The sequence below is a fragment of the Protobothrops mucrosquamatus genome, unplaced genomic scaffold (genome assembly GCF_001527695.2).
Source record: "Protobothrops mucrosquamatus isolate PMUCROS unplaced genomic scaffold, P.Mucros_1.0 scaffold7, whole genome shotgun sequence".
Classification (NCBI taxonomy): domain Eukaryota; kingdom Metazoa; phylum Chordata; class Lepidosauria; order Squamata; family Viperidae; genus Protobothrops; species Protobothrops mucrosquamatus.
Genome location: NW_015386394.1, coordinates 1,962,171 through 2,023,118, shown reverse-complemented (window position 1 = coordinate 2,023,118; position 60,948 = coordinate 1,962,171). Strand labels below are relative to the sequence as shown.

The 60,948-nt window shown below is 41.5% G+C and overlaps 2 protein-coding genes across 2 annotated transcripts; one reads left to right on the top strand and one right to left on the bottom strand.

Moving 5' to 3' along the window:
- The first annotated feature begins 6,079 nt into the window (after positions 1-6,079).
- On the top strand, positions 6,080-26,520 carry CLEC11A (C-type lectin domain containing 11A). The gene is made up of 4 exons (XM_015810173.1): positions 6,080-6,278; positions 13,765-13,975; positions 24,135-24,326; positions 25,535-26,520. The coding sequence occupies exons 1-4, from the start codon at positions 6,162-6,164 to the stop codon at positions 25,933-25,935; spliced, it is 921 nt and encodes a 306-aa protein (XP_015665659.1). The 5' UTR covers positions 6,080-6,161; the 3' UTR covers positions 25,936-26,520.
- A 1,954-nt stretch (positions 26,521-28,474) lies between these two features.
- LOC107282398 (zinc finger BED domain-containing protein 1-like) lies at positions 28,475-45,645 on the bottom strand. The gene is made up of 6 exons (XM_029283008.1): positions 45,512-45,645; positions 44,290-44,358; positions 42,203-42,465; positions 35,020-35,084; positions 34,261-34,418; positions 28,475-32,007 (listed from the first exon to the last, which is right to left on the bottom strand). Exons 1-6 carry the CDS (start codon positions 45,597-45,599, stop codon positions 29,987-29,989), a joined length of 2,664 nt encoding a protein of 887 aa, XP_029138841.1. The 5' UTR covers positions 45,600-45,645; the 3' UTR covers positions 28,475-29,986.
- Positions 45,646-60,948: the final 15,303 nt, after the last annotated feature.

The following is a 60,948-nucleotide window of genomic DNA, read 5'->3' as shown; positions in this document are numbered from 1 at the left end:
TCATTTTCCATGCATGATTCAGTGTGTAGAAGCAGTGAGATGTCCAAAAATATAGATGCTCCTGAGATAGAATTGAAAGCCATGTACAATGATGATTGTGGTGGGACGAATTAATTTTAATTTGAGTAATCTCCTTCATTTTTGCCTAAATCTTGAAATCTACTATCTGGAACCAAAGGATAAATAATAGTTTAGTAAATGGGAAGAAGAATGCTCAGACCTCATCCTCCTAGACACGTTTAAAGTGCTGTCCACCACCTTGAACTGCCAGCATAAATTATGTTCCTCCCAAATATGCCACAGTAATGAAGCTGATAAATGATGCTGTTCCAGTTTACTTACTGCAATCCAAGTCAAGGAAAAGGATTGGTGGATTCTCCCAGCTTTGTTTTCCCTCCCACCCAACATCGGTGGAGAAACAAGAACAAATTGTCTTCCAAATACAGTCTGGAACAAGTTTTGACAGATGTTAGAAAGGCAAGTTTAGCTTTCTGTCAAGTAGTCTGACCAATAGATGGCAAGCAGAATATACTGGAAGAAGCTGTCTTGATATTCTTTGCAATCTTTCCTCTGCACCTGTTACTATCAGGTAAACTATTTCTGCAAATAACTAGTATATGTACACACACACACACACACACACACCTGGATGATGAAGCTTGCTCATGGTCACTCATGTACTAGTCATCTCTCGGCTGGATTACTGCAACACCTCTACATGGGGCTACCCTTGAAGAGTATTCATAACCTACATTTGGTACAGTATGTGCACAGTTCTGGGGAGCCCCTAGGGTGGGGGTCCCCAACCCCTGGTCCGTGGCATGCCAGCAACAGGTCTGCACAAACAAACAAAGCCCCATCTGCAAGATGCAGGCAGCAGACAATAAGTCCGCTGAAAAACGAAACCGGTCCCTAGTGCCCAAAAGGTTGGGGAACTCTGCCCTAGGGTGCTATGTTGGGAGAGATGCATTGGTTACTGGTTTGCTTCCGAGGCCAATTCAAGGTGTTGGTTATTACCTTTAAAGCCCTATATGACACAGATCTAGGGTATCTGAGGATCCATCTCACTCTAATGGGACTAGCCCATCCTACTTGTACCCAGAAAAAGAGGCCTCCTGTGGACCCCATCTGCTAAGGAATTTCAGCAGGTGGGGTCAAGGAGAAGAGCCTTTTCTGCTATGGCCCTGTCCCTGTGGAAAACTCTATGGGAGCTGAGAACTACTTCCACCCTTTTTGCCTTTCAGAAGAATATTAAAACTTGGTTTGGTTGGTTGGCTTAGGGCCCTGAGCTGGAGGTGGTTGATAGGGTAAGAAGACCTCATCCCTGGGCCGCTCATCTATTAGTCATATCTTTTATATTTTTTTATAATCTGTAAGCTGCCCACAGTCACCTTACATGCAAGATGGACAGCATAAATATTTAATAAATAGTAAATAATGAAGCAGTCTTCTGAAAAAAGTAGTTGTATTCAGGAAAGGCTGACCGATAATAGTTATTGGAGGCAAGGGTTAAGTGTAAAATGGACCGTGAAGAAAATCTGTCAAAGCACCTGCTCAGCACAATCCCTTCTCTGTTCCTGTTACCTGTTTATTAGGCTGTTTCTGATCATTGATTTAGATTCTTCTGAAAGATTACTAAGATCATGGTCTACCAAGGAACCCACTTCATGATTGGCAGCATGCAAAAGTAGGCAGGGAATGGCCAAGGAGAGCACATACTAGTAAACCAGACTAGATCACTAAAACTATGCAGCTGCTACTGATACACACTCCCCATCAGCAGGGACATAAGTAACTGTGAGGCATTGCATAAACAGCCATGGAAACTGCAGCTGAATAAGATTGATCCTGGAAGCATTTCCCTGGTCAGAACATCATTTCTAGTGTTTTTGTATAGTCCTCAGGGATAATAAAAAGTTTAGAAATATAAAACCTTGTAATGGAAATCATGTAGTGGACACAATGACAGCAGAACTACCAACACAAAGCAGGCAGAGCTTTTCCAGTTTAAATTTACTTTCTGGACCAAGTGGGATTAGTACTCTTTCAGTAGAGCACTAAACTTGTATTTCTAAGGAGCCACATGAGACTAGCTGAAGCTAAAGCTCAAATACTTTGGCCATTTACTGAGAAGAGAGGACTCATTGGAAAAGACCCTGAGGTTGAGAAAGACTGAAGGCAAAAGGAGAAGGGGATGGTAGATGGTAAGATGGTTAGACAGCATCATTGGTGCAATGAGCATGAATTTGAGCAAATCCTGAGAGACAGTGGGGGACAAGGGAGTTATGGCATGTTATGGTCCATGGAATCATGAAGAGTTAGACACAACTTAGCCACTGAATGACACATGAGACTTGACAAATGCTGTGAAAAGCACACATCATGTCTTATGTAGGCAAAAGCCTCTGAACAAGCCAGCGTCCAATGTCTCCTATGGTTCAAGTTAAAATAGTCCTGGAGAGCACTGCTCAGTGAGGTATATCTGCAGCAACTTGAAATTCTTAATCAATCAGCAAGCAAATGATTAGTGAAGAGTGTGAGGTCATAATCTAGACAGAAATTGAACCAGGAGAAGGGAAACAATCCTCCTTCAAACCTAGAATTGCTCAGGACAACTTTAAACTTACTTAGGTACAGTTTTGGAAAGAGATGAAGACAACATTTTGAGGACGTGGCAGAGAAAAGATTTCTGGGCCATGCTTATACCTTGGTTCAGAGCAAATATGTATTTTCAATAGTAGGAAAGCTCTTTTAAACAGAGTCCATTATTATTTTCCCTAGATTTCTCTATTTCACTAACCTAATTTCCTTAGAGGAAAGTGTTGCTATGGTTAAACAATTGGAAGATTCTTATAATTGGCTGTGAGTCATCCAGAACTCGATCCTGAATCCCGATCTACTATCTGCTCAGTTCTAAAGGGTGAGATACAGAAACTCATCTACATACAGAGCTCACTGAATCATATACACAACAGGAAGGTATTATAGCCAATTATTGCATGGATATGATATGCAGACATATCTTGGATGGTATAGACATTTGATGTATTATGTTAATTATATTAGCCTTGCTTTTGTGCCAAAATCGACTTCTAAAGTAACTCACAGCCATTAAAATTACAGTGCCAAAGGCTGTCGTCATTGAGACTGGGACCCAGGTTGTCAGAGAGATTGTTAGCAGCTGCCTTCCTTTTTTCCATTCATTTCATTGATGGAAGCTGTCGTTCTGGCAGAGAAGAGCCTCAAATATGGTGAGAGCTAACTGTTAACTGGCACTACAGTACTTCCAATAGTCATAACTGGAGTGAAATATCCTCCAGGAGAAGATGGGAGAGACCGTGTGAAGGCAGGTTATCCTGGAACCTCTTTTGTTTCTGAAGCATCTCTGGGCTGGTATTGTTTTTTAGGAATAACTGCTGCTCCAAGAACAGATATAATGAATTCATCACAATATTTACTGAATTTTTAATCTGAGCAAATGCCTTATGCCAATACATAGGACAAGAAGACAGATTTTGAAAGCTCACATGTGCTTTATTACTTGTGTTTACCATGGAAACTCATGCCAGAAGTTGGCAATGTACTGTTGAAACTGCAGAAGAAACAGGAAATCACAAAGGTAATTTCACATCTCTGTTCTTAAAACATGATATCCATAGGCACCATACCTATGGTATCCCATAACTATTCATGATGATGCTAAAATGGAGAAATATGCATTATGATGTCATAATGAAAGCCCTACATTTTTATATTTGCATTGCAATGTTGTTTGCAAATATGTAAGGGGAAGACTTTGGTTATAACATTACTATGCATGCTTCATCACTTAACCCCTCATCTGTATATACTGTAGTTATTTTGTGACCACAATTGGGACTGGCAACCTGGTCATAAGTGAAGTGGCCACTAAATGAAAACACAATGGTGCTTATGGTCTTATTTAGAACTTTCTTTTATTTTACAGACTTACAAAGTTTGTAAAGGCAAATACTGGTTGTGAAGTTATTTTTTCATTCATTGTAAATGCAAAAGGCTGCTAAGTGAGGCTAAATGAGGACTACTTATAATGCTGCCTTGAGTTTTTGGAAAGAAAGAAATCTAACAAATTAATGAACAAATCTATATGAATTTGCAGACGACACCAAGCTGGCAGGAATAGCCAACACTCCAGAAGACAGGCTTAAGATAGAGGAGGATCTGAACAAACTGGAACACTGGGCGCTATCTAACAAAATGAAATTCAACAGTGAAAAAAGTAAAGTTCTACATTTAGGCAAGAAAAACCAAATGTACAGGTATAGTATAGGTGGTACCTTGCTCAATAATAGCAACTGTGAGAGAGATCTTGGAGTCCTACTGGACAATTACTTAGATATGAGCCAGCAGTGTGCTGCAGCTGCCAAAAAAGCCAACACAGTGCTAGGCTGCATTAACAGAGGGATAGAATCAAGATCACTTGAAGTATTAATACCACTTTACAATGCCTTGGTAAGGCCATATTTGGAATACTGCATCCAGTTTTGGTCACCACAATGTAAAAAAGATGTTGAGACTCTAGAAAGAGTACAGAGAAGAGCAACAAAGATGATTAAAGGTCTGGAGGCTGAAACATATAAGGAATGGTTGCTGGAATTGGGTATGTCTAGTTTAATGAAGAGAAGGACGAGGGGGGACATGATAGCAGTGTTCCAATATCTCAGGGGCTGCCACAAAGAAGAGGGAGTCAAGCTATTCTGCAAAGCACCTGAAGGCAGGACAAGAAGCAATGGATGGAAAATAATCAAGGAGAGAAGCAACCTAGAACTAAGAAGAAACTTCCTGACAGTTAGAACAATTAACCAGTGGAACAACCTGCTTCCAGAAGTGGTGAATGCTCCAACACTGGAAGTTTTTAAGAAGAGACTGGACAGCCATTTGTCTGAAATGGTATAGGATTTCCTGCCAGAGCAGGGGGTTGGACTAGATGACCTCCAAGGTCCCTTCCAACTTTATTATTATTATTATTAATCAATGGAAGGATGGATGGATGAATATATGCAGGTTTTAAAGTTTTTAAAACATGGTTATTTACAATTATGCAATTAAAATTAAGCACCCAGTATCTCAAGATAACAGCTGACCAATTACCACCTTCCTGAAATGAGAGGAAACGGAACAAAATGAGGAAGGTGGAGAAAAATGTTGCAAAAATAATTTTACATATTTAAAGGTGTTTGCCTTGTTAAAAGTTATAATATACTATATGTCAACATACATAACATAGTAGCACATGAACTGCAAGAAATGACAGTAAAATAGGTAATAAAAGCCCAGGAAAAAACCAGCATATAAATGATAAAAGGGCATGGGTTGAGGACTGTAATATGTCTTCTGTACTTAACCAAATTTTTCTATACTGATGGGAGGATTAAAAAAAAAAACATAACTTATTTTGCCCAGCATCCATTTGCCACCAACTAATTGCAAAGAAACAACTAATAATACATATACACAAAAGCTCTTACATTTGTAATATATTTTGAGAGAACCACACACAGCATGACCATTTCTTATTGGAAGGTCAAACTTACATATTTTGTATTGTGTTGTTCTTTGCCTTTTGGACTGGCTTGCCATGACACCTTTTTCTATACTCCCACTTGCACTGCTCCTTTACAAATTACTAGGTTAAAATTGATTGTTTTTCTTGAATTAGATGCAGCATCTTCCAACTGAAATGCATTTTTACATTATTTCATATTGTAAATATATACATATGTAAATGCTTCTGCGTCACAGAGATTAACTCTCCTTGAATCCTAGGAACCATCATCACCATTGCCATAGTAGCCATCATGAAGTTGTGTTCTATGAAAAGGAAAAATGTAAATTTAAACTGGCCAGGTGACAACTCACAGGCAGTTCTGAGCTGAGGTTTAGTGTGGGTGAGGTTTTGGCTTCATATTCCCACATCTGGATCAGATTAGACATTCCAGCTTTTGGATGGCTGCAGCTTTGTTCCTCCCTCCTCTTTTCTGCCCCAACGCCTGATTGGGCAGACAGCAGTGAATTCCAGGATAAAAAAAGAAGACCCATACTTTCTCCATATCTGTGCAAATTCAAGAGAATTGGTATCCTCTTCCACTGTTTGGACAAATCTGTGCAGAGAAAGAAACACCATGGGGCTTTGGCCTCTGATGCAGCTACTGCTCCTGGGAATACTGTTGAGTGCAGCTCAGGGACAACAAGGAGATGAACTCAGCTCTGAAGAGGAACGAAAAGCTCTGATGCTCAAGGTGAGAAAAACATTGTCTTTGCCCTGGAATCTCTGACCTTAGAGGGGTTGTTGACCTATTAACTGGGCAGCTTCTTGGGCCACCACCAGTCAAAGATCCTTGCTTGCTTGCTTGCTTGCTAGAAGGAATGAATCTTGAGTTGCTTTGTAAGTAACTTAAATAGGTGTCACCGAAAAAAAAGAAAGAAAGAAAGAAATGATTTAGAAGTCATTGAACCATCCCAGGAAATTCTGAACTGAAATTAGAGTGGCAAGAAAAGAAGAACCAGACAGTCCTAAAATAAACCTGGGTGGCTCTGGCATAAAGATGTTCTTCATCTTTACTCGGCAATAGTCTTACAAAATTCATGCAGCCACTTTATGTAACAGACTTTCCCTCCTGGCAAGTTACACTTTACTACAAAATCTGGCAACAGGGACAGGCATTCTGGCTCTCCAGCTCCTCCAGTTATACTTTCTCCAAACTCTTTCCCTTATCAGGAAAAATTGGAATTTTGTTCTCTTTCTCACATTTGTGGAATGGTCGCTAATGAATCCCCTCTTTCAGACTTACGTTCTGGCCAAGCAATTTGACAAGTATCTCCTTAAACCTGAAATCAATCCTGGTGACATGCTATTCTTTGGCAAGAAAAAACTGAAAAAGAAGCCTATTTACAATATTGGAAATCACACTGATACAGCAGGGAGTCAAGGAAACAAGAGAAAAGCCTGGAGCAGATTCTTCTAATCTGGGGTCCTCTCACAATTTCTAGCCGTTCTTTGAGTCATAATCCCTGCACATTTAGAGGGCAGCAGGTTGCGAATATTGGCAGACAAGGAGCGTAGGTGCTTGGGCTATGAAGAGAGGAATCTGGCCAGCCTTCCCTCCCTCCCTCTCTCTCATACAAAGAATTTTATTTTGGAAGGAAATTAAAACTAGAGCCCATGAAAAGAGAGAGCACATGCTTTTCAATGTCATATATTTCTAAAGCATTTTCAATACAAATGCATATAATTGTAACTTTTGTGTAGCTGCTTATCCACATATTACAGTTCTCCTGTAATTAAGCACCTTATCTCAAGCCAGAGGTGCCATCATTTTTGGCAAATGCAAATGGGATCATGAGTAGATATTGGCCTTAAATTTTGTTCACTCTAAAACAGAAATGATGGTACTCAGATTTAGACAGCTCACTTAACCATAGGTAAATCACAGGAAAATGTCATGTTTTTATCAAGAACAATGCAAGGAATTAAAATGGTGGTTCATGCCTGGATAAATGTAGCATAATTGCTGCCTTTATCAAAGCCAGGTATGCTGGCCAGGTACATTAGCCAAGTTATCAAAGCTCTTTGAAATTTGATTGGGTGTGGGAGGCTCCATGTGAACTACTTTTAGGGTCTCATCATCTTAAACCTGAAGCAAAACTATGATTTTGATTCCTCCTCCGTATGTGTTAATTGAACATCAGTTCACCCTTTTTGAGAATTCTTAATCTGTATTTGATGCATGCCAACAATGTGTTCAACCACAAAGCTGCAGCCCAAAGATATTTATATGAAATATGAATAAACAAAAGCTAAATTTAAAACCAATGTTTTTTTATGATGGCTTCTAACATTTATGTAGACACTGGATACAATTCTATTCTTTTTGCTATTTGTAATAGATAGACTCACAAAGAAAATCTCATTTATCCCGTCCCTAGATTGCCATGTTTAAACTATGGTGTAACTTCATTGTTATTTCTATAGTGCATGTGCAACATATAAGCACACAACAAATAAAAATATTGCCACTGCTACCATTGATTATATTTTTGGTGAGGGTGGATGTATAGTAACTACAGCAACAAGGAAGAAGAAGAAGAAACTTTGGGGATCAGCAATGGACTGGGATTGAAGTGACTATGACACGTTTTTAACAAGAGTAGCCTACAGTAAGTTCTCCTCTCAAATAGTTTAGCAATATGTTTAGGTTTTTTCCAACTTGTTCTCCATCATAACTCTGTAAGAAGGATTTTCATCATTCTTAACAGACCAAAAGGATTTGCTCATTTTCTAGTATGTATGTGTGTATTTGTGGGTGACAATGTGGTGGCAATATGTGTATCAGGTAATATATTCACTTACATTGCATCAGGAAATCACTCAATGCTTTCCATTACAATTCTTTTAATTCTATCTTATTTCTTATTTCTTAGTATTTTTCTATTACAATTCTATCAATGCTGTGTGTGTGTGTGTATGTGTGTGTTTGTGTGCAGGTGTGTGGGTGTGTGGGTGCACCTTCAGTCAGTGTTGACTCCTGATGACTGTCTGGACAAATTGTGTCCTTTTCAGAGATGAGAGAAAGTGACTGGCCCAAGGTCATCCAGTTGGCTTCATGCCTAAAATGGAACTAGAACTCACAGTTTGTTTCTAGGTTGGTGCTTTTTATCATTGTATCAAACTAGGTCTCAGTAAAATTACCATACCTTACACACATTTGCAGAAATTTTTGGGAAGAAACTTAGTACTTGAATTCAGACTGTTCAGTTCAACAACTTTTAAAGGTGCTGGCCTAGAAACCAGGAGACTATCAATCAACTATCAAGGAGGCCTCGCTTAGGCATGACAACCAGCTGAGTGACTTTGAGCAGGTTGCTCTGTCTCAGTTCAACTCACATCACAATTCTTGTTCTGGGGAAAATAGAAGGTTGAATTAATAAGGTATGTTTGCTGCCTGGAATTGGATATATATATATATATATATATATATATATATATATATATATATATATATATATATATATATATATATATATATATATATATATATATATATGCCATGACAATTTTGGAATCAAGGTTAATTTTCAAACCAAACTAATAACAATACAAATCATATAAATTTAATGCTCATTCTTGTTACATCAGACTGTACAATCTTTTGCTCAATACATGATCAACAAGTTGTAGGTTGTCTAGTACAGGCAAGTGTATATATGTATGTATGTATGTATGTATGTATGTATGTATATGTGTGTGTGTGTGTGTATGTGTATACCATGTCTTGATTGCTAACTGAATAGATGCCACAATGTTCCATTCACTGGCTGAAAATAAGAATGAATTCTAGATCTCTGAATCCTGTTTAACGAATCTTAATTTTTCTTTTGCATGCATTTGCATTTATTTTCTAGATACTATACTCATTGTTTTATTACTGAACATTTTTAACTTGGTGACTTCTAAACTTATGGTATAAGTTCCTATTAAGTTTCTAAATCATAGTACTCCATGTTTCCACAACTGACAACATAAAAAAATAAAATGGAGCATAGTCATGAGCATTGTGCATCAGCTTTCTGCTTTGGTCCCTGCCTAGCAAGGCGAAAATTGGAAAATAGTCCAGTGCTTGATATACTGCAAGGAGTGGTTTCTAACCACATTTTAAAATTCGTAAATAATGCAGTTCTATGCTGCTATATGAATCAATAGCAGAAATGCACAGAGAGAAGTTAAACAATATAATGCAGTGTTTCCTAAAATTAGCAGTTTTAAGAAACACTGAACTTTAGCTTACAGAATTCCCAGCCAGTGTGTTAGCCATGGAATTCTGGAAATTGAAATCCACATATCTTAAAGTTGTCGAATTTGAGAAATACTGGATGGAGGTGATAACACTGATAGCCAATGGGATGATCTTCATGTTATATGCAAGACTAAGTAAATAATATTTTTCTTTCTACAAAACAGATATTTCTGCAAAAGCTACTGTCCCTTTCCAGGCTGGAGGAGGCAGGTAGAAGGTTTTTTTCCTAGTCAAAATTGGCAGTAGATTCCTGAGAGCAGTAGGAAGGGCTGAAGGAGCAGATTTTTCGTGGTACTCAAGTTCTGAAAGTACTAGAATTAAAAGTACAGAATAGGCAGGGAAAATATAAGCAAAAGCATCAGGGATTATTTCTTTATTTTCAGAACTGTTTGATTCTGCTCTGTAGATTTCCCTTCATTCTCATGGTTATCCCTGTTTCTAAGTGTGTCTGTTTGCTTGATTAATTTCTGGCACTTGTATGCAGTCTAGTATAATTTGGTTCAGCTATCTAACTCCCCAACTGTGTATTTTGTCGCATTTACTAAAATAAAATGCTTTTATTAATTGTTATGCTAGCATTGGGTTTATAGTAGCATCACATACTCCAAAACTACTTGTAAACAACCACCATGAAAGGAGGGGCATCTCCTGTTCTGCCTTACCTAGATTTCAGGTAAAAGGGAAGGAGCGCTACCTCCATACTCAAGAAAGGATAGTGCATATTTAACAACTTATCCCTGATAGAAGATCAGGAAGCAACTACACCCAGACTTACTGGAACTCAGTTGGGAAGATGAAGATCAGGGTCAAACAGAGGCAGCGACTCAAAAAACTCACAATGGCAGTTCTGAGTATCTAATCAAAGCCGAGCCATTTTACAGGCCTGTATAACTTGCCAGGGCTTCAATCACATAGTTATACTGTCATGTTGACCTTTATTGATCAAAAAAGTCAAGATTGCATATGTCCCCTACAAAGCATGCAAAAAGAAAAGAAAAGAAAAGAAAAAGATGAGTCATGTTGATTTTTTTGTGGACCCCCTGTAAAAAAAAAAAAAAGTGCACACTCACATATGTCAAACAATTGATTAGAAAAATATACCTAGCCAAATCTGGCCTTAGGTTCTGCCTCAGTTTAATTTCCCAATAAGCAACAAAGTTGGAAGATCATTTAAAAGCAGTTTATTAGGGTACCCTGATAAGGTGGATCTCCCTATGAAAAGGGAGAGTCCCAAGACCCAACTTATATTCCCTTTTTATAGTTATTACAACAAAGAAAATGCAAGAAGAAAATTGATTGGACAGGATAAAAGTAACCTCTCTTTTGCACAGTAAATCAGCTACAAAGTTTGTTTGGAATTCATGAAGAGACAAACTAACAAACAGTTTTAACTAACAAACCTTTTCTCACTAGAAAGTAGTATCCATCCATTCTTCTGTAGTTTATCTTTTCAACTTAGGAATGTTAGAAGCGATCAATCAATCCATACAGCGATAGGATAAAAACTTTTGCTACATTCCGGTCTATAGTGGTTTGATAAATCCTCATAAAAGAGAGACATTTTAAATTTAAATACATTTTATTGCATTTTAAATTAAAATACAAAGTAACTATGTTAGTTAACAAATTATACAATCATGCGCCCCTCATAATCCCACACTACCATAATTTGAATTGGTATTGGCTACAGCAACTGAAAAGAATGGTCCTTTGAACTTTATATAGGACTGCAAAAAGAGGTGTTTTTGAACCTCACAAAATCAATCTCTAAATGCAGTTGAACAAGGAGTGGATTGGAAAGAGTAAGATGGGAAAAGGCTCTGAAACAGTGGAGGGAATATAAAAAAGCAAAGCAGAAGCTTCATTTGTTTTCTGATTTTCAAGATCAGTGATGGCAATCATATGAAATGCATGTCAAAAGTGACATGCCACAATGTTATGGGTTACACACCAGCATTCACCAACACCTGACAAGAACTATTTTCCTTGTTTGAGTTGCCAAAGAAACGGAAAGAACCAAATGTACAAGAAATATGCGACCTTGCACCCCCCAAGCTTAAAATGGATTCTCATCATCTACATCAGCACGTGATCTATCAATTTCAGAACTGTGATTGGTGCTGACATGAAAGAGAGAGCAAGTTGCAAAATGTGATAGGAACAAGGCAGCTGCATAGTTCAGCTATCTTCCATCTGCTTCACGAGAGACAGTTGTTTGCACAGCAAATCTCATTTTCAAGGCACAAGTGCAGAGGATACCTGCAACTGCAGGCTCCAAAATGAGTGCATTATCAATGATGAAGTGAAATCAGCTTTTGTGTTTGGTGAACAAGAAGTGCCTTGAATTATAAATAAATGCCTAAAGAATTGTTTCTCTTTTATTTCAGAGGTGTGTGTGTGTGTGTGCGTGTGCGTGTGAGGGGGGCGTTATGTCAGCAGAGTCATGTTAGGAATTTTTCAAATTTTTGACACACCAAGCCCAAAAGATTTGCAGTCACCAGTGCTTTTTTTGTAAAAAAAAAAAAAAAAAAAAAGGTGCTGGAACTCACACACGTTATAACAACCCGCCTTGCCTACCCTACAAGGTTCCATCCCAAAATGGTGCCGGAACCCCATTCTGAGCGTTCTATGACAAAAAAAGCCCTGGCAGTCACTATTCCAGATCAGAAATTAGGCAACTTTAAGATGTGTGGAATTCAACTCTCAAAATTCCTCAAACAGCATGTGTTGAAGTCCACACATCTTAAAGCTGTCCAGGTTGAGAAAAAACGTCCTAGATATTGGCCTAGCTGGAAAAGGCAAGTGGTTTTAGGCAGTGGTTATCTAGGAGAGGAGATGGAAGCTAACGGATGATGCCAACCCTATCTCAGACTTAAATATATTAGCATATGGCCTGACAGCAGTTAATCAGTCTAGTTTCCCCTGGGAGCAGAATAGAATAGAATAGAATAGAATAGAATAGAATAGAATAGAATAGAGCTGGAAGTGACCTTGGAGGTCTTCAAGCCCCTGTTCAAGCAGGAGAACCTATACCATCTCAGACAAGTGATTGTCTGAGTAGGTATGGCTCTTTTTTTTTTCTTAACATCAATGGGTCTTTCATTGTTCAGAAAGATGATTTAGCTAGTTAGGAAAAAAATAACCTACAGCAGAGAGAGATTTTTTTTAATTAAAAAAAAATGAAGTTGTGCAAAGCAAACAGTATGATCAGAGCTATGGTAACAGAAGAATGGTAGTTGCAAAGTAGCAACGAATATTGAATGTGAGTTCACATATGCATCCTGGTACCAGCCTGTGTTTTTTTAAACAGAACTTTAGAGCTAAAAATTGAATTAATCAATAGAAGAATGCTATAAGTTTATTAACTGCAAATAGTATAAATTAGAATTTTGTGTTTATATGGAAGTATATGTTTCATGTTAGGGCTTGTAAATCCTAGTGGTATGAAGATTCCCTCCCCAAACTGGAGGAGATTTCCTTTCCTTCCCTTCCCTTCCCTTCTCTTCCCTTCCCCCTTTTCCCTTTTCCCTTTTCTCTTTTCCCCCTCCCTCCCTCCCTCCCTTCCTCCCTCCCTCCCTCCCTCCCACTAGAAATAAACAGTGACCCAAGAGAAATAAAAAAAAATATTGTTAAAAAAAGGAAGAAAAAAATCTGGATTTTTTCCTGGAGTTTCCCCCCCCTTCTGTTCTGTTCCGCCCACTTCCCATGACTGTATTTGGGAGAGAGAGCAAAAAGACTGGGGTGGGGGGGGGTGGGGGGGTGGGAGAGGGGAGGGAAGGAATGATGTGTGTGTGTGTTTGGAATTTAAACAGAATACACAAGTTAAGAGACAACCAGCTTTACCTTGTGCCCCTCCCAGATTTCCAAGAGGGGAATGCCATGTGAAAATAACTGTTTTCTGTAACTTTCTTTGTGGATCTTCTTTCTGAAGCATTTGGAAGAAGTCCTAGAGCTGTCCGAAATGACTGATCAAGAGGATGCCCAGGAGGTGTTGACTGAAGTGAAGGAGCCAGATGGCAAGGAGAAGCTTGACAAATTGACCAAGAAGGAAGAACTTGAAGAACAGGTTCTTCAGCCTACCCAACCATGGCTGCCATCTACAGCAGCCCCATCGGAGGAAGAGGATAGCTTCACTTATGTCTGTGAGTAATGCTTAGCAGTGTGGTCCACCTCTCTTGCCTAAGACATCCTTTTTTCCAAAGAGAATCTTTAGTGCATTTTGTCCCAGAGGATGCAACAGGTTTCTCTCCTGCTTTTAAAAGATGATGATGTATGTTAATGGAATATAATCCTGTATGCTGTTGCACTGAAATGGAACTTCCATGTTTAAGAGCAGAATGATTCCCTTTATTTTACATGTGAGTCAGATGGGACTGTTGCCAGGCAACTAAAACAGTGCCCATTTACAAATAGAGACCCTTATTAGTAAGTTTGGGATACTTTGAGATTCCAGTTCCAATTAGATATGGAATTTTTGCTGTTAAGCAAGGCAGTTGTTAAGTGAGTCACACCCATTTTATGACCCTTTTTTGCCAGAGTTGCTAAGTGAATCACTGCAGTTATTAAGTGAATCACAGAGTTAGTAAGCAAAATCTGGCTTCCCCTCTTGAGTTAGCTTATTGGAAGCCAGCTGGAAAGATCACAAATGGTGAACACATGATCCTAGGATGCTGCAACCATAATAAATAAAATGCCAGTTGCTAAGTGCCCACATTTTGGTCATGTAATTATGGGAAGGCTGCAAGGATTGTAAGTCACTTTTTTTCAGTGCCATTGTAATTACAAAAAAGGTTGTAAATTGAGGATTATCTATATCAGGGGTCTTCAAACTTGGCCCTTTTATGACTTGTGGACTTCAACTTCCAGAATTCCTCAGCCAGGCAATGCTGGCTGAGGAATTCTGGGAGTTGAAGTCCACAAGTCATAAAAGGGCCACGTTGGAAGACCCCTGGTCTATATAATCCAGCAAAGTTTCACCTTCAGAGTCAACATGGAGCATTGAGAAAGACAGGGATCACCATGAGACAATCAGTGTTCTTGCTAGTCAGCCAATCAGAGAATGTAAAAATCAGGATTCAGACAGTGCTATGCCTCCTGAGTTAGTGCAGCTGCTGATGCAATAATTTCTCCTTAGTCCTGCAACATACAGAAATCAAGGGATTGGGAGAGGGGGAAGGGACTACTGTATTTTTTTTTTTAAAGAAAAGTTCACCTTAATTATTGGTATAAGAAGAAAGCTGCCTAAGTATCAAGTCATTTTTCTTGCTTATAAATTCCCACTGGAAACTGTGCCCATAGCAGGACTCCATGTTTTGCAACCAAATGCTTTCCTCAGTGCTTGTAGCCATGGCTATAGATTTTACTATAAAGCCTATAGCATAGGGTTGTTTGGATGCTGGGCTGCAGCATGTTTCATTTGATCCCAGAGACGGGAAGTAGGATGGGCCAAGACTTTGATTATCCTTGTTTATATACCTGAGTATTTTGTGTAGGGCTTGTAAAACTGGCTCAAAGATTGGAGACTAGATTTGTTAATACTGTAAAAGTCGCTGTTGACATTTATTGGAGCAAAATGTAAAAGTGTGGCTGAGAGACTGCAGATGGCTCACTAGCGGGGATGTCTGCAGAGGGCAGGCAAAAAAGTTAAGATAGCAGCTGCAACCTTATGATTAGAGTACCATCCCTTCTTTAACTGCATTGTGATGCCTTAAAAATGGATGGGCTTCAACTGTGTGGCTGTAGCCAGCATCTTGACCTTTTTGCCCCTGTGCATGCTCCTGTTGCTGTTGCCATCACCATCTCTTCTATGGCATCCAAAACCCATTCAAAATGGGAAAGTCTAAATACTTGCACCTTATTTATGCAACGTTTTGGGTCTGGGAAGTCTATGGGGCAAATGTGTTCTTCAAACGTTGTAGTTGTTAAAATACACATTTCACTTTTTAAAAGTTTTGAAGAGAACCTGGCCACATCTACTTTTGGAGTTTGGTCCTTGGAGGGCTATGCAGAGCTTGGCACAGCCCTTGAGCTAACAGAAGTTGTAAATTCTGTCCTGGAGAAGCTCAAGTTTAGCGGTGGCAGATAAGCTTAGGTCACACTTACTGTAGATTGGAAGATGGCTCACTCCCAACCCCTGCAGAGCTCCAGCATTGCCAATCATAAGAAGGTTATTTTGAGTTTTGAACTGCACCATAGCTGGACTAGAAGGAAACCAGCTTGACTACCAAAGATAGCAGTTGTCCTCTTGTCTGAAACATCTGGATAGCATCAGATTGGGAAATGCAGTTCTACAATTTTGTAACTGCAACATGAGCTTTTTCTTTTTATTAAATAGGAGATTGTACAGCATTATTTATTTAAGCATCCTCTGCAGAATCACTGGGTTTATTCCAAAGAGAGCCGGCTTTGTATCTCAGCTGAACCATGAACTGATGTGAGAACTGCTACTGTGCCTTCCCTTAGCAGCTATTATGAGTAACTAAACATATCCACTTTCTCCTTGCATTCATCTTATGTCTCCAAATGATGAATGTTTTGTTATTTTTCAAAACCATCACTTTCTGGTTTCTTCCTTGTCCTCAGCATATGTGCCAATAACATTTTGCTCAAGTCAATGATTGCATAGATCCTGAATTCTTGGTTTTGCCTTGGAAGCAATAGTAAACCTACCATCATTCCTCCTTCCACTTCAGAAAAAAAAATGAGCTTTGGGCCATTTATTGCCAAATGAGCCTGCACCTCTCTAGGTTCAAAATCACAACAGTAATCAAGAGTTTTGGTATCTCTAGGAATAAGATTTGCTTGTTTCAAAGAACCAGCTAAAATGCCTGTGAGGATTAATGAGAAAGGCAGGGGTATGTTAGCATTCCAGTGTCTTTTTTCCTCACCATTTGAACAGAGTGTGCACTGAACCCCTTTTGTTTCAAACATACTGCCATGCTGATGTTTCTTTTTTTAGAAATGCAATTGCAACTTGGTTGGCAATGTGTAGAAGTACAACACAGCATCTTCTGTATTTTTAATGCAATCAAGTACCACACATCAATATATAGTATGGCAATGGTTGTAACTCCTGAGAGACACCTGAAGGTTGAGTGTGCTTCATTCTTGTTAGGACACACATGCTAGGAGGCAGGAGAAACAGAAGGTCATATTGCTGTTTCAGATTACTCTAAAAAAATTGCAGTAACTGGATGTCTGTCTATCTGTCCGGCTGTGCTGGGTTTTTTATTTTAAATATATGTTAACAACCGGTGGAGCACAGTACAGCATTGTAGTTTCAGGAAATTATTGCCATATTATTTTGCTTTAAACACACTGGCAAAATTGTCTTAATTATACACAAGCATTTGTTTCAAAATAAAATGTATGGCTTACATACCACAAATCACAGCTGCAAAGAAAACATGAACTTATGTTGCCATTTCACAGTTTTTCATGAACTTCAATGCATTGAGTGAAAGATCAACAGGGAGTCCTGGAGAGGATTAGAAAGTGGACTGATAAAATACAACCTGCCCACTTCCATATGGTTATCAAGAAAACTGTATGGACCTGTCCATGACATTAAACATAATAATAAGTGTTGTTTGAAATAATTCATCAGAAGGTAATGAATCTCCATGGCTAAGCTAAAGAAAGAAGTTGAACTGAGATTAGATGAACTGTGTAAGGTCCCCTAAAACCTTATTGTTTTTCCTTGCATATATGCTCTTGTTTGGGGCCTGCCATTCTGCTGGGGGAGGGGGGAATTTGCTTTCATTTGGGATAACTTTTGCTTTCTACCTTTCCTCTCCCGCCTCTCTCCACTTGAGAAAGTGGGAGGCAGTTGCAGAGAAACAAAACTGGAGAAGACTTTGAGATGTGCACCAACTGTGCCAGTTACTGGCAAATTGTGCCACCTGTGGATTGGCTAGATTTCAAATGGACACTATGATTCTGGTGGGAGGAGGAATATTGCTGGTTTAACTATACCGTTTTAGCAGGATTTTCCCCAATCTCGCCTTGACTTCCCTACTGTCACTAACCCCTAATAAAAGTTTCCTTTTGAGACAATGCTTGTTTCAAGAGTTCTGCTTTCTTGGGTGGTTAGCTGAGTTGGGTCCTTACAAACTGAGTTAAATTGAATAACTGGTTGAGGCAGAGCAGCCATCTTTCTCTGACACTGCAGACAGAAGATCATGGTCCTGAACAAAGGTTGGACTGGATATCCTCAAAGACCCCTTCTGTCTCTAAACATCTGTGAAATAATCACAGAGTGGTAGGATAAAAGTGCAAGTTCTTATACTTGTAGATGAACTTGCAAAAGAAGCAACAAGTTTATCTTGCTCAGTAGATGAAGCGCTCATACAGATGCCATCCACTCTGTGACCCATGGCAGTTCTAGATCTCTTTAACATTTGCCTGCTGTCTGAGTTCAGCCTGCAACATAAAGTGATGCACTTTATTTAAATCACAGGCATTTTCTACGTTCCTGTTTTGTAGCTCAGACATTTTATTGTGTTTGATTGCTATTTGCACCCCAAGGAATTCTACGAGCCCCATGACCCCTAGACTGGCTGTAGCTAATACACCCTGATCTCCCAGTTGTGCCTGATTTCAGACATCATAGGCTAAAAATGCAAATGGCTTGACAAGGTACATGTTCAAAAGACAGAACTCTCCACACATATGAGAACACATTGGATGGCAAGACCCAGAAGGCTGTTTCTGTCAGCATAGAATGTCAATTGAGAAGACAGGAAGAGAGCAGGTGCTTAACTTTTTGCCCACCCCAAGCTTTCATCTTCTCCCCAAACCCCTTTTCCCAAAACATATGTTTACGGCTTAGCTTCCATTGGGTTTATAAAAGCCAGGATAACAAGCTGTAGATAAAAGCATTTGATGCCAAAAGGTTGGATGATTTTACCATTTTCCAGCTGAAACTTTCACCAGAAATAAGCATTGAGGTTTGTCCTTCCTGTCTGAAATGTAATGATTGTTTTCTTGCCCTTCATGAACGAGCTTGATTTTAATATTCAGATCAATTGCAGTTTTCCTTGTGCCAGAAAAGAGACATTTTAAGGCTGCTTTTGCTGTTTTTGTGTTAACTGTGAGTTTAACTGCTGGGTGGGGGCAACAGATAGAGCAGCACTACAAAATGGACCATCGAGCATTGCAGAGGCACACATTTCTCATGGTTTCTGAGTGGGATTGATTTTTTTTTTCTTTAAAAAATGCTGCTAAGCCCATTTTAAGGTTATCTATCAGTTTTGCGTGTTTGCTGCCTCAGAACTGTAAAAAATTGAAATCATGTGATATAGTTGGATCGGGTCCCTGCAGGCTGAACATACCAGTTGAAGAGCTGCATATAGCCATGGGTACAGTTTCTTAAATCGTATTTTGGGAACAGCCTACCTTTAAGAATAGGTTATGTGTCATTTTATCTCAGTAGATAAAAGGTACTGGAGGCATGAGTTTTTAGCAAAGGAACTTCTGTCTTTCTTTCTGTGCCCATAGCTGTTCAACAGGGATAAAGAGGGAGAAAGGTTTTTTAATCATTTTTCCTTTGTGATTAAAGTTGTCATCAGCAGCTGCTTTCTTCATGTCTATTGGTGTGTGTGGAAAGCAACACAGATGAAGTGGGATATAAAGAGAGCTAAGGGGGTTAGGCTCTTCTTTTCAACATTTCAGTTTATGCTGTGCCTTTCCTCTGTACAATGCACACAAACACACACAAAATATGGGCTATCAAATCTGAGCTAAATGGGAACAAGGAAGTTTGTTTTCCATACCTCATTTCTGCCACCTTGGGATTGTCCAATTTTTGATGGTCATATCTGGTAACCCTAACAACATATTCACTGCCAAAAGAAAAAATAACATTCAGTGTGGTGTTGGGTTTAATTCAGTCTCTATTTTTTTAAAAGAAGGAGCCTGCAGTATATATGAAAAGGGAGTGGATACAGCTATTTAAGGGTTTTTTTTTCTTTCATTTCCTTTCTTTTTAAAAGAAAGGCAAGATTATTACCCATGTAGATTCATTTTTTACTGGCTCCTATAGATTTCTTATCTAGGGAATATTTTTCAGCATAACATGTACATAAGGGGAACACACACACACACACACACAAGCAATATGCTTAACTGTTTATGAAGCAAATTTTAATTCTGAATGCTATACTTAACAGCTGAAATGAAAATTATTGTAGGAATATAATGATTAAAGAAAAGGCATTGTTTTATTTCCTATTTTATTTCTGCCAGAATGCCTTCTGATAAAACAATGTATTTGAGTTTTTGTTCAGCCTTCAATCACAGTGGCTAGAAACCCCATGAACACACCTTTGTGTTCAATTGTCAATTGATCCGTAAGGTGTTTTTTTTGTTTTTTTTTAAATACAAATAATTGACTTTGAACCCAGCACATAATTAGGACATGTAAGACTTGCAAGCATTTCACCAATATTAGCTCAATAATTCTAACCACATCTCTGCATGGCAGGCTAGTATTATTGCTGTATTTCATTTAAATCTCATGACTCCTATTGTCCTGGTTCCCATTATCTGGTCCGTATTATTCTTATAGAAATCCATTGAAGTAGGTTAGGTAGCAAGAGAGTAAATATCCCAAACTGTTGTATTGGCTTTCAGGGATGAGGAGGAGATTTGGATCTTGATCTGTCCTATACCACCCTCACTTCAGAGATTTTTTTGGGGCGGTGGGGGCAGTTACTGTATGTAAGAGAAGTGAGAAAGATGCAGCGTAGAATCCTGAGATGTATTCTAGTAAAACTGTAACTGTGCTTTAGCATTAACAAAACGTATGACTAACTTCACATTTCACCATCAACAATAGTTTATTTGGTTTACTGAAGAAACCACAATTGGCTGACATGAACTTACTAAGCATAAACCAAGCAAATCAAATTATGACTTAGTAAAAGGATGAAACTCTTTGAATGTGGCCATTTCCTTTCAGAAATGCTCTTCAAACCATTATTTACATTTAAAAAAATGCATAAATGGAGTAAAAAAATTAATTTTATTTAATTAAGGAAATTTAGGTTTTATCTTGCTCTTATTTATAAATTTAATGCAGTCTAGTAATTACAAGTGGATCCTGGACCACTCTGACCCTTATCCCCAAATGAACATATTCACGACTCAGTGTTTTGTGAGGCTTAAACCAGGCATAAGTGTGTATGTGTGTGTGTGTGTGTGTGTATAGTATATTTCTATATAAATAAATGTGAATAATTTTACAATAAGTGCAGGGATAGCTCATCTGATTAATTAATCACTTTATTTGCTATTATACTGCTCAAACTTTTCACAGAGAAAGAACAGACATAATTGCAATAATCCAACCCTAATCTAAATTGTAATAATACTCCAAACCTAATCTAAATATACAGAGAGTAACAGAAGTCAAGGCATAGGCCAATCAAAATATGTTTTATTGTTTAAAAAATAGGGAAAAGATTACCATCCTTGGAAATGTTCAAAGGTCATGCAAATATTTAAGGAACTGTTTTTTTAAACAAAGTGCAACCAATTTGGACAGTTAATGTACAGTAGTTTATAGAATAAATACTCAGACAAACAAGCTAACAGTTTACAACAGCCTAATCAAGGAACCACCAAGACCACTCCCACAAATACTGACAGGGCCAGCCACTAGTATGTAAAATGAGAGTAAACTCACTCCATACTAGCACTGATGATGTTACCTAGTTTGGTAAGGAAATGCCTGTAAGAAAACAAAGAAGCTCAGAGAGCACTAAGGACTCCACAGTTTATTGACTAAATTGACTATGGGGCATTATTTTAGGTATGTAAGTAGTCCTTGACTTAAAACTACAATTAGGACCAGAATTTCCATTACTAAGCATTACTGACTTTTTTCTCTTACTCCTGCTCTTGGTATTCAACTACCTCTTTGTTTTTATATTTCTATTAACTATCCAATATATTCAAGGTAAAGTTCCTATGGATCTAGGACTCATCACATCAGTTAGAAGAATTAATCAGTGGAACAACCAGAAGCAGTGAATGCTCCAACACTGGAAGTTTTTAAGAAGAGACTGGACAGCCATTTGTCTGAAATGGTATAAGGTTTCCTGCCTGAGCAGGGGGTTGGACTAGATGACCTCCAAGATCCCTTCCAACTTTATTATTGTTATTGTTGTTGTTGTTGTTATTATTATTATTATTATTATTATTATTATTATTATTATTATTATTACTACTACATACAGCTGCCTGCAACTGCCTTCTCTTTCCCATCTATTGTGCAATGAAATACATGTAGACACAAGTATCAGATAGGCTTCTCTGTTAGCCAATGCACTTTCCTGGCCTGCCTGCTCAATAGGAATTGGGCTATCTGAAATGACAATTTGACCACAACAAGGTCCGTAGCTCAGTTAAGCTCACTGTTTATGTGGGAAATGGACTTCACTTTCTTAGCAGTAGACCAATTTCTGTTAAAGGAATCTGTCTCAAATTTTCACATATAATTTATGTAGGGGTAGGTTACATAGCAGGATGTGCCACAATGTTTGAGCTAAGAGTCACACTTTGCCATTAAACTGCACAAATGTAGGACTGAAGCTTCTGGACTGGTGCCCACCTACCTTGGACCACAAATGTATCATGGGGCCGGTGAATTGCCATTTTTTTTTTATAGGTAAGGAATTGGTACAGCTAGATGGCAGCACCTAGCTGACTCTCTAAAAAGTTAAACAGGGATACAATTAGTATTTGGATGGGAGATCACCAGAAATAGATAAGAAGTAAGAAAGATACGGGAGGTAGTCCTTGCTTAATGATCATTTGTTTATGACCATTCAAAATTATGACGACCACAAAATGGGTGCTTTACAACTTGTAAAGGACCCCAGCCATCATAAATGGTCGTGCTGCCCCTCTGTGGTCACATGACTCCTATTTGCAATAGCCTTTGCCAGTTTCTGGTTTTAAAATTAATGGAGTCACTCACTTAACAACTATAGTATTTGCTAATAACACTACAAAAAAGGGCAGCGAATCACTTCTGATCTCACGGATACTTCAATTTATGACTTCAGTGACTTACCACTATAGTTCCAGGCTCAAATACTGTCGTAAATAAAGGCTTCCCTGTATCCTGGAAGAAGGCAATACTAAACTGCTTTAGCATTATTGCCAAAATAACTGGATGGATGTGTCTGTGGAACCTGTAGCTTGATAGTCTTGTCATATGGTCTTGGAAGATTTTACAATGGAGGGAGAAATTGTTATATGAAGGAAAGCTAAAATGTAAAATCACATACCAGAAATTATTCAAGGATTGCTAATACACTCCCAGCAATCAGCTGTCCTTATGCTACTTTCTCTTATTGTTATGTCCTCTTCCTCCATGTATATTGTATTAGACAACCTGTGACCTCTTGACTCATCGTTTCAGAGATCCTTTCTTAGCAGATTCTTCAATGCCTTCAACAATGGCAGAGCTTGTAACATACTAGAAAAATTCTTAAAAATTCAGAGATATTCAAAGATGTATCTGCTTTGAAAACAGCTGATGTTGAACTGTGTAGCATAATCAAATATCAGTTGACCACAGGAAATGTTTTATCATATTTTGCACTATGTCTTTATGATAATTTTATGTCATAAAATGTTTTATAAAATTTGCCAAATTTCAATTTTACAGGAGTTTCGCGTCTCAGATTTTAGATGCATTCTGTAAGTTAGTCCACTTGAACTGGTTTGGTTCAAAAGGTTTTGACCTATGATTTCACCCAGTAAAAGGTTACAGGAATGAGAGTTTTAGCAGTATATGTTGCATTGCAATTGGGTTTCCCTGTTTTCTGATTATGTATATGATTTTTGCAGAAATTTCTATGCTATGTCCAAAACTTCCTTACAGACCATTTAGCCTTATTAGTGCTGGTGACTGTGGACACTTTGCCTATTCTTTGTCCAATGTTATCTGGAAAAATAGTTTACCAGCAGGACCATAAAATTATTTGGTTGGTTTCAGAGAGTGATTTCGCCTCCCCTTAATAAATTATTTGGATTTTAAAGAACTGGATATGGCCTGGGACTTAATCCAGTGCATAAACATTCTCACCTGATCCTAAACTTCTTTAAGAAGATCCAATCCCTCTTCCCAATTTCCATTTCTCTTTAGTGTCCCTCTCCCTTATTTCTGTATTCTGATTCACTCCTGATTTAGTCTCTTCCCTAGGTAAGATGACTCTAATATCTCCTGTTTTTCAAATCCTTAAACGTTGTAATTGCTTTTTTCTCTTTTTCCTCCTGATGCACGAACAGTATCACGGTTGAACAGTCTTGAGGCAGCAGTCCACCGTCTCAATGTGCAGTTCTATCACATGGATGTGCGGGTGTCACAGTTCTCCCAAGGTCTGGCTGAATTGAAGGGGGGCCTAGCTGAGGCTAGTGAGTCACTTGCCTCTCTGAACGAAGTTGCCACACGCAACCAGAAAGAACTTGGACGTATTGATGGTGAGGATGGAAAAAGGGAGTGGAATCAGTCTTCCTCCCCTCCCCCCATTCTATAGCAATGTTTCTGACCCTCAGCAATTTTAAGAAGTGTAAATTTCAATTCCCAGAACTCCAGCCAGCATCTTGGCTGGGGAATTCTGGGAATTGAGATCCACTCATCGTGAAGTTGCTGAGACTGAGAAACACTGTTTTATAGGATCTGAGTTATAACCCAACACTTAAAAGCCCAGGATTGAGGAAAATTGCACTAGCAGTTTGCATGAAATTAATCCCAGCAACAACAAAGATGGTCAAGCTGAGCTTAGATTTCCAGAAGCATAAGTGTCTTTGATCTCCAACCTCCAAGGAGTGGAAGACACTGTCCAGAATCTTTGGAAATTGGAGATCAACCTGAGAACTGGTTTCAACCTTTGAAGTTACCCATTGCCAAATCCCTCCAAAAAGGAAAGCTCATCACTTTATTTTACATAAAGCAGACATCCTATTAGTCAGATATAACATCCTGCTTGGGGGCTGCTGATCTCTGCTGTCTACTGAGACAAAAAGATTAAACAAAAGGTTATTCAAAGGATTGGCTGAAATATGTGCATGAGTTGAGTTGAGAGAATTAAGAGGAAGAATCCAGTTTTCAAGGTCATTCCCCTGCTGTTACGTCCACTGTTCTGTGATGCAGTTGAACAATATTGGACTAGAATTGATTGCGGAAAAATAGGTTTAGGTTCAGCCACAGAAAGCCACTGGATGACTTGGGTCTGTTCATCCTTTTTGCCCAATCTATTTCACAGGTTTGCTGCTGTGTGGATAAAAGGAAAGCCTTATGAAGAAATAAATCTAGTAAATAAATTAATCATTGCTTATACATTTTTCACAAACTTTCATAAAATTCATAGGGCATGAATCTAGCCCTTTCTATACTTCTAGTATACAGTCCTCCATTCCTTGGAGGTTGGAGATCAAAACCACTAAGAGCTGTGGTGGCACACTTATTAGAATGTAGCATTGCCTACTATCAGTAGTTTGACCCTGACTGGGTCAAAGTTGACTCAGCCTTTCAACTTTCTGAAGTCAGTAAAATGGGAACCCAGATGGTTGGGGGGCAATATGCTGATTTTGTAAGTCTCTTAGAGATTGCTATAAACACTATGAAGCAGTATATAAGTCTAAGTGCTATTGCTATTACTACTAATCATTATCTTTGCCCAACCCAGGTTGCTTGCGGGGCCGGCGCACTCAAACTAAATGCTTCCTGATCTTCAAGCACTTTGAGGTCTACAATGCAGCCCAAAAACTTTGTGAAGCCAGAGGAGGGCACTTGGCCATGCCAGTGGATGATACTGAGCTGGCTGTCCTGCGGCGCTATCTTTATGATGCTTTTCAGCCCTACAACTGGCCGGCCTGGATAGGCATCCATGACCGGCGTTCTGAAGGGTTGTGGCTTTTTGAGAATGGCCAACGCGTCTCTGTCTTTGATTGGTATCGAGACCATCTGGTGACTCAACCCAATGGTGGTACCCGCGAGAATTGTGTCTCCCTCAGCTCGGATGATGGGAAATGGTGGGACAATGACTGCGAAAGACGCATGTATTACATCTGTGAATATCGCCTCTAGTGTTGTACCCCTTTTCAATGCTCAGTCCCTGGTGGTTTTGGTTGCATTGGTGCCCTTTCACTACTAGCCTGTGGGTGCAGTAACAGCTAAAAGTTCTGGACATTCCACCCCTCCCCAATTTTTTACATGGATCTATTAGCTTTCCCTTCTTCACCTGCCATAGCCTCAGCCTAATACTCTTCAAAGATAAGGAATGTCAGCTTCCTGGTATTTTTGTTAGGATGAATTATTCTGTACTGGGCAAGTTTCAATCCCAAACAGACAGCATTTCACTCAGAAAGCAGCTGTATCTTACAGTCTGCAGAGAAAATGGGGGGAAATTTTTATTCTTTTATTAAAGTAGGTAACATATTCGGTGTCTAAACGGATTAATCCATGTTTTACTTTGGAAGTCTCTTGAAAAAAACTAAAAATGGTACTTGGAGCCCATCCTTCTTTGGTGACATTCCTGAATCACTGGCACGCCCCCTGCGGGCCATGAAGGGCAATTTTTTGGAATGCAAGGCTCCTGGTGGTGGTGGTGGTAAATCACTTATTTAGCCCTAAAGCAAAAGGAAAAGATACATAAACTGCCTTTTGCTTCTTCTTTAGTGCATAGTAAATCTGCAGTAACAGTTGAGTAGGAAATAGTATTCATTAGATGCCAAAGCCAGGAAAAAAGCCTAGAATCTACATCTGATTTGAAAATCCTCTCTTAGTTTACAATATACTGCGTTCACTGATAACATGGAGATAGCAGAGTCCACTCCTCATTGGACCTCTTCAGGGTTGATAAAACTCAAACTTAGTTGGGCTCATTGTCTTGTGAAGTGTTAGGCCTTTGTCCTTACCCGAGTTAACATATCCAGGCATAGTATTAGCATTGGAAGAAAAGGTCCTTGTTGTGTCTTTGGAGAGCTTCTTTCCTACAACCCTGCACTTGTAACTGCAGTTGGATGGAAAAGATCTTTATCCTGTATGATTTGGATGGGTCATCTGATGCTGCAGGACTGCATGCAGTTCCTAAACCAAGGGTCTTCAAACTTGGCCCTTTTATGACTTGTGGACTTCAACTCCCAGAATTCCTCATCCAGCCTGCCTGGCTGAGGAATTCTGGGAGTTGAAGTCCACAAGTCATAAAAGGGCCAAGTTTGAAGACCCCTGTCCTAAACCCTTTTGGAAAAGCTGCTTCCAACCACAATTGCTTAAATCAGCCCTAGTGTTCTGATCTTTTGAGGCACAAAACAAAATGTGTGATCCCTAAAATGGATGAACAAAGAAATTGCCCTAAACACTTCCTTAAAGCAAGGGAGAGGTGGGAGGGAGTGGGAACATCCATTCATATGATTCAATCTGACCTATTTTGTACCATTACCCTACTCTTGAATATAACACTGCCAACCCAACAACATGCCATGGTTGTAGTATTAACATGATAATTAAATCAATTTCATTTTAAAAAATTCTACACAATAGAAGAAATTACAACTGATTCTACATTTGTCATAAAGACTGAAAATGATGCAGCAAGGATTCACAGCTTTCTGAAAGCAGGATGAGGAACAGATAACTTGTTTCTAGATATTTAATACAATTACCCCAGGAGTAAAAGCAAAATCATGTTGGACTTGAAATCCTGATGCATTAATGTAGCTGATGTTTCCCATTCTACCTCCCTATCCCCCATGGTTTGCTACTGTTTTCTGCTGGGGTATTTTTTTCAGAGTCCCTGTCATTCACCAGACCTTGTCTTTCTAGGTGACATCTAAGTATTAAGTACAGCCAACACTGCTTAGGTTTCTAAATCAGCCAAGGTTGGTTAGGCACTGTCACTTGCTGAGAACCATATTCTATTAGTTGTATCAAACCAGGGTCATACTAAGAAAGATGATGTCCAACAGCTGGTGGGCCTCATATCACCCACTAGATGCTACCAAACTTCAACTTCCAGCAGGAGCAGGGCAATAATGAGATGCCATTCAGCAACTTGTACAAAGCCTTATGTACCACCACTACCCCCCCCCCCAGCATTAGGAATAATATTTGTCCTGGCTTAAGCATCAACTTTCTTGTGGCATTGGCTTCTATAAGGCAGCTTGACTTCCCTTTTGGCACTAATAAAAAAACAATGGCTACTAAATACTCTGATTCATAAAGGGATAGCCATGAACAATTCACCAGATGTGATCTGCAGACAGGCTATTTTTGGAACTGCTGTGAGGCAGCTCCATAATTTCTATTATTCCTAGCCAAATTGAAGAAATGTTGGATGAGGCTAGCAACTAAAGCCAACAGAACTGGATTATAAAGTTAGAGGGTAATGTCTTATTCACATTGAACAAGGCCAGAGAGGGATGTTTTCTATAATTTTTAGTTCTACTGCATCCTTGGCTGTTGGTGCCTTAAAGAATCACCATTTGGGGAAAAAAAATCTTCAGTTTCCCCCCACCCTCATCTTAGTACAAGCAGCATCATCTTTTTTAAAATAAAATGTCTTTTATTTTCTTGTTGCTCTTTGAATTACCCCCCCCCAAAAAAAAACCTAAATAAAACTCATTTTAAAGTGGAGAAGAGGAAGGATCCTGGCTGTATAAACCTGTCTTCAGCTGTTCCTCTTTCATTTGATAACCCTGAACTTTTTAATGTGTGCAAACAGGATAGGGGTTTAGGATAGGAGAGAATAAGGAAGGCATTACATAGGGAAGGGCATGATCAAGAGGCAGTGAAAAGTCTAATGGCTAAGGCACCAAGCTATAAAGTGGGAGACTGTGACTTCTAATCCTGTCTTAGCCATGAAAGCCAGCTGGGTGACCCTGGGATAGTCATTTTCTCAGCCCAACTTATCTCACAGGTGGGGAAAATAGAAGGTTGAATGAATTTGCCACCTTGAGTTATTTGTAAAAAATAATAAAGGCTGGGTATAAATAAAATAGAGAAATGGTTAGTACTTTCTTTGGTTTAAAGATCAATGCCCCCTAAATGAAAGGAAGGCCAGAGGAATCACAGTACTTTTCTAGCATCCTTTCTTCTTTTGGCTTTGTATCTTGATTTTGGGGGAAGGGTGACGAGAGGAGGGAATGCTGCCTATATTCACTGAATCCATAGTGCAAGTAAGATATCTCTCTACCAGAGAGTCCTCCATCAACATTCCATTGAGTAATAAGAGAAAAGGCTTGGTTAATGTACCTTTTGTTTAGATACTCCAGGGCTCCTTATAAAGCAAAAACACATTGACACCAACCACATGCCTGCTTGATGTGTGTCTGAATTGCAACCTAAACTTCTTGAAATATTCCATGCCCTCCTTTTGTTTTCCTGAATTGGTGCTGTCATTATTTTCAGCTCTCTATACCATTCAGCATATTTCTCCCCCCTTATCTTCTCCCTGTAATGAATCTGTTTCCCTATGGTAGGCATGGGCTAGTCCACTCCTATTCCTCTTTTTATGTTCTCACTTACTCTTAATACATCATTTCTTTCCTCAAATGATCTCTCCTTCTGACCCATAGTTTGTGTCATTCCACCCCCCCCCCCCTATATCTCTGAGAGGCGAGAACTACAGCCATACACTCTCATAACATTCATTTCCCTTACATTTATGGAATATTCCAGCACATCAGCCCTCCTACTTCTTTGGAAGATTCAACATGATCTAATTTGGCCTCCTCCCCTCCCTTCCTCCAAACAAAGCCTACTAAAAGCCACAGCTGTTTCTTTTATTCCAGATCAGCCTTCTTAGCCTTAGTCTACAACTTCACTGAACTAATATTTTCATAGCTCCCAATCAGCTGGTGGGAGTAGAGGGAATTTGTATTTTGATCCCTGGTTGATGCAATTCGAAGAGGTCTGTCCTAGTTTGGCCCACCCCACAAAACCATTCAAATGGTTTGTTCTATTCCCCTTTCTCCAAAACACGCAGACTGTAGCCGCCCTCTAGACCTTTTGGCCAGTCCAGCAGAGGGAAGTAGATACAGGACACATGGGAACTCTTCTCCAATTTCAGTCTTTTGTGTTGGAATGCTATAGGATCCTGCAGACAGATGCTCACCCAAGCCTGCTTTCTTTGTGTACTCTAATAGAGCATTGCACGGTTGCCATGGAGGAACACAAGCATATCGACATGCTCTGGTGTCAGGGCTTGGCGCTTAGTATGGATGGCATCTCCAGTGCTGCTGAAGAGCCAGCCAGCAGGTACTGAAGTGGCAGGCACTCCTAGGAGCTTGCGGGCTGCCCGGGACAATAATGGGTACTGGGTGTGGTGGATCTTCCACCATTGCAGGGGTTCCTGAGCGAGGGCAGATGCTTTGCTGGTCTGGAAGCTGGCTGTCTCCTGCTCAGCTTGCTGATGGGCAGAGCTGATGCCTGGGCCACCACGCATGCTGCAAAGATCTCCCAGCAAGAATTCAATGCCTGCATCTTGCTTTGGCAGCTTGGAAGGGGGCGATGAGGAAGCCACACCAGGCAGGCTGGAGGTTAAGAAAGCAGGCGCCTTGGCCAAGTGTGACACTTCGGCCTTGAGCAAGTGCAAAGTTTCCACCTGGTCAGAATGGCTCAGGAAGTCCAGACCACGAAACCGGGGGTCAAGAGCACAGGCTAGATTGAGGGCCTGGTTAACTTCAGGGCTGGAGAAATGGTGGTTCAGTTCTTTCTGAGCTGCTGCTTTGGCTTCAAGGGTCAGAGCAGAGTCCCACTCACTGGCCACCAAGTGCTTGTAGAGGAGGCTAGTTAACACGGGCTTGACTAGGGCGAGACTGGAAAAGGGATCTTTGGTAAACGTAGAGGTAGCAATTGCCATGGGCTTGAGAACTTGGACTATGTCCTGAAGGGCAGCCCAGTCCTGTGGGTGCAGAACTGCCTTTCCATCAGGACCGAGCCCTGACAGACACTTGCTATACTCTAGCAAATCCTGCAGAATTGTGTAGACACTGTGCCATTTGCTCCCATCCCTCAGGAAGCGGCTGAGGTGGGCTTGCAAGAGGGGCTCCTGGAACCACAGTTTTTCATTACGACCTGCCCCCGTCAGTGCCCAAGAAGCCAAAGAACAGAGGTGCTCCAGGGCACTCTGGGCTACTGGCTGTCCCAGCACTGCTTCCATTGCTGCCCGCAAGGCCTGCCCAATGCAAGGCAGGGCTGTCCACCCCAGGGCAGCAGCTGCTTGCTGGATGGCAGGGCCAAGGCCTCCCACAGTGTACAAAGTGCTCTCATGTACTCCCCATTCTTTGGTGGCCTCAGCCAGTGCCTCCACCAGGCTCTCAGGGCTGGGGTTCTCAGGAATAGGGCGGCTCGAAAGGACCCTGGCCCTGGGTTCAAAGCAGTCATCCACATAGTGGACAGTTAGTGTGAGGTAGGTTAGAGTGCTGCTGTGGTGCCATACATCCAGACTGAGGGAACACTGGGACAGGCCCCGCACCAGTTCCCAGATTTTCCCTTTCACCTGGGTATACATGTCCTTCAGCACTGTGTGGGCGAGGGCAGCAGCTTCAGGGAGTCTGTAGTTGGGGTCCAGGACAGCTAGCATCTGCCCAAACCCCTCACCTTCTACCACCTCCACTGGCATCAGGTCCAACACAATAAAGTCAGCCACTGCCCGTGTCGTCCGGCCAGGGATTGGAGGGCGGAGAGTTCCAAACTCGCCTGTACCAGCCATTCCTTTGTCAAGAGGGGCCACCTGTGTCCCAACAAGCTGGTTGTACTCACAACGATGTTTGTAGATGAGATGTTGGCGTAAGTTGGTGGTGTTTCCGCTGTAGCTCAGCCGGACTCCACACAACTTGCAGATGATCTTGCTCTTGTCGAGGATGCGGCCATAGGCATCCCCTTGGAAGCCAAAAAAAGTCCAATAGCGACTCTGAGCCCGGCCCAAACCCACCAGATTTTGTGTCCCTTCCAGCAGGGGAAATGTGATTCCTCCCACAGGAAGGCCTGGCTTGTGGAGGGGCAGGAAAGATGAGGCAGTGGCATCTCCACACAAATACTGGGTACGAGAAGAAGGAGCATGGGGAGCTGGAGATGGTGACTGAGTCTTGACATGCAGCTCTTGGAAGAGTTTCATCAGTAATTCTTTCTCGCCAAATTCGTATTTGAAATGCTCACCTGTGGGGGAATGGAACAAATTGTATCACCGGGACAAGATCCTTGCCCCCTATATTTGCAGGTAGGTTTCTTTTCCTGAGCACTAAAGAGCTGTACCAGTTCTGATAGACATATCTGTCCCTCCTCCCATAACAAATTTCAAAGATTGAATTTCCCTCCTCGCTTTTATAGATCTGGAAATATGTGCAATTTTTCAATTGCAAAACTCTTTGGTGAGCAAGCAGGGCAGACACGTGGCTAGAAGAGATGTGATGGAACATAGTAAGGAGGTGGATTCCCAAGAGGAGGGGGTGCATTCTAGAGGAATAAGGGGCAACTCAGTCTGAAGATTATGTGTGAGAGAAAGAGGGTGAAGGCAGCCCCTCCCTAATAGTTTACAGAGTATATGGTACATGCAGAGAGCTTAGTCTGGTAAGACTTTGTCTACAGGTGTAAAATAATAAAGAACTCTACTTGGATCTTACCCATGACCTTGATTTTACCTACAAATAGGATAAGTTCTACTGGCATGAGTAGGCGATTACAAGTACCCTACACCTGCAACACTATTAGACAGCCCAGATATACTTACCAAGTTAAAAGAAATAAATACAAATGTAAAAATGGTTGAAAACGCATGATAGCCAAGTCATGCAAAGAGCTCTGCTTTCATATGGGATTCTCTAAAGTCAACTTAAAAGAATGAAGAACTCTCCTAATATCTGGAATATAAGAGAGTGCCCTTCTCTGTAAAATTCTGATGTACATGATTGAGATGAAGCCTAGAGAGGTCCTATTTTTGCCTTTTACCTTCCATGACTGACTAAGGTATTGCAAATAAAAAAAGGGACAGAAATGGTTGGGAAGATGACTTTATTGCATCAGTTGCACTGGTTCAATCCAGCTGTACTATTTTTTCATCCCCAGAGAGGAAAAAAATTTACAGGGAGATGAAAGTGACAACTCTCTTAGCTCTTTTTTGGCAGCTGAGAAGGCTAAAAAGAGGCTGTCAAATTACTATTGGAATAATTAAGGATTGTGAGTACCAAGTACACAAAGATGAATCACTTAATTTGGAGAATAAATAATTGGATCATTCATGTCATGTGAACAAGGTCATTAATTTATTAACAACTTATTTTTCCCTCTTCCATAACAAGCAGCAAGGAAGGGACAAAATCTTTTTCAGAGACCTTAGCTGATCTCTTCCAAAAGCTTGCAAGTTAAGCAGTTTGTCCATTTCTATATTAAATATACTCTTGGCTAAACTGTGGGGCCATTGGATATATTTGAACACAATTACTAGTAGAGAAATAATATTACATTGTGAAAAGTTCCTGGTGTTTTTTTTCTATTGCTAAGAGAATTCACTGCAGAAAGCAATAGAAAACCATTACAATATTACTGTCCTAGGAAAATCATAAATGGCTGAAAAGAAGTAGCTTAGGGCCTCTGATCCCTGGGAAGCTTTACACAGTCCAGGGTACAAAAGAAATCCTGAGAATAAATAGCCCTGATGGTTACCAATCTCTTAATAGGAGATATCACTAATAGTAGTGAACTGTCTATGCTAATACGTGACATGTAGTATATGAGTCCAAAGATCTGTTTAGTATGATAGATTGATAATAGTTATAGATATATAGACAGACAGATATCTCTTTTTTTTCCTGAATCAACCAAATGTTAATCCATTGGTTGTGATAGGAATTGACCAACAGATCTGTTGCCCAAGCCTGATGTCATGGGCTGAGACATCCAGCCAGTTTTCATGCCTAAGGTGAGACTAAACTCACTGCCTCTTGGTTGCTAGCCTGGTGCCTTAACCACTGTACTGCCTTTATCTCAACCTTGGCAATTTAAAAATGTGTAGACTTCAGCTCCCAGAATTCCCCAGCCAATATGGGAAAATCTGGGACTTGAACTCCACACATCTTTCATTTGCCAAGGTTGAGATATGCGCAGTACACAATTTGTAGCCCACAAGGATGGGGGCAAAATTGAAGTCCAAATTGCGACTTTTAACATGATAGGGAAAGTTATCAAAGCACACATCTGGAAAGCCATAAAAAAAACCTCCATTTAAATATAACAACATAACCTTTATTTTAATGTTTAGCATTGCTTTTGGGGATGTAGAAAATATGCTGTGCCCATGGCCTCAGCGGTTTAACCCACGCGGCGGATTCTTTTAGAAATCCTAAATGGCTGCTAAAAGTGAAGAAAGCAAGGGACCTGGCCATTAGTCCTCTTCCCCTCTCCCTTTTCACTTACCTAAACGCAGTCCTAGAGTGCGAGCATATTCCTCTCCTATCCAGACCAGCAGCTCTGTATCAGCAGGTATAATCTGGCAGACCCGGTAGTAGATGTAACCCCGATATTGGAATACAGTTAGGTTCTGCTCATCCTCAGTGGAGGCACATGCCACATATCTGCATGGAGAAAAAGGGATGATGAGTCACTAGAATTGGGGGAGGCAATGTGTTTTCCTTCTTGGTTTTTATATCAACAGTAATTGCAGATTATGTCTCCAGGGAACTACAGGCCTAGTGGATTTAAGGACTCTCCTATGACTAAGGAAGCAACTGCTTTAAAAAAAAAAAGGGTTAGGCTCATTTGTAGTCCCCAAGGAATAAAAGTGGTAGTGTTTGGATTAAAGCCACAAGGCAAATATGTTGTTTTATGCCATAAGTGTACCATAAGAATATAGTATAACAAAATGAGAGTTAAACATTCATATTTCCTTGGATGTTCTTGCCCAGTTCTCCTTTAGTAGAGAATTAAAAAATCAAAATTCTGTTTATCCCTATTCTTCCCTCTACGTCCTCTCATAGATCACCAACATCTCACAAGATTCAAATGAGATCGTATGCAATATCTTAAGACAATTTGGCAATTATTTGCTTTCTCTCTGTGCTGCTATCTGATGGTGTCAGAGGTTCATGGATCCCAGCTTTGGCATATGTCATAAAAAATGAAACAGTGATAATTTCCCCATCAGTTGCTACTGGGTTTCTCTCATAAGATGCTCACCTCATCCAGTTAGATTTGGAATCATCAGAAGCATCAATGAAAAAATAGGACCCATTGTCCCGAACCTGCAGAGAGAATGGAAGGAATAGAATAGTGATGACAAACCTTTTAGAGACCGAGTGCCCAAACTGCAACCCAAACCCCATTTATTTATCGCTGGGTGTCAAATTGACAAGGCCGACTTGGTGGGCATGGCCATGGTGGTCACAGCTGACTGGGTGGGTGTGGCCACAGTGGGTGTGGCCATCTTGATGATGCTCATGGGGAGGGACGCCTGTGGGGGCCAGGCAGAATTGGGGGAGATCCAGGGGGTCTCTGGCGGGTGGGGCGGTGGCTCGTCCTGTGGGGTGAGATGAGGCGAGGCAGGGTGGGTGTGCCAATTGCCCTGGGGCATGGCAAGGTGAGCCAGGGACTGGACACCATCGGCCCCCATGCATAGAGGCCAACGAGCGCATGGGGGCCAACGGTGTCTGTCAGCAGCCACAGCCTACTGGCTGTCCTACATCATGGCAACCCCATCGGCGTGGGTGGAGATGGCTCCGGGACTGCCAGAAAAGACCCCTCACCTGTTGCCGGCCCTGTCTACACAGTGGCTTTGACGGGGGCGGCTGCTGCTGCTCCTCCTGCTGCTCTGAGCCCCTTGACCAGTCAACAACACAGGGAAGTAGGAGGTGGCGGCGATGATCCCTGCATTGCCAAGCCCGGTCTGCAGCAGAATCTGGAAGTGAAGCTGTGCCACCCATACTCTCGCTGGGGGAGGCAGCGGTGGGGGAAGGTGAGCTGTGGCGCACACCCACCTCTCCCTGCTGCCACCCATCGTCCCGCATGCACGGCCTGGAGGCACAAGGGTGGGTGCATGCCAGATCCTGCCTTCCCCCATCAGCATGAGGATGGGTGGCACAGCTTTGCTTCCGGAACTGCTGCCTGATACACAGAGGCCAGCAAGCGCATGGGGGCCGACGGTGTCCGTCAGCAGCCACAGCATGCTACCTGTCCTGCATAATGGCGAACTGGCCACGGAGCACCATCGATGCAGGCGGAGATGGCCCCGGGACAGCTGGAAGGAAGCCCTGCTCAGCCTGGGCCCTATCCACTCAACGACTCTGATGGGGGTGGCTTCTGCTGCTGCTCCGACTGGTCAACCATGCAGGGAAGCAGGAGGGGCAGCTGATGTACGAGATCCACTGCATCGGGCTGCCAGCGAGCAGCTGAAGGGGCTCCAGGCCCCTGGCTGCCCCTCCACCTCCTCCTGCTTCCCTGCATGGTTGACTGGATTGGAGCAGCAGCAGAAGCCACCCCCATCACAGCCGTCAAGCGAATGGACCCAGGCCGGGCAAGGGCTTCTTTCCGGCCATCCTGGGGCCGTCTCTGCCCACGCCGATGGGGCTTCATGGCCAGTTCACCATGATATAGGACAGCCAGCATGCTGTGGCTGCTGACGGACACCGTCGGCCCCATGCGCTCACTGGCATCTGTGTGCGGAGGCCGAGGGTGTCAGGCAGCAGATCCGGAAGCGAAGTTGTGCCACCCATCTTCGTGCTGGTGGGGGTGGCAGCAGCAGGGGAAGGCGGGATCTGGCATGTGCCCACCCTTTGCCGCTGTTGCCCCACATTGTCCTGTGTGTGCCTCCTGGACGTGTGTGCGGGACAATGTAGGGTGGCAGCGGGGAGGGGTGGGCGTGCGCCACAGCTCACCTTCCCCCGCCGCTGCCTCTACCAGCGTGAGTATGGGTGGCACAGCTTCGCTTCCAGATCTGCTGCCTGTCGGGCTTGGTGATGCAGGGATCACTGCTGCTGTCTCCTACTTCCCTGTGTGGTTGGCTGGTCTAGGGGCTCAGAGCAGCAGGAGCAGCCGCCACCACCCCCGTCAGAGCCACTGTGTAGACAGGGCCTGCACCAGGTGCGGGCTCCTTTCTGGCTGTCCCGGGGCCATCTCTGCCCACGCCGTTGGCGGCTCTGATTCCCTCCTGCCAGCCATCCCCCATCCCCCTGCCCGGTGCCCCTTCTATGCAATCCTATGTGACCAGTGTGGATGAGAGGCTCGGCCGCCGGGGGAGCGGCTTTCCTCCACGGAGGCATCCTGGCCCTCCTGCTCCCCCTAGCCAGTCCCCCTTGCCTTCTCCCAGCTGGGACCTGATGACCCTCACCCTCCTGCCCCCACCCCAGCCGACCCCCCGAGCAGCCCAGCCTGACCAAGACAGAGGGAAGGTGAGGCAGAGAACCGGTTGTTAAATTATTTGAAACCCACCACTGGTCTCTTTGAAAGGCCGCTCACTCAGTCTCCTGCCAAAACTGTTCCTTTTATAGGTTTCCCTCACCCCGCCCAGCTCTCGCAGCTGTTCCCGGACTCCACATGTGTGGAGAGGGGGAGGGGAGGAGCCCGGTCCTGCGTCCCTCTGTCTGTGGCAATGGCGCAAGTGCCCACAGGGACGGCTCTGCATGCCACCTGTGACAGGCGTGCCATAGGTTCGCCACCACGGAAATAGAAAGATCCAATCAAACCCACAAATTCGACCTTTATTTTAGAATTTGTTTGGTATTTTAAGCTGGCTGTAGACAACCTACCACCAAGGTAAAAAAAAAAAAAGGGCTCATGAGGTAAAGAGCACCATCTGCAGTGGATTTGAAAAACTCCATCTATCTTAAGGCAGAAACAGGAAAATCAAATTGCTGGGAGAAACTATATATTAGTGTTATTTACTCAACGCAAAGGTTCATCAACAAAACTATGCACAGAGTAGTGGCAAAGGTAGATCTGAAATGCCAGCTTGCAAGTATTGTTTAGCAAACTATACCACTCCAAGTCCTCATAGCATACCCAGATACAAAGGAACATCTAGCACAGATGAGAGATTCTCAGTAGTGAATTTGAGGAAGAAAATATATTGTTCTTCCGATTGATAATCAATTGCAACACTGAACCCTTTGTAAATTATCCTCTACCAATTACTGGAACCCAGCAGTGTTTCAGCTCTCTCCTTGCTTCATTATGAGCTTTTGTCTACTCACACAGTTTATTGGGGAAATTGATTTTGTATTTGTTACTCACAATCCCTGAATCTTTCTTCACAGCTGTACTTTGAAAGGAATGCCATAAATCATGAGTGATCAGACTCCATTGTTTTCTATCTGGGAATAGGAGATTGCTGGCACCTGTCAGCATCCACTCCCCCCTTCTGAACTGTCATGAACCTTGCAGTATTTTCAGGGAAAGGGTGTGGACCTGCAGACAATACAACTCTTAAGATCCTGCAGGCATACCTTTTCAAGCTTCCTCTTCAAAAGGCAACTGCAAGACAGCACAACAGGGCTTCCTATTATTTGGTTTAAATGGTAAATCATTTGTTTGGATGCATTTTATTTTCTTCTTCATCTTCTTATAAAAACATTCTTGGAACTCTCCTCTTCCTCTTGAATTGTGCATTTTTAAGTTAAAAGGCAGGGGCAAAGGAGGGTCTTCTCTGAAAACACAAAACTGAATGTGGCAGTGTCACACACTGTATATATTTATATATATATATACTGTATATACAAGCAGAAGACACTGGGCAACTATTGTCTCTTTCACTCCATAAAAAGTAAGGGAAAAAAATGAAAGCGAAAGAAAAAGATGTGAGAAATATATGTAGAAAGTGCTTTGATATGCAGGATTCCTCTGTTAAATTCTGCTCTTTCCCAGAAGCATCCTATCTTCTGAGGTTCTTGAGCAGGGGTGTCAAACTGCTGGCCTGCGGGCTGGATGTGTCATGCTGAAACCGCGCCCACCCCATTGCTGGCAATGGGAAAAAAATTGTGATACGTCACGTGACATTGCGAGTTTGATACCCGTTCTTGAGAATCTAAGCTGAGGAGAGGATCGGAAAGCAAGACACGTCGGGAGGCCAGGCTGATCACCTTTTTTTGATGGCCTCTACAAGATGGTAGCCTGGTGATATCACTGGAATGGATGCCATTAACATTTTCAGGAAAAATGGATACTTTGAGCTGCCCACACCAGAGGTACAGAGCCATTTTCAGAGGGCTTTGGGGCTTAAAAGATCTATTTTATCCCTTGAGGGCCAAATGTTTACTCCCTTCAGGATGCGCTCTGAGCAGACAAAAAAGGAGCTGGAATGGTTTGTAGGAGGCATTGTTTTGGATGTATAGCATAAGGACTTCATATACCTCACCAAGAAGTTAAATGTGGCCTTTATCCTCTCTTAGAATCTGCTGCCCACCACCACTAAGCTGTCTGTGTTCACCGTCTTAATCTGTATCTACGACTATGGGGTTGATGTAAATATGAGAATAGTAGTAGTAGTAGAGGTTTTGTTTGCATATTATTTTAAATCAGGGACTTCGGCCAGGGGAAAGGAGAGGGATTATTATAAAAGGCTGTGTGTGCATATTTTAAAATGTATGAATTAAGTTAACTTAAAATAGTAACATGTAACTAGCAACCATTAACTAGTAATGGTTAAGGCACTAGAAAGCAAGAGTCTGTGACTTCAAGTCCCACCTTAGCCGTGAAAGCCAGCTGGGTGACCTTGGATCAGTCTCTCTCTCGCTCAGTCCAACTCACTTCACAGGGTTGCTATTATGGGAAAACAGGATGAGGAAGATGTGTTGGATATGTTTGTCATCTTTAATTATTTGTAAAAATAAAAGAGGTGCAATATAAATAAAAAAATAAACTTTCATTTTTATCTCTCATCCATTTTTAAAAAGTCCAGTATAGGCTGTCTCTTTTGCAATATGAATTCAACAATGATGTAGTTCTTGACCTAAAGAAAGTTGCATAGTTTTGATATCCAGGGAGGATGGATAGTCCACCCTTTGTATCCCAAAGGTTTCAGAATCACTGGCTTTTATTGGTGATGATGCAGAGCTACTGAGTAACACAATGGGTTGCACACAAAATCTAACCTGGAAGGAGAAAGTATCTTTTGTTTCCATTCTACCCCAAATAACTTGGAGGAAATTTCCTTCCTTCCTTCCTTCCTTCCTTCCTTCCTTCCTTCCTTCCTTCCTTCCTTCCCTCCCTCCCTCCCTCCCTTTCCTATAACAAAAGAAGGAATAATTAGGCCTAACTATTCTCTGCACCGATTGGTTGATCACTGCTGAGAAGAAAACAAGCTGAAAAACGCAGTAGCACTTTTCATGTAGCACAGCAATGGATCCCCCCCACCCCTTGCAGGGATTGATAGCAAGCAAAGGACAGGACCAAAGGCAGCAATAGAAATACCCCAAACTAAAACATAGCATTTTTCTCCCTTTTAACTTTTTGTACATCTTTAGAACCCTATTTCTCTCTCTACCCTTTTCTGCTGAGAGACAAACAAGTTATTTTTGCTGAAAGTCTGAAATAATCCCTCGCAGGCAGTTTGAAAATTAGACTAAGAACTACAGATTCTTGGGAGGATTGTGTGAACCGAATCTTGGGAGAGGAGAAGGAACCTCAGTTCAGAATAACAAAGCCAATATAAAGTGCCAGTGGGAGATCCTTCCTCAACCTGATTATCTCCAAACATATTGGTCATTTGCCTATGGCCTGCTTTTGCAGCTCAGCATCTCCAGATCTGACATTAGTCTGGAGAAAGGATAAACTCTTATATCTTTGTCCCATACTTTGACCAAAGGGTTCATTATAGCAGATTCAAAAACTACATCATCCACCACTTAAAAATCTATGAAAACTTATTAAAGTAAGGAATTTGAATCTGGGTTTTTCTGGCTTAAGATCAACAACAGTTTTAATGCCAGATCTCTTTTGTAGTGGATAATATACTGGTTTGCAGTTAAAGAATTGATTTAGGGCAGTTTGTATAGTGATCTCCTTGAAGACATCTCAACTTTAATGCATGTCCTCAAGATTAATCTATGTAAATGCACACATATCTTCAACTTGTACATTATCCCATTTGTTATATCTCCATGGCCAAACCTGGGGTTGAGAGGGGGTTCTGGGAATATATGCCAACCCCTTAACTCCTATTTCCTCTTACAAACCAGTAGCTCACTTTTGTTGGCAGTAAGTTAGATAGACTCTTTATAAGACACGTGTAAACCTCTTGTTTTCCATTCTAATATCTCAATTAAGATTGTGGAAAACTGAAGTTAGAGGTTGACTGAAGCAACCTGCTGCAGGAAATAAGGCTAGGGGGGTAAATTGGGAAAGGGAGGGGGACCCAAATTGGTGAAACATCCCAGTATCTATACAGTTGCCCGAATGGCAGTATTACTTTTTACTTTTCAATACTACTATATATTTTTTACTCACATTTTATCCAAGGACATATTTTTTTTTCAAATAAAAGGCTTTACAAAGTTCTACCAGATGACTCTGATCATGAAACATTATGTGATTATTCTGTCTTTTCCTTAAAGGTTTTGCTGAGGTAAAACTGAAGCCAAAAATGTGTGACATAAGCATTGATTAAGTTGACATCAGTGATACTTGGAGCTCCTGGAACTATTCTGTGAACAAGGAAGAGAAGCTGAACAATACTATAAAGTCCTTGTCAAGAAGTGCCTACAGTTAACTAAATCAAGGATGCCTGAAACAACTGTTCCCTATCCCTTTAAGAAATTATTTACGGCTACTACTCTAAGTCAATTCATTTGTCTGGAAGCAAAAACCAATCCACTCATTTCCCATTTTTTTTACACAGGTAATCTTGATTTATAACCATGTTGGAGCCTGCCCAGGACAGTCGTAAAACATGACAGTCGTAAAGCATGTCATCACATGACTGACTCAATATTACATTTTTTCTGGCAGTTGTTAAGTGAAACACTCTGGTCATTAGGTGAATCTACAGTTGTTAATGAATGTCACAATCATTAACACCTGTTGTGTTTTTGCTGAAGACCAGAAACTAGTTCTTGGCAAAAACATTATAAATGATGTTGCAAACAGTCATAAATGTGCTTGAAATGTGTTCATGTGACCATAGCGGGCAGTCACTGGAACTGGGTTGTAAGTACCTTTTCTTGTTTTGTGTGTGTGTGTTTTGTAATGTCAAATGCCCAGGTCATAAGCTGAGTGTCACCTGTACTGAGACAAACAAACACAAGAAAAAAAATGGACAAATCTCTTTCAATAGTCAACAATTCCGAAATCCAGAAGAAATTTCAGCTGAAGTTGTGATATAACAAAGACACCAAGAGCTGTATACTGTGGTGGTTGGTGTGTTGTGCCTTACCGCCCAAGAATAACGGGTGCAGTCACTATGTTCTCGGACCATTTCCCCCTCATAGGGCCCAAAGATGCAGCCACGAGGTAGGGCTGGGAGTGCACTCCACACTCCAAAGCCTCCTTGGGAACGTTCCTTGACCAGAAGTCCCTCAGGCAGGGACAGCAGTGCCCGTGATGGAGCTCTTTCTGGAACAGGCGTGTCAGCCACAAAGGTGGGGGGTCCATGTTGTGGGCAGGAGTCGCGGAAATAAAGACGACAGTCTTCACAGACTGTAAGGGAAAAAATAAGTTTAAAAATTGGGTCTTGAGGGAGTTCTGTGTGCTGGGACAAAGACCATATACCATACAGCATGGGTGTCAAATTTGCTGCGTCACATGACATATCATGATTTTTTTTTTGCATTGCCGGAGCTGGGGTGGGCGCAGCCTCCATATGATGCAACTGGCCCATGGGCCGGCAGTTTGACACACCTGCCATACAGTATAATCTCAGGAAATCAGTGATCAATGAATATGCCATAAGGCTATTATAGTATATATTTACAATACCTATTTTACACCTTTTCTGGGTGTTTCTCCTTTAAATCATGGGTCAGCAATCCATGGCCTATGTGTGACCCTGAGTTTTTTGTGACGCTCCCCTATTGAATGCTGAGTTATGATTTCTCATTTTCTTGCACAAAACAAATGACAAAATGCTTCAGTCTTCGAGATTTAGCATGGCGAAGACTTAACTTCATCACTGTTTTGTTCATCACAACTTTCAGCTGACCATTTTAAATTAAATGCTGAACAGATAAGAGACTATGCCTGATTTAGGAAACAAACAAACAAATGCAATTCTCACAAGATTTCAAGAGGATCCTGTCAAGATGTCTGATTTCAGAAAATACTTGGAAAAGGAAATGGCCTAAACCAGGGGGGTCAAACTCACAACATCACGTGATGTGTCACGATGTATCGCGACTTTTTTTGCCACTGCTGGCAATGGGGTGGGCGCGGTTTTGCTATGATGCATCTGGCCCGCGGGTCAGCAGTTTGACACCCTTGGCCTAAACCAAACTTATCCTTAGAAAATCTTGAGAGGGAGAGTATATCTTGTGATGAGTCTCTGCCTGCCCCAACGTGAGGCTGTTTAGGGATAGCTTCCTGCTTATAACCATACAAAATGGTGCCTGAAGGATGTCCTAAACTCATTATGCTCCACTCTCTCATTCTATGCGGCCATTCTCCATCTGTGAACCTTCTCTATATATTAAAACTATAATTCTCAGAATTGCTGGCATATCTAAAGGATATAAAAATATGGGTTATAGCTCCTATATCTTTTGTACATCCCATTTACTGAGGTGGGGGAGCATTGTCACTTGTTATCCTCTTTCTCTTACATAGGGCAAACAAACAACCATCTGTATATGTGTGTCAGCATATGTGTGTCTATAAAATTGTGAACTTTTTGTTCATAAGGTGACAGCTTTTTAAAAGAATCGAAAAAAATGACTCAGGTCTCATACAAGGGCAAGTACAGCATCTCTCTTCTAGTCATTAAAACAACCCATCTTTTTTCAGGATTCTAATGTGAGTCTGAAAAAATAACTGCTTTAAAGAGTCAATTCATTTGTTAATGTGCTGTTAATAAAGCTGCATTTTGTTTTCAGGCTTGCAAAATGTCATGCTGCTTTAACAGCAACAGAATGATGCTATGCTCACATAAAGTTTGTGGTATTTTTTTTACATTATTTTCAAAGCCTACACAGCCCAAGTATTCCCCCCCCACCTCCAATCATTACCTAGAGATGATGCAAAAGCAGAATTAGCAAGTGTGCAAATCAGCCACTCACCTAAACTCAGACTATCATAAGTCAGAGAAGGTTTTCAAAACTTGATCGTTCTTGTTTTCATTCCCTCCCCAGATACGATATGGGTAGAAACAGAGTGAGTAATTTAGTGATTTGTGGGAAATAGCCAGTTATCAATCACTGAGACACTAGTGAATAAATGCAGTACTCTAGTAAATACTGTGGATTTCTCTGCTAAAAGAAATATGCTGCGGATATTCTGAATGTGTTGAAAATAATTTTACATATAACTCACAGAGCAGTTCATCCTCCAAATGGGTGCAGGCATCCTCAGCCACTTGCATGGTGTGAAGGACTGGGGACTCTGCAAAATAATGAGATATATTTTCCCCATTTCTTTCCTTACTGAGCAGTGTCTTAAACAAAACACTATCCTTACTGCATTCCTACATCATTCAGAGAGATCTGGAAAGCCATTTTTCCTGGCCAAACACTTATAGCTTGTTCTTCTCCCCAAAAGTAACATTAGACCCATTCCAATCTCTCTGTCAACTATCAAGTTTTCCTTTTTCTTGGAACTGCAACCCTCCCCTCCTTCTAAAATAACATTTATCCTACCTTCCCTTCTTCCTGCTCTATTTCTTTGGCACAACTACTATCACTGCTAATCCTTCCCTTCTCAACTATTTTATCTAACCCTGAAATTCCCCAGATGTATACGGTTATAGTTCCCATTGGCCTCATCTGGCATGATGACAATGCCAGCTAAGCCACCCACAACCCCTACATCATATTCTTAACTTTTCTACTTTTCAAAGTCTACTGCATCTCCCACCCAGATACAAATCCACTATATTAGATTATACATCCAAATAGCAACACCCCACTTCCTCTGCACTTTTTACTAAGAAAAAATTGATCCCCCAAATTAGCCATATCAGTAACTCATTTCTCCAAAAAAGCTTAGTTACTTATAAAAAAATTAGAGCCAGGATTGGTCATTGCCAGGCACCTGCTGAGATCAACAGGCGCAGTCCCCTATCTCCTCTGCCATCCTGCGATCCAATGCTGACCTCTTCTCAAATGCTACCCTTCTCTTCCCCTGCCTCCTCCCCAGCATGCAAAATCCTACAGTCTTTATCCCCAAACTGCTGTTCTCAGATGTCTCACCACTCCTGCCCATGCTAGGAGGGGATGATGGGGTTTGTACTCCACATGCATAGAACTGAAGACAGTTGCTCTCTCTACTCTACGTGCAGCACCCGCAACATCAGTCAAGCAAGCCATAAGGGTCTCCCCACCCCAAGGCAGGCAGCTGTTGCTACTCCTCTCCTACCCGCAACATCAAAGAACAGGCCTCCTCGCCACCCCGCTCCTTCCCAGTATCCGAATAGAAAAAAAAAACTCCAACAAATTGCGACGTATGGCTCTTCTTTCCCAGATTGGGCGGAGCTGGATCGATGTCGATGCGGCAGCTCCTCCCGGCGGGCGCCCTCATGGAAAGGATCGGGGCGTACCGGTGGATAGGGGACGCGCACGCGCACTGCGAGGAGGGGGGAAGCCAAGGCGACGCTCCCGCGCCGTTCTCCTCCCTCCCCATTCCATCCAGCGAACCTGTCCTCCGCGCGACACCGGATCAACGTCAACAGTCCATCGTTGTAAGCAAAGGGTGCCACCACTTTCCTTTTGTGACAGCTCAGCCTCGCCAATCAAAACTCATTTGAGGGCGGGTGTAGCCAATGAGAGTGTCACTGGAGTTTTTTTTGTTCGGCCAATAAGGTACTTTATCGATATCAAGATCGGCCCTGGCAAGGCGGGTGTTTGAGTTGCATCCAATGGATTCACTAAACTTTAATAAGGGGGAATGGTAGAGCATTGTTTCTCTGGAAGGAGCACATAGAAGCGTTGGGACCAATGGGAGACAAGAGTAGATAAAGGGACGGAGCCTTGTGCCTTTTACTGTACAGTAGTAGGAAAGAGCTTTTTTTTTTTAAACAGTAGGTGGCGCTACTCGGACGACGTTGTTTGAGCTCAGAAGCTAATCAGATCAAAGCCAGTTACATTTGGAAGGACAGCCGTGAAATCACAGGAATGTTAAAGAAAGCAACAGCAAAGCAGTTCTGTATTTTCCATGTAGAGCAGAGCTGGGTTGCTGTTGAAGAAGATAAGTTAAAATAATAGCATCTCAGGGGCTTGGCTAGAGAGAACAGGTTTGGCAAACGTTTGCCTATGTTTGCACAATATACTAATCAACTCAGACTGATCAGTGGAAGTATTGCAAAAAATGTTGTGCAATTGGTGACAAGGCCCCTAGGGCTAACAAAAATCCATTTGTTTGCACCTCACATAAAAACAAAATTCCTGATTAGGCTGTACTCAGATGTTGCTATGGGATGGAAAGCCAAATTATCTTGCTTCCATTCCGCTGCTGTCTTCACTTAATAATCATGGTTGGGACTAGGAAATCCATCACTAAGCAATATGGCTGTTAAATGAAACATCATGCAACTGCCTTACAACCACTTCTGCTGTGGTCATTAAGCCAATCATCTACAGGCTGTAAGCAAGACATCACGTGACCATGACTTGCAGTTTTACTGCTGGCTTCACTCTGTCATTGGCTTGTCAGAAGCCTGTTGTGAAGCATGCAGATGGCAGTCATGCCCATGTGACACTGCAACAGTGGTAAATCCCCACTGAATCTGGATAATGACCGTGAGGACGCTGCAATAGTCATAGTGCAAGGCCCAGTTGTAAGTCTCCTTTTTCAGTGCTGTCATAACTCTGAACAATCACTAAAGGGACTGTTCTTAAGTGAGGATTACCTTGAATTTGGAAATGAAGGCTTCAGAAGGTGCAGTAACACCATGTTGGTGGTGATGGGGAAGTGGCACAGGAGAGGGAGTCTAGGAGCCAAAAAGCAAGAGAATTCGAGATTTCCTGCAAATGGAAATATGGACCAGATTCTGCAGAGTACCAAATCAAACTAGGAAAGGGCCCTTCTTGCCACTGGGGCTGCCGCTCATCTTCCTCCTCCACCAACTTTGTTTTCTTGCTAGTGACCAGGCCAGCTTCGGCAGCACCAATCTTGTCTAATCTGCCCTGCTGATTGTCAGAGACCCTGAGGCGCCCCGGCTCCAAGCCATCTAGATCAAGGAATGTGCGGACAAGGTGCTACCGGGCTCCTCATGGGGTTTCCATAGGTTCTGGATCCAGGCTGCTGTAGGGCAGTGGCATGGCTGGAGATGCATCCTGTTGGGCTGGGAGGAAGAGGATTGCCGAAGGACCCTCCAGATGCTGTGGGCTGGGTGCCGTTCCTTGTAGGTCTAGGTGCGGCTGCAGCCCAGGAAAATTTTCCACACTTCCTCTGCCCATCTCTTCCTCTTCCTCCAGCTGAAAGCCTTGAGGCTTGTCACACTGATTGTGCTGTTGCCACTGCTCACGGCTGCAGGCCTTGAGTCTCGTCGCACTGATTGCACTGCTACAACTGCTCATGGCTGCAGGCCTCGAGGCTCGTTGCACCAATTGCACCGCTGCCGCTGCTTGTGGCAACATACCACATGGCTCTTCACACAGCTTGTGCTGCACAACGAGCCTCGCAGCCTCTTGCAGCAAGTGGCAGCACTGGACGAGCAGTGCAAAGAGCCATGTGGGGTCTTGCCACAAGCAATGGTGCAATGTGCAATGTGCCATGAGGCCACAAGCAGCTGCAGAATAACTCTGGCAGCGGCACAACAGGTATCGGGGCAGCAACGGTCCTAAGGTAAGCAGGTGCAGGGAGCCTGGAGCAGCTCCACCTCCACCCCCGCCCTAGCTTGATTTTTACATGTGCATCAGTATTATTTAATATTTTTCCATTAATATTTTAAAACTTTTTCTTATAACAATCTAGTTTTATGTACCTTTTTATTGTTCTTATTTAGGTATTAAATGCATGAAATAATAAACTACCTTTCGGTATATCGTTTTTTTATACTTAAAACAGTCATTAGGGCAGAGAACCAGTTGTTAAATTATTTGAGTCCCACCACTCAATATAAACCAGATGGAATCATTATATCAGTGTTTCTCAATCCAGAAGAGACTCTAGGACGCTTTGATCTATATCTTCTCAACAGCGTCTCTGCAAATTCGGTGAAGAAAGCAGAAAAAAAAGAAGCTTAATTAGAAACTTTGTTTTTTTAAATTAATAATGTAATTCTTCTTCACAAGAATTATAAAATCACAGACCCAAAGCCATAGGCTACATTAAAGCTGAAAAGATGGGATAACTCTGACATCTAGTGGACAAATGGATGTATTGTAGTCTGCTGAAAAGACAATGAAGCAGCCCATTCATTTGAGAAGATGAGACTGAATACAGAATAGATATAGAATTACAGAGTTGGAAAAGATCTTGGAGGTCTTCTAGTCCAACCCCTGCTCGAGACGTTATAGCAAGGGTAGTCAACCTTGGCTCTTTTATGACTCGTGGACTTCAATTCCCAGAATTCCTGAGCCAGCTTAGCTGGCTCAGGAATTCTGGGAGTTGAGGTCCACGAGTCATAAAAGAATCAAGGTTGACTACCTCTGCGTTATAGCATTATGGACAAATGGCTATCCAATTTCTTTTTAAAAACCTCTAGTGAAGGAGCACCCATTATTACTGGAGGAAACTATTCCAGTGATTACAGGTGTAGCGTCACCCCTGAAGGGACTGCTAAAGTCCAGGCCCTCCTGGCCGCCTCTTTGGCTGGCTGCCAACCCAAGGGGTCTCTCACGTTGGCACCTCTGCCTGACAGGGCATATAGCACGGTGATGTTCAGTCATGGTTGGCAGCCACGCACATAGGGCGGTGATGGTCGATCTCTTTCGATGGTATCTCACGTGGGATGATGATAGTTGACCTCAGGCAGTAAGACTTCAGGAGACAATGGTAGTCAAGTCCTGGTAGCAGCAGCTGGTGTACAACAGTAGTAGTCGGTCCCTAGTAACAGCAACCTGCTTAGGACGATGTTAGCCAGTCTCTGAGAGTAGCAAGTTGCCTATGACAATGTTAGTCAGTCTCTGGTAACAGCAACTTGCCTAGGGCGGTGGTAGTCAGTCTCTGGTGATGGCAACTTGCCTAAGCCAATGATAATCAGTCCCTCTCTGGAGCTCACAGGGGCCCTCCTTTATCCACTCTCCTCATCTCTCTCTGGCCTCACTATATCTAATCCCCTCCCTTCCCTTCCTTATCCCCATTTTGCCTCCTCCAGCAGATCCTATAAAACCCCCTCTACTTCCTACTAAAAGACATACCCTCAACCCGGTCAAACTCTTTCCTGGTTCTCCCTTCGCTCAGCTGGCTCTGTGGGAAGTCAGCCCCCCAGAGAAAGAAATATGAAAAGGGCAGAAAAATATATTTCCTCAAAAGGATTTTAAAAGCAGAAACCAACCCTGCCCCCAGGTCTTTGTGCCAAGCAGAAGCCAGCTCTATACAAATGCAGATGTAAACCATCAGGAAAGTTGGAGCTAGAAGCTTAGGAAGACAAAGACACCTAAAATCTGCATACCCCACCCAAACTCTAGGAGTCATTAGCCCCAGCACCAGGGAAGCACAATATATAATAGGACTAACCCACCACCAACAAGAATACCAGAAAGGCACACCCAGACTCAGGTCAGAATACGTGACACAGGAAATACAAAGCCTGAAACAGGAACAGGAAACTACTTCAAACAAAAGGCTCGAGAGGGGTATAAAAATCTACTACCCACATGTGCTCAGTCCTTTTCTCTCTCCTCTTTCCTGCCAGAACCATCTTTCTGTCTCGCTCTTCAATAAACTGCAGCCCTCTTTCTAAAGCAGTCGCCATGTTGTTTATTTATCCCCGGCTTAGATGAACCAGGATGAAGACTTTTCCTTCAACAACCTACCAACCTACCCTCTCTCCCTCTCTTTGTCTGGCCTTTTTACTCTCTATCTCTTCACTCAGCTAGCTCTGGATGGCAGGCTCCATTAAGCTAAGCTCTCTCTCCTTTTTCTCCATTGGCTCCGCCTGATCTCCCACCCAAAAAAACCTCCCTCTGGTAAATTTCTCTCCCTCTTCACATCGACTTCCTCCTCCCTTTTCTTCCCTCCTCAGAGCCATGCCCCGCTGCCAGATCCACAGCAGCTGCTGGAGTTTTTCATTTCTCTGCCGGATCGGCAGGGCTCCAGCAAAACTTCTCAGCTGGCCTCATTCTCACCCCAGCTCCGGTACACTGGTAATCTCCAAGTTACTTAACGCTTCGAAGTTATGAGATGAGTGCCCCCTAGTGCTTACAAGCAAGTCCCGAAATTATGAATATTACAGCACCATGGCAGTCGTTCGCCATTACGAGTGACCGCAGTGGCTCTGCAACATTCACCCTGGTTATTCCCTCTCTCCCCACCCCTGCCCCGGGTCTCCCTAGGCACCAGGCCTTCAATAGTCACCCTGCGAAGATCGAGATCCTTCAGTGCGTTCGCAGAGAATGGAGGCCTAAAGTAATGCAAGATCATGTGAAATCAGTAGGGAAGGATCTCACGCTACTGATCTCACATGATTTCATGATACTTTCGGCCTCTGTTCTCTGCAACAGAGAATGGAACTGAAGCCGGGGGATGCTTCTATGTGCCTCCGGAGGCTGGATCAGGGCTCCAGAGGCCATTTCCAGGACGCTGAGACCTGGATCTGTGGCTGGGGAATGCTTCTGCGACCCCCGCGGCCTGATCCAGGCTCTGGAGTCATTTTCCAGGCTGCTGCCGCCCGGATCTGTGACTGGGGAATGCTTACGTTCCCCCTGCAGCCTGATCCAGGCTTTGGAGGTGTTTTTCAGGCCCAATCGGAGCTCCAGAGGCATTTTTTCTGGCCTCAGATCCGGGTGGCAACAGTTGGGAAAAGGTCTCCAGAGCCTGGATTGGGCTATGGAGTGGGCACGGAAGCTTTTGCTGGCCTCAGATCCAGGGGGCAGCAGCCTGGAAAAGGCTTCTGGAGCTTGTATTGGGCCACGGGGAGGGCTTGGAAGCATTCCCTGGCCTCAGATCTAGGCTGCAGCGGCCTGGAAAAGGCCTCTGGAGCCCGGATTGGGCCGTGGGGGGGGGCATGGAAGCTTTCAGCGGCATCAGACCTGGGCAGCAGAGGCCTGGAAAAGGCCTCCGGAGCCTGGATTGGGCCATGGGGGGCGCAGAAGCATTTCTCAGCCTCAGATCTGGGCAGCAGTGGCCTGAAAAGGCCTCCGGAACCCGGATTGAGCCTCGGGACTGCAGAAGCATTCATTGGCCTCAGATCTGGGTGGCAGTGGCCTGGAAAAGGCCTCCAGAGCCTGTATCGGGCTGCAGGCGCTGCAAAAGCATTCCCTTGCCTCAGATCCGGGTGGCAGCAACCGTGGCATAGAGGAGACAGATCTTTTCCAGCTGAGTCCGGTGTGGCAGGAAGGGAAGGGGAAGCATGCGGTATTTTAGTGGGTCGGGGAAGCCTTGGAGGCATGTTCCATCATGGCCTTCCCCACCCTGAGATACCCCATGTTCACTTAATGAGCTGCATGCGTTTTAACGAGCAAGGTACGAGATTCACTCTATGAGTTTTCGAGTTACGAGTGGAATGCGCAGGCTCCATTACACTCGTAATTCGAGGACTACCTGTAATTGTTCTCATTGACAGGAAATTTCTCCTTAACTTTAGTTGTCTCTCTCTTTGATAATCTTCCATTTGTAATTTCTTGTCTGGCCCTCAGGTGCTTTGGAGAATAGGTCGACCTCCCCTCTTTTCTATGACAGCTCCTCAAGTACTGGTCACTTATCACCCCTAATCCTTCTCTTCTTTAGTTTAGATTAGACCTAGGCATTTTATGCCCCATAGGCTACATTGGCGAGGAGGTGGGGCATTGGGTCAGTGTCAGCAGGAGTGCAGGCTGGAATTGGCAGGAGGCAGGGCATTGGATGCCCTCCACAACAGTCTCAGTTTTTCATGTGGCCCCTTGGGAAAATTAATTGCCCACCCCTGGACTAGACATACCTAGTTTCTGCAACTGTTTACTGTACAGTTTAGTTTCCTCTCCCCTGATTGCTCTTTGCACTCTTTCTAGAGTCTCAACCTCTTTTTTTATCATGGTGACTAGAACTGGATACAGTATTCCAAGTGTGGTCTTACCAGTGCGATATAAAGCAGAACTAACACTTCTCATGATCTTGATACTATCCTTCTGTTGATGCAGCCTAGGGCTGCATTGGCTTTTTTGACCACTGCAGCACACAGCTGGAGGACACTGCTGCACCATATAGATTGTGCAAATACACCATACATTTTTAAAACTGGATGAAGTGCACACTTAACTTCAAATACTATGTTGTAATGACAGCTGCATTTCTATCTATAATCACACTTGCATATAAAAAAAGATGTAAAGCATTCAGAGTAATATTCAACTGGATGATGTCTAGGTGGGTTGTGTAGGTTACTGTTTGTATTATGGGAGTATTTAATTTGTCACCCATTTTGCTGCAAAGTGACTCCACCTTTAGTGAGAAAAATGTGACTGAATGCTAACCCTTGTTTGTTTATTCCAAAGGATTGTATGGTTAAATTCCAAATAAATGATTTTATGTTTGCAATACCAACTGGCCTCAGCACAAATCTAAAAACTTACTTTTGACTTGGAGAAAGTGAAAATGCTGAACTGAATGATAGGCTGTATCAAGAAAGGATAATGTGGATAGATCAGATTGAAACAGTTGAATGAGCACCTCAGGAAGATAGAAAACCTTTGTGATATCCTCCTTTATAGTAATTGAGATTATATGTAAAAAGCATGCAAAGAAAGAAATCTTAAGGCTACCTTATCAGGGCCACCTAACCAATATTTTATTGTTTATTTATTCAGGACTGTTGTTTTCTAGTACTGAAATCAAGAATAAAGAAAAGCTGAAGCAACCAACTTTGGGGAAATGGAGTTAAGAAAGGCAAGAGACCAAGTGGTTTTCTCCTCTTTCTCCTTTGCTTGCTTGTCCTCACTTACTTGAAACTTCATTTTGCCTAGCTTTTTCATGGGAGGAATGGGTGTACATCTGGTACCGAGTTTCCATTTACATTGCTTCAAAATTGACTCTGAATTTGGATTCCTGCTGGTTGCTATTGGGGTAGATGGGATTGCTCTGTTTGATTCTTGCTGTTTGATCACTGATTTCTTTTTACATCTAGTATTCTCAATTGAATACCATAAAATGCCCTGGGGATGTTAGGAGATTTTTAGATAAACTAGTAAACATAAATGGAAAAAAATAATTGTATCTATAAAAGAAAGACAGTTTTTAAGGTTTACAGGGCTCAGAGTTTGTAAGAGTTTAAAATGGCTGCACTTTTAAAAACTGTTTTTTTCAGGGTCCAAAGACTACAGGACTGGGGATGGTCACATAATGATGACATTGGAAGAATCTGGAATGCTGCCTTCAACTTGATCTGTTCATTTTTGTTTTTACTTTCAAAGATGCAATAAACATCTTGAAGATTTAACACATTTTTTTTAAAAAAAAATCCATTAAGGACAGTTTATCCTTGTTATTACAACTATTTGTATATTGTTGGAGCATTCAAAGTACTTCACACAGTTTTTATAGATTCAATCCTTATAACTGCAGGAGACTAGAATGAATGATATTTTTGCTTAGCAAGAAAAGAAAATTTTAAAAAAGAGTGAAAAATGTATCCTTTTCTAATTTTTATGTTTATGTTTTAACAGTTCTATAAATCTTCATTTCCCAAAGTTTTCCAGTATCATTACTCTTTTCCATTTATAATTGTTGTTCTGTCTATTAAAAGTCCATCATTCAAAGAATGAATGAAGTTATTAGCATATACCCAGCTTCTCCAATGTATTGCTCTTACAATATTAATTTGCACATAAATACTCTCCAACGAAAGTCTGAGTTTTTATTTTTAAAATTATGTTATTAAAAAATCAGGAAATGATGCACTATAAAGCAGGGGCAGCTTTTGTGTTATCTTTAAGAATAAATGTATTTTGGATGACTTTGTCTGGAGTTTTGATTCATCAGCCCCAAAAATAAATAAAGGAGATAGAAACATTCTGGAAATGTAATTAGGTGTTAAAGAACATACTTAGCAATTTATGGTCTTCTAAGTGAGAGTCTTGGGACCGGCTATATCTACCAAGTCATTTTGTGAGAACACCACTAACTCAAAAGGCTGGGGTCTCCATTATCTTTATCTTGCATTGTACACACTTTTCTCTTCTATTGGAATATATAAACACGCACTCACATGTGCACACACATACACAATATTCAATATTCAATGTGAATAATTGTGTTTGATTGTGGACGTGCAGTTTGCCATTCTTCCACCAAGTGGCAAAACTGTTCCATTTTTTTTTATCTCTTCCCCCTTTCTTTAAGAAAAATAACCACCTGCAAAAATTCATTTTCTTTATCACATGCTGACAAAGCTTCAGAGGACAAATAAAAAAACACTGAAACAAAGCATGTTGTGTTTAGGTTACAAATTCTGATTATTTAGAATGAAAAGTGACTTTCAACTATTATCCAGTTAAATTGTGAGCAAATCCAACTGACTGATGCTCATAACATCTGTGTATATTAAAGACAATCAATTAAGGAATTAACAGTTAACATATTTCTGAATGTTGATTGAGTAAATGCAAGAGGCACTATCTTAGAAGACTGATTCCATGTTGTGTGAGAATTTCCCAGGCAATATTATTTGATGGAGGAAAACAGAGGGATGTGGTTATTATCTTCATGCCTCACTTTTGACCTTTCTGGAAGCTTCTGCTTGTCTTCTGTGGAAACAAGACACTGAATTAGATGGACCTTTGATGTCAGACACCAGAGCTCTTCTTTTCATCCTAAAATGAAAGCTGTCAATAACAATCAACAGATATTAGAGCCAGTTGTCTCCATTTCAGAAATCTTTTAATAAAAAGTTGATCAAGCAACCAGTAAAAGGAATATAATTAATAATGTGCAGGAGGTGTTGATCTGGGAATGAGCAATTCTGAAGAACTCTGGAATGTTTTATTTTCCTCCAGAACATGCTGATTCTTTTTCTGGATTTTGCCATTCTGGAGGTGGTTTGATGGAGCAGTGTGGTTCAAGAGGAGGTTCTCCTAAATATTCTGTCCTCAAGATTACCAAATTTTGCATATCCCTAGTTGTAATAAGCTGGTATGGTGCAGTAATTTTGATGTGGATTGAATTCATTTCCCTCTCAGCCAAGGAAACACACTTGGGGGTGGGGGAATGTGAATTTGCCCATTCTATTTTAGCCAAGTCTACCTTATTGTCAAATAGATAAAAGTGGGGAACAATGTAGCACTGGAAAAATGCTAAGACAGAAATCTATCAAACCAATAAATGTTATCTTCACATAGGAAGTACCGGTATATGTCAGACCCATGACTTGTAGAATTTATTACCATAACTTGATAGGATTGCACTGCAATTATATTGCCAGCAGTATCCAACAGATGCCCTTATTATTTGCACATCCATGTTGCAAGCCATAGTTGCCACACCAATGGAAATACAAATTATTAACATCATTAAAAATGTGGTGGTGGCTGAAGTGATATGCTTTGTGCTGATGTTAGTTTTCATTGCAGAAAGTTTTCAAAGCTGAAGAACATGCAGAAGAATGGCCTTCCCCTTGGAATTTGATGTGACCCAAGTTATTGCATCAGCATGCAACCAGATGCTTTGGCTGCCTACATGAAGTGGTCATAGATACTTAAACCCAGTGCTTAAGGTACCAGGCTAGAAATTGAGAAACCATGAATTAAAGTCCTGCCTTAGGCATGAAGTTAGCTGGCCGATCTTGAGCCAGTTACTTTCTCTCAGCCCTAGATAGGAAGCAATGGCAAATCACTTCAAAAAAAAACTTTCAAGAGAACTGCAGGGACTAGTCCAGGCATTTGACAGGAGTCAAAAACTAATTTGAAGACACAAAAATTAAAAAATAGATGTTTCTAAATAAGTTTTGAAGTTACCTGGAGCATCATGCACTAAGCAAGTATGTCTGGATGAAAGACTTAAAGCCTCAGCTCTATTGTTTTGAGATTTTAGTTAGGAAACAGGAAGGAAGGAAGAAAAGAAAGAGAAAGAAAGAAAAAGAGAAAGAAAGAAAGAAAAAAAGAAAGGAAGGAAGAAAGGTCATATAAATATTTCTAATTAAATATGGTTGCATTTTTCAGTGGTTTGCATAGAGACATTCATGTAATTTTTACAGAGTTTGTACCTACAGACACATTTACGTTTTGTTATTTTATTTCCATTCCCCCCTCTCTTCTCTCTGTCTTTCCCTCCTCTCCTTCCCCCCTCTCCCTCCATTCTCTTTCTCCCTTTTCTATCCCATTAGTGATTTGGATCCTAAATAGTTTCTTTATTCTTGTAAGGGGAGATTTGATTTCCATCATTTCTACTCTTCTTTGGTTGCCCCAACCATTTTTGAAAGGTGAAATGTCCAATGTGTACACAGAGAGTCTCTAATTTTTTCATTCCAGTTCTTTCCAGCCAATTGTTTTCATAGCTTCCTTTTTTTGCTTCCTCCTGGATTGTCTTTGACATAACTTGTATGACTGTGGATCTATGGAAGGTTCTCTAACAGCCATTAGTAAATTTTGGAGACTCATGGAAGCTCACCAAGAATCTGGAGGAATCACTCTGCATGATAATATCTCTCATAAGTTTTCATGTGGGAGAAGATTGCAAAATGCATGTGCTAAGGCATGTCCTCTTTGAGATCTCTGTGGTATATAAATTCATAACCAACCATAGTTTGAAAATAGTTAATTCTTCAGCGATGGCGTACTGCTTCCCCAGCTGTGAATTGGCTATTGTACAATGCAGAAAGTTTTCTGAGGCCATAGTGCCAGCAACTGTGTCCATTTCCCTATATCAGAAAAATAAAGCAGTGGTGGCACACAAGAGTGCCTAGGACTGAGAGTGGCCAATAAGCACCAACTGCCTTTACTCCCAAAAATATACCAACTGTGTCTCAAGTGCATAATCAAGTACCATTATTCAGCACTGAGTTAGCACAGAAGCAAGGAAGTAAAGGAGAAATCAGCTGTGGAGATAGCAAATATCATGCTGATATAGAGCAGCCATGAAGGCCTTGAAAAAGATATTCAAATAATGCAATCTGTCTATATCTACAAAGATTACAGTTGTGCAAGCCACTGGTATTCCCTGATAAGTGATAGTTCAACTCTGAAGAAACTGGACATGAAGAGTATTGATACCTTTGGACTTTGGCATTGGAAAAGACTACTGAGAATACTGTAGACAGGCAAGAAAGCAAATCAATTGATCATTGAACAAATCAACCCAGAGTTCTCACTTGAGGCACAAATGGTCAGGCTCAAATGATTCTACTTTGGACATGTTACGTGAAGATTCATTTCTCTGGAAAAGGCTGTATTGCTGGGAAAGGTGGAAGAAAAGAGAAGAAGATGACCAGGAACAAGTGAATGGCCTCAGTTACAGTGCACAATTGGAAGACCAAATCAAGGATAGATTGCCATGGAGACTGTCTGTCTGTCTGTCTGTCTGTCTGTCTGTCTATCTATCTATCTATCTATCTATCTATCTATCTATCTATCTATCTATCTATCTATCTATCTATCTATCTATCATCTATCTATCTATCTATCTATCTATCTATCTATCTATCTATCTATCTATCTATCTATCTATCTATCTATCATCTATCTATCCACCAGGAATCAAAAATGATCTGTTGGCATATAATCATAATTTTCTACTGATTTAAGGATCGGTGGAGAGTTCTTCAACAAGGGTGATTATATGCAGGATGTAGTTTGAAAGTTTGTCCACATTGTGAAGTATTGTAAAGCTTAATCCTGACTTTGTTTCCCCAACCTAGTCATTGAATCCCCCCCCCCACAAAAAAGGCTACAGATATCCTTCCTGCTTATACTAGAAACAAAGAATCCATCTTTGGATTTGCAAAGAAATGGAACCCTTTGGCCGTTTTGTGCTTTCTTTATTGTTGTAAAATATGCTACACACTGGGCATTTTATAGTGGAAGAATAGCTTTAGAGCAATTTTCCCAATCTGGCACTCTCTTAGATTTGTTGCAGATGTACTTCCAGCTGAAAAGCCCCAAAATGTTTGGGTAATTGTGAGGCTGAAAAAAGATTTGTTTAGAAGATATTCTTGATAGGAGATTAGAAAGGTCAGAGAAAGTACAAAAGTTCATTCTATAAATTTAAGTGGCAGAGGGGGAACAAATCCTTAATTACTCCCAGGACTGCCAAGTTTAGCAAAATTGTCCTTCTCTTTTGATTATCTAAGATGGCAGGAGAGATTTATAATAGGTCATATAAGTGAAGCTTGAAATAATTCAAGAGGTGGCTTATGAGTTCATAATAGACAATACTGACATTGCTTAATTATTTGTTCTGAGCTAAAATAAGAAAATAGTCTAGACTAGACTGAGATGGATGATTGGCCCCACCCCATGTTCTTTTCTTATCCTAAAATGGACCTTGCATTTAATTGCTAAAACTGTTTTAAAATCTGTTCTTCTTCACCCCATACCAGTAATGTGATAATAATTATTGAACTCCTATTTGAAACCTTCAGTAAAATCTTAATCCAGGCCCAGTGTTTAATTTTTACTCATTGCATTGTTACTCTCTGACTGGATCCATACCACACATTTGAGTTAGTTATTGAATTAAGCAGTTTTCTGGGTTTTACCCAATGCATGGAATCATAAATGAATAGAAGGAGATGGATTAATGCAACATGCTTAGCAATGTTAAAACTGCCCAAGCTTTGTATGCTAAGGAAATGCAACTGCAAATTCTTTAACCTGATGCGGGAAATGTGTTATGTGAATTCAGCAAGGCTCAAAGTGGTTATTTAAGGGAGGCAATTAGGAAATAAAGGCATTCTAATGGTGAAAACTAGAATAGAGATTAAGTATATGACTTGTTATACCAACACACAGCTCTTACTACTACATTCATTCCTAGCACACCCCTGATAAGTTCTGATGATTCTGCCTTGATAATAAAACAGCCATGATTTGAGCACATCTCAAGCCCTTTCAGTTCCTTCCTAATGCCCATTTTGTTGTTTGGGGTTCTTCCTTGTACAACCTGCTGTTGCCAAAGATTATAGACATGTACAGTAAAATGGAATAGAAATTGTATCCTCCAGGACAAGCTCGTATGAACAAAGGAAAGAGAGCTGATCTAGAATTTGGCCTGCAAAGTAGGATTAGGAAAATTCCTGGAAAATTGCTGCTCATCCCTGTTGATAATCCTAAATCTGAAGGGCCAGTTCATGATCAGATTAAGCATCAGGCAATGTGGGACTGAATGAGCTCTTCATTCATTAGTCACTTCGCGCAAAGTGCCATCCAGGTAAAACAGCTGGCAAAGAGTCATTTCATGGTAGTTACCAAACAATGAAGTCTCTCTGGTTATTCCCGGGAGACTCTTTGTCTCTGTTGGGGGGGACCAGATGCACAAACCTGGTGTAGCAAGAGGAGCACTGATCTCTGGCCATGCTGGGGAGGGGGAGGGGAAATTCCTTGAGTTGCCAAGTGCTATATATAGTTCTCTGCAGCCTGGTGCAAAAGGGATCATATGGAGCAGCTGAGCTATTTATAGCAACTGGCTCTCAGCAGCAGCACCCGACTCTCATTCTAATAACCCACCGCAGAGGAGACAGAATGAGAAAGAGAGAAAGAGAGAGAGACACAGAGAGAGAGACAGAGAGAGACAGAATGAGAAAGAGAGAAAGAGAGAGGGAGAGGGAGAGGGAGGGAGGGAGAGAGAGAGATAATGTGCAAGCCAGCCAAGAGGAAAGGGTGAGATATTCCTTCAGTTTCCATCAAAATCTCAGACTGAGATCTTAAATGATTGAAATTTGATTTGATCCCCTTTCCCTAGACAATCCTCCTAGAAATTTTATTACGATCGCTGCATGGACTCCTTCTGTTCTTTTTCTGGTGAAACCTTGGGAAGAACTATGGGAAATGGTTGTTTCCACAACATTATTTCTGATTTATGCAGTTGATCTGTACTTCTGCAGGATACCTGAAATGGAACTGTAAGATTTATCCCCATGGTGACATTATGCCTGCTTCTGAAAATTTCAGTCCTGAAATAGTTTCTTGTGGGTGATTCACAAGTTAACAGAAGTATACGTATACTGGATAACTCTTCCTGCAAACTTAGACTTATATTTTCACAGAATAGTAAGCTAGTTTAATTTTAATGTTTAATTTCTTTTTCTGGCTCAGTGAGTTATTTAATTGGCTTAATTCAATAAACAAATTTTAAGCCTAATTAAGTTAAGAAAGTTGAGTGAACGTAGCCAATGATTATTTTCAAAAAAGTAGATTGGTCTTAACATCATGGTTAAGATATTATGGTTTGTACTAATATCTTAGTGTTTTGGGTGAACCCAGCCAATCGTGATGTATCATGGTTAAACAATGTATGATTTGGTAATGATTAAGGCACTAGGTTAGAAATAAGATCATGAGTTTTAGTCTTGCCTTAGACATGAAGTTAAGTGAGTGACCTTGGCCAGTGATTCTCTCTCAGCCCTAGGAAGAAGACAGTGGCAAACCACTTCTGAAAATCTGGCCAAAAAGCTGTAGCAACCAGTCCAGGCAGTCACCAAAAGTCAACACTGACATCAAGGCACACATACATATGAGCAGGGCTTTTTTTCTCATAGAACGCCCAGAACGGAGTTCCAGCACCTTTTTTGGATGGAACCTTGTAGGGTAGGCAAGGCGAATTGTATGACGTGTGTGAGTTCCAGCACCTTTTTTTTTTTTTTAGAAAAAAAGCACTGCATATGAGCACATATGCATAAACAAGGTATAGTGTACTGCAAAGTGTAAAATCTGCTTTACACTTATATTGCTATTTGAAGTTATTTGTTAG

Excerpts from the sequence above, each read along its gene's own strand:
- CLEC11A (XM_015810173.1), top strand. The coding sequence starts at position 6,162 with ATGGGGCTTTGGCCTCTGATGCAGCTACTGCTCCTGGGAATACTGTTG. Across the intron at positions 6,279-13,764 it reads GAAAAGCTCTGATGCTCAAG|CATTTGGAAGAAGTCCTAGA; the intron begins GTGAGAAAAACA and ends TTCTTTCTGAAG. Across the intron at positions 24,327-25,534 it reads AGAACTTGGACGTATTGATG|GTTGCTTGCGGGGCCGGCGC; the intron begins GTGAGGATGGAA and ends TGCCCAACCCAG.
- LOC107282398 (XM_029283008.1), bottom strand. The coding sequence starts at position 45,599 with ATGGAATGGGGAGGGAGGAGAACGGCGCGGGAGCGTCGCCTTGGCTTC. Across the intron at positions 44,359-45,511 it reads TGCGCGTCCCCTATCCACCG|AGTCCCCAGTCCTTCACACC; the intron begins GTACGCCCCGAT and ends ATTATTTTGCAG. Across the intron at positions 42,466-44,289 it reads TTTGGAGGATGAACTGCTCT|TCTGTGAAGACTGTCGTCTT; the intron begins GTGAGTTATATG and ends TTTCCCTTACAG.